Raw genomic sequence first — 72,089 nt, 5'->3', positions numbered from 1 at the left:
AATCCCGGTGGGAACTTTGGTCGTATGTAGACAGGGATTCAGTCAACTTATTAGGTTGTGTGGTGACGAAGAATGAACCAAGAGCTCGCTGCAGTCTACGACGAACCTAGCATCCGGAAAGTCCCAAAAGCTGGAGGGGTACGATGGGCAGGACATGTTTTCAAAATGCCGGACAACAACCCTGCAAAACTAGTGTTCGCAAGAGTTCTGGATGGCACAAGAAGATCTGGAAGGTAGCATGCAAGATTGGTGGATTAGTGCAGAACGATCTAGCAAATGTGGGACGAGGTCGAGGATGGAGGACTGCAGCCACGAACCGAGTGTTGTGTCAAGGAACTGTTGATTCAGTTTTATTGTAATAAATAACGATGTAATATTAAATAAATGAATGAATAGCTTATCCTCTGACGAACGTATTCTAAACTCCATACATCCACGTATCGGTCACCCACAGTATCTGTTTATCTGTCGTCGAAACCACGCGACTGTGCTGCAAATCAGCCGGATCGAATTACATTATAAACATTGCTGGGTTATTTTCAGCCAAGAGCGCACACCACATTCGTTCGATGATGTCCTGATGCTCGTTCCACAAACCATATATCTCCCTGGCATGTAATGAATGTGTCCGGTCAAGTGTGACCTCTCGCACCCGCCCTCCAACCAACAAAAGGATAGTATAGGGAACTTCAGCGTATCGCTTCGTTGCGTTGTTGTTTGGTTGGTTCGTTGGAGAGCTGTCGTGGTGGTCAGTGTCGCGTGGCGATCCACGCGTTGGACGTACGGACAGAATCAGACATGATGGGTCAAAGCTACTCGTCGTCCCCCCGCACGGATAGGGAAAGAAAATGCGCAACCATGCGTTGAAAGTGTGGCAAACGAGTGGCTCTCCAGTTAGATTGGGGTGAGTGGATATTGGGAGAAGAACCACTTCGTCCTGCGGTATAACCCTACTCATGGAAATCGATCAATTGATTAGCTCAGTCAGATTCATAATACTGTTCAACTGTTTTTACTATCCTCTTTCTTTTATCTTCTATCTTCTATCTTCTATCTTCTATCTTCTATATTCTATCTTCTATCTTCTATCTTCTATCTTCTATCTTCTATCTTCTATCTTCTATCTTCTATCTTCTATCTTCTATCTTCTATCTTCTATCTTCTATCTTCTATCTTCTATCTTCTATCTTCTATCTTCTATCTTCTATCTTCTATCTTCTATCTTCTATCTTCTATCTTCTATCTTCTATCTTCTATCTTCTATCTTCTATCTTCTATCTTCTATCTTCTATCTTCTATCTTCTATCTTCTATATTCTATCTTCTATCTTCTATCTTCTATCTTCTATCTTCTATCTTCTATCTTCTATCTTCTATCTTCTATCTTCTATCTTCTATCTTCTATCTTCTATCTTCTATCTTCTATCTTCTATCTTCTATCTTCTATCTTCTATCTTCTATCTTCTATCTTCTATCTTCTATCTTCTATCTTCTATCTTCTATCTTCTATCTTCTATCTTCTATCTTCTATCTTCTATCTTCTATCTTCTATCTTCTATCTTCTATCTTCTATCTTCTATCTTCTATCTTCTATCTTCTATCTTCTATCTTCTATCTTCTATCTTCTATCTTCTATCTTCTATCTTCTATCTTCTATCTTCTATCTTCTATCTTCTATCTTCTATCTTCTATCTTCTATCTTCTATCTTCTATCTTCTATCTTCTATCTTCTATCTTCTATCTTCTATCTTCTATCTTCTATCTTCTATCTTCTATCTTCTATCTTCTATCTTCTATCTTCTATCTTCTATCTTCTATCTTCTATCTTCTATCTTCTATCTTCTATCTTCTATCTTCTATCTTCTATCTTCTATCTTCTATCTTCTATCTTCTATCTTCTATCTTCTATCTTCTATCTTCTATCTTCTATCTTCTATCTTCTATCTTCTATCTTCTATCTTCTATCTTCTATCTTCTATCTTCTATCTTCTATCTTCTATCTTCTATCTTCTATCTTCTATCTTCTATCTTCTATCTTCTATCTTCTATCTTCTATCTTCTATCTTCTATCTTCTATCTTCTATCTTCTATCTTCTATCTTCTATCTTCTATCTTCTATCTTCTATCTTCTATCTTCTATCTTCTATCTTCTATCTTCTATCTTCTATCTTCTATCTTCTATCTTCTATCTTCTATCTTCTATCTTCTATCTTCTATCTTCTATCTTCTATCTTCTATCTTCTATCTTCTATCTTCTATCTTCTATCTTCTATCTTCTATCTTCTATCTTCTATCTTCTATCTTCTATCTTCTATCTTCTATCTTCTATCTTCTATCTTCTATCTTCTATCTTCTATCTTCTATCTTCTATCTTCTATCTTCTATCTTCTATCTTCTATCTTCTATCTTCTATCTTCTATCTTCTATCTTCTATCTTCTATCTTCTATCTTCTATCTTCTATCTTCTATCTTCTATCTTCTATCTTCTATCTTCTATCTTCTATCTTCTATCTTCTATCTTCTATCTTCTATCTTCTATCTTCTATCTTCTATCTTCTATCTTCTATCTTCTATCTTCTATCTTCTATCTTCTATCTTCTATCTTCTATCTTCTATCTTCTATCTTCTATCTTCTATCTTCTATCTTCTATCTTCTATCTTCTATCTTTTGTCTTCTGTTAAGAGAATTGTGTGGCATATGTCCACAATGTCCTTTATAACCTTTATTATCTTCCATTCACTGCTTTCCAAATTGCATTCCTAAAAAATCACAACGAAATATCTACACAAATCGTCGATCCGGGTCTCGTTGAAAGAATTCGTAATTGTCTTTCCTATAAAATCATGGTAACTAATAAAAAATTTCGTCATCAAAACTCTCGCTCTCGGTCATACTTCAAAGGATAATTTAGATCACCAGCTGTCACAAAGCAACAAAAAAAAAAACAGTAGGTTCGAGGCGGTAGCTTAAAGCACAAAAACTCCCATCTTTTGGTCGTGTGTCGTCTTCCTCGAGGAGTAAAGTCACTGCTCGCGTGGGGCTCGTGCCGTCCTATGTGATGTTTCCTTTTGCCTTTACTTTCCGCATAAGTAGGTACATGTTGAGGAGGAAGACATCGGTGGCGTGAAATAACCCGCCGTGGCCTAAAGCGTGGACAGATGTTCAGTGGAATTTATTCATTGAAGACACACGTTCCAAAGTAGGTAGGTAGTAGCGAGACAGCCGGTCGACTCGTCCTTCTTCGGGTGTTCTGGAGTGTGTCGACGACCGGTTGAACTGATGAATGTGTATGTTCGCCCCGTTTTTACAGTCATTGTCTTCCGTTGTTATCCTTGTTGGGGCAAAAACAACAACGAGCTAAGCACACACGTCTTGAAAAGTTGGGCTGGAGACTCGATCTCGAAGCTATAACAAAATAAAACCAAAAGTGCACCAATAATTAATTTTATGCAATTCAGTATCATTATTTACATTTTATATAACTCATTTTGGTATCATAATGGCCAATTTTTCCGAACTGGTTCATTATGTAACTGAAATGAGTTGCATAATGAAAAATAGTTGTATAATGTTCATAATGCAACTCAAATGGGTTGCATTATGAAAAAATCATTGCATAAAATTTTGTATGGAACTCGTTACAAAACTCGATTTTTTCAGCACTCTTCGTATTTATCCAACTCGGCAAGCCTCGTTGGATAAATGTACGACTCGTGCTGAAAAAATCAACTTTTTGCAACTCGTTACATAAATAACTATTAATCTCATCGTCGATTATATTTATAATACTGATAGCATAATTTTTTATTACATGTCAGATTTAAAAAAAAATCACTCATATTACTTACGTAATAGTTATTTATGTAATAATTTGCAAATAGACAAATTTTGAAAAAATAATCAACAAAATAAGGGTAATAAATAAATAGATGAAAAATCTTATAAATAGATATAACAAATAAACCGATTTATAATACATAATAAATTTTCTAAGAACTACAACTCATTTCCGATTATCTTGTCATTTTTTTCGGATCGGATGCGGCAAGACGCACGCTCTCGTTTTATTCACAACTTACCACATCTCACTCTTGCTTTCGTGTTACGGCGTTGCTGTTGTCCTGAGCTGTAGCTAGTTTTTTTTTGGTGTTTGTGTGCTTTCTTTGATCTAGGTACGATAAAGTCGATCCTACGCTATCTTCGGAGTCATTTATTATACTCACATGGTTGGTGAACAACACGGCGTACGTCGACGATGGATGGAGGGATGTGTAGGAAGACCTGGTAAGCGATGACGAAGCTTATAATGTTGTGACGCGTGTTGGAGCGGATTTAGAAGCTGAGTCGAGGATAATGCATGTGACCATACGTCATTACTAGTAAATGATTGGGACTTTATTTGAAAATTCAATAGATTTTACTCAACATTTGTTTAGAGTTTATTAAACTTTGTCGTTTGAATATCATGAAATAAACTTCTAATAATAGCAAAATTTTCATTAGATCACTTGCAATTTGTTTGAGAATTTGTTTAAAACTAATGAATTCCACCCATACTCAATCTATAGGTTCTTGCCGGTATTGTTCCACTTAAAATTCTATTTCAGGAGTTGAATTGTAAATTTTTGATAAACTGTTTTGCGAATAATCGTCAAATCATAAGTACTTTGGAGTCGTTATACCAAATTAATCCTACGAAGAGAATATTGGATTCTTTCATTCACTGTTTGAATCAAAACCTTTAACATGTGCATTCGAATGTATTTTAAGTAGAATAACTAGCCACAGAAGTCCAATGTCGCGACTATTCATGTGACTAACATCTAGTTTGCCACGCCCTTACAGCGTCAGCAGCGGTACTAGAAGTGTCAAGTTAAGTTTGTTTACCAAAACAAAAGATCCTCTACAAGATGGCTTCTTATTAAAATAATTAATTGAGAAAAGTGACTACAGCGCCATTGGAGTTCTAGTGTATTTCTATTGTAGTTTATGATTTCAAATTAAACGTACACACTTATGAACCATTAATTGACTTGTCCCTATTTTATGAATTGCGGCAAATACCAAAGTTTCTACATTCACGTTTTGCAAATTTACTATTTGAACGTAAATTTGATGGAATTAACACTTCACAAATGTATTTCACAGATGGGTCTTTGATTGATGGCATCGCAGGTTTTGGAGTACCGTCAAGGCGCCATTCAACACTTCGAATATTTTTTCATTATTTCCATATGGGTCATTCCGCGCCAAGTGACCGACCGCTTGCAATCGACCATCACGGATTTGAATCAAATTTGGCTGAAATATTTGTTTAGATGGAAAAATAAAAAAAATCAAAATTTGGCGCCGATCGGATCACCCCTCGGCCCGTGGCAGTACCCCCCGTTTTGGCCGAGATGAAAATTATCCTCTCTTTCTTTTATTTTTATCATTGAAACGATTGCACATACACATTTTTGACCTTCGGATTTTTTGAAGAAAATCGTTCAGGAAATCCAGAAAAAATATTATTTTTATGATACAGTGTTGCCAGATACCATATCTTTCAATTTTTAAACAAAAAATCGATTTTTCTCAAAATACGTATATTTTGATATTAAAAATTTTGATTCCATCGTGTTTATCAGACGTTTTTCTATTGAAAAAGTTTAACTCCTCAAGGTAATTTTCGTGGTTCCTGAGATATAGCGTTTTTAAGAAAAAATATGCATTTTTTTCATATAAAATATCATATAAAATCAGGTGCAGTTTATAAATTTCATAAAAAAAAACATTGTTCGATGCCATATAAAGCTGATTTGAACAATATCGAGTATAAAAAAAATTAAAAAAAAATGTGACAGTGTTGCCAGTTTATCTTTTTTTATTATACCATGAAACCCAACCTTCAAGTGTTTGACAATGTTCAGGTTATTACAAGATTTGTGAGCAAAATATATAATACACATCTTCTCTAACGACCTTGTTGTTGACCTTTTCTTCACAGATAAACAGACGTAACACCTAGAACAATTTTCTGAAAATATATCAAGCCTAACTTTACCAAACACCGTATGTAACATATGTAAACAAAAAAGAGATTTTCACTTGAGACGCTGAATTTCGTTAAGGACTACTTGTAACACTCACCTATGGGAACAGCGCACTTCCCCTTCGATTTTCTCCGTTCGTTGATTTTGTTAGATACGGTATTTGGTAAAGTTAGGCTTGAATCGCCTAGTTCACACTACCATCACCTGGTGGAAATGTTTCACGATACACTGCATTGTGCAATATCGTCAACAGAAGGCACTAGTGTGAAACGTCAAACGCATAGAAAAACGATGCGCGCACCTCTAGTTGTGAAAGCTACAACTATGAAGGTTTAATAAAATCGTTGAAACCGTGGTCGGTCGATGGAAATTTCGCCAATGTTACGTCTGGTCTGTGTTTTCTTTATTATGGTCCTATCTGACAAAATGACCCGATAATGGACAGTTATTGTAAGTTTGATTGCAATAAAAAAATAAGTTTATTGCAAAAGATGAGGATAAATTGTTAAAATATAAAATATATCTATTGTGAAATTCATTTCAATGAGCCATTTTACGAAGTGACAACAATGTTGATGATGATATTGGTTTTCACGAGTTATTGGACGCTACCTCCTGTCAAAATTCATTCATAAATTCGGCTCGTAAAATGGACTATTGTCATTTTATTCATTTCAACAATGCTGTAGAAGTGTTGCCACATATGTCATTTTTGTTGTAAACATCTTATTTACACGAAAGCTTCCGTAAATAGATAACACCAAAGTGGAGCGGATCTGGAGTGATGGTTAGAACACTTGACTATCACGCCGAGGACCTGGGATCGAATTTCACTCCCGACAAACTCGCAATATGTGGGTTCTTCCTTCGGAAGGAAAGTGAAGCGTGGTTTCCGAGATGAACTAGCCTAGGGCTAAAAATTTCATTAAAACAGATAAAAAAGATAACACCAAATAAAAACAAATGAATTCTGTTTTTTATACAGATCGAGCATATTTAGCAACACTGCATGAGTATGAGCATTCATTTATTTAGTTAACATCAAATTCATGATAATACTGTATGAGTATGAGCATAGATGGCAAAACAATTCATGATTGTTACTCCGTGATTGGTCGCAGCGAACGATTGTCGCTTTAGTTTATGTGTTTGCTTGTCTGCGACGACAACAGCCACTTCGATCACAGAGCGATACATTTCTCACTGATTGTGTAGCACACTGTAACGAGAGATGGTCTGCACACATAAGAGAGTGTCGATTCAGCCTTGCGCGGGCTGTTGCGAGAAGGCTGTACATTTGGAAAGCCTGGTTGCGTGTTTGACCACGACAATCCGTTTGCTGCATCTTTCTCGATTCGATTCAGCAAAGAGAAGTGAATATGAATGGAGTGAGGCGAATATACCGATCCTTAATATGATACAATATATTGTCGATCTGCGAGTCAACTATTATTGATCGAACAATCGATTGATTTATCGGAATAAGCCTTCGCGTACAACCGATTTTTTTCCATGCTAAAAAACTAATAAAAGTAAATAAAAGAAAATCGGGTTAAGTACGGTTCCTTTGAATTCCACTAAGAATTTGCATCCTTTGACAGATACGTATTTCGACCTCAACTGTAAGGTCGTCTTCAGTGTCTTGTACTTGACTCGACTCAGTCAAGTCGAGTCGAGTCAAGTACAAGACACTGAAGACGACCTTACAGTTGAGGTCGAAATACGTATCTGTCAAAGGATGCAAATTCTTAGTGGAATTCAAAGGAACCGTACTTAACCCGATTTTCTTTTATTTACAGATATTCCCCTAACAAGCCCAGGTTAATCATCATAATAAAAGTAGTCACCACCTTGTGGGGTATGAACAAAGCTGAGTAGCATTCCCCATGCGTGTATTTCCCCTAGCAAGCATCAGTGACAGCCAGCACCATGACGGGGTCGTCGTCATTGTGATGCTGCTTCATTGACGAGTGGACTGTTGGCGGAGCAAGTCGCCATCACCGTGAGGTTCCGTATTATGCCAAGTGATTCTACTGCAGTTTGCTAAGATGGATGGGAACGGATTGTTCCAGTGAGTTGCCCGGCATTCACACACCTCTCTAAGTAAACGCCACTAATCCATTTCACTTAGAAATTTTAGTTCATTCATCGCTACGAAGAACAAACAAAAACTCATACCATATGCAATCATTGATGTGATTGCACTCAATACTGTTCTTCACTTCTCTGCCCGGGACAATAAAGAACATGATCTATTATTCTGCGATCCCCTCATAGGGGTGATGCATTCACAGTAAGAGTAAACACAATACTAAGCATCCTCGCACCTATTGTTTGCGTTTTCGCGGAATACTAGCATACTTGGCAACACTGCCGTAAAAATCAATCAAAACCTATTTTTATAAGGAGTTGAACCTTCGAATATAAAATAAAAATACTGAAGTCTGAACTACCAGTTGCGCGACGATGTGTAGTAGCTAATATTATCTAATTCCAAAGGATATCATACTTCATATTTTATCATACTCCATATTTTCAGGTTCAGCTTCTGAAATTAGCTGTGGGTCATTGAATGTAGTAATATCGAAATGACATTTTCAGCACTGTTGTTTATAAATACAACCATCAAATATTTTCCTGAATATATTTTACGTCAATGTTGCCAAATGTACTAAAACTAAAGGAAAAAAAATACTTTTGGCATGTTAATTAGATTTCATACTAAAGTTCTCATAAAATTAAGATTTCTACAATAAATATTACATATTTGGCAGCACTTCCGTTCAGATAATGTTAAAATATATGAAATTTGTTTAGAATTGATGATCTCAAAATATACATTTTTTAGTTCAACAGGTTATGCTAGCCCATTACGATAGACTGATAGTTGATGGACTGGCAACACTGTCACATTTTTTTAATCCTTATTATACTTGATATAGTTCAAATCAGCACAAAACGTCTTTATATGGCATCGAACAATGTTTTTTTGCGAAATGTATAAACTGCACCAGAAATGAATATTTTTTCTTTAAAACGCTATATCTCAGGAACCACGCAAATAACCTTAGAGAGTTAAACATTTTCGATCGAAAAACGTCTGATAAACACGATGGAATCAAAATTTGTAATATCAAAATATACGTATTTTGAGAAAAATCGATTTTTAGTTTTAAAATTGAAAAATATGATATCTGACAACACTGTATCAAAAAAGCAATATTTTTTTCTGGATTCCCTGAACGATTTCCTTCAAAAAAGCCGAAGGTCGAAAATGTGTATGTGCAATCGTTTCAATGATAAAAATAAAAGAAAAAGAGGATGATTTTCATATCGGCAAAACGAGGGGTGCTGCCACGGGCCTAGGGTGATCCGATCAGCACCAAAATTTGGATTTTTTTCTTTTTCCACCTAAACAAATGTTTCAGCCAAATTTGATTTAAATCCGTGATGATCGATTGCAAGTTTTCACGTTTTCTCGGTCACTTCATATAGAATGACCTATATTTGGTGCGATAATGTGATTTTATAACATCGTTTTAGTTTTGTCATGCTTTTGTGCTCTTACACATATTTGTCACTGGCATTGATTTTGTTCACTTTCGTAATTCCGGCGAAGCACCCATCGCTGGTTCTGCAACACTAGCGGCAGTAACTTATACGGTCTGAGGCTATATTCTTACTAATTGTTCATAAATTTATCCGTAAAGCCTCGATTTGATGTACCGCATGCATATGGGTTTGGTTCAATTTAACATTTGATAACTTCCAGCGAGACATCCGAAACTGGTTCCGGGACAGTAGCGATTGTCCCAAGTATGGTTTGAGACTAGTTGCTTGCTATTTTCAAATTTCATAAAAAGCCGCGATTTGATGTGTCGCATGCATGGGTTTGATCAAATCAGTAACAAATTTTGAAAACGACGTATAATCAATGGTGTAGCATTGATTACACAGCGTAACAAAAAACAACTTTTGGTCTGTCTCAAGAGCAAACTTATGTGTCTCTGACAGATTTTGGGCCGCTGAATCCGAATTCGAGCTCAGATTTGCTCCAACACGTCACAATTTTGAGCTATACCTAATTTTATTGGGCAAAATATGCGATTTCGGGCTTTTTTGACTGCTAGCCATTAAGCATGGAAATATATTTTTTAATCAATCAAAGGATAAATTGGTCAATTAACATCTAAATTAACGTCTCATGCAAAATATTCCGTTTTACCAAATCAAATTTGATAGTTTTAAGCGATTTATGTTAGGTACGATATTTCCCATACAAGTCACCTTCCAAAAGTTGCATGCAAGTTTTCATACTAACATTAAATGCCTTAATCGATCAAATTTTATTAGGTAAAACGAAATATTTTGCATGAGTCGGTAATTTAGATGTTAATTGACCAATTAACCTTTTGATTGCTTAAAAAAAAATATTTCCATGCTTAATAACTTGCAGTCAAAAAAGCCCAAAATCGCATATTTTGCCCTATAAATTGAGGTATAGCTCAAAATTGTGACGTGTTGGAGCAAATCTGAGCCCGGATTCGGATTCAGCGGCCCAAAATCCTTCGGAGACACATAAGTTTGCTCTTGAGACAAAAAAATGTTGCGCTGTGTTATACGTCGTTTTCAAAATTTGTTACTGAAATATGCTATACTAGCTGCCCCGGCAAACTTTGTCTTGCCTACTGTGTTTTTTGACGTTCCAAGCCTAAGTCCACTATAAAAATGCTTGAAAAATCGATTTTCTTGAAATCTCAATTTCTCCAAGTTTTATGCCTCATAAACCTTCCTTGGGTAAAACATATCAGAACAAAACAAAGACGACCCAAATCCAACGTTCCATTCGTGAGTTATGCGCGGTCCCACGTATGCCACTGCATTTTTCTATATAAAGAAGAAGATTAGCAATATAGGTCACTCTTACGATTTTTTGGCGACTCCTTTTTAGTGAAAGTGTCGCCACCACGCGTCAGAAGAGATACTACTACACACTAAATGCATGCGCTATCCGAATGACGTTCATTCTGTCCAACTGTCATTGTATGCTAGGGATGCGTATTTCTTTCAACTTCAACTTCTCATTAAATCAAATTTTATTCTCTCTTCTTCAACATTTTCTGGTGTGATATTGCGAAAATGACGTAAAGCTGCCACAGTGCATGCGATCGCTACGTGTGAAGTTGAGAACTAGCGTATGATATATTGTTATTTATTTTCTACTGGAGAGTGAAGTTACAATATTTAAGTTCGTTTGTTTTTCAAGTAATAAAATTAATTTACTGTGAAAAAAATGACAGATTCAAGTAGGAAATTTAACATTTTAACATATTAATGCACTTGATTTGTGATATATGTGAAAGTAATAATGTACTCAACGTTTTGAAAATACAGATATGAAATATGATTTCCATACCAATTTCAGATCATTCTCGGGAGGATATCAGAGTGGATATCTTGTTGGTGGACATCCTCAATTACGTAGGGAATAATGTCCGTCCAGTTCGTGAGGGTTGTGCTGTATTTGATGCCAGACACGTCGTCTGTATACGGTATACTGACAGAACAGACTACTCAGTAGCTTTTTGCGGCTATGTTCTACAGTCGTCAAATCCTGGCCTAATCCCACACAAAACGAATCTCACCATATCAACGAATGTTTCGAAATGGATTTGCATTTGTTCGTAGGGGAACTGCGGCCATAACGCCCATAGAGGGCAAGTTGCGCCACCCTTGTTTTAGGCAAACCACGTTATTTTCAGTACTTTTTTCAACTGCAATCGTTAAAATGAGAATAACAATGCTTCTTAACATTTGAGTTTACTTATTTTTACTGAAAAAATGTACAATAGCTTCAAAAAAAGATTTTAACTACTTTTGATGTAATTTTAGCCTGTTAATTTTATGCACTTTTATACATCATTTAGAAGAATTTTTTTCTCGCTATCCCCACAAACTGTTTTGCACACTCCCATTATTTGTGTACCAAGCGGAAAAAGTATCGAATTTGACCTTTATAACTTTTTTACAAGGGTCCAAACTTCTGAGGCATGTGTGGGGTAAAATGCCCACCCCCAGTTATTTACATTAAAATAGCCATTGAGATACAAATTCTGGCATAAATTATGTAGAACACAAGTTGGAATCAAGGAACAACACATTTCTACTATCAATAAGTTCACTAATCACACAACCATGCGTCATTTTGTAGTAATTATTGATAAAACAGCTCACTATGACGTTTAAATGGAATTGACCCATAATTACGGGTGATCCATAATTATGCAATGACTGTATACCATTCACGAACAATAACAGTTGACAATAAACCAGGCGCGCAAGTATATGTACACAATTTGGCATCCTAGCGTTAGCTGTGGCTAGTGGCGCGTTTTACCCCGCATAAAAACAAAAATTCTGAAAATCAAACTTTTTTTCAAATTTGATTTTTTAGTGGTAAAACATAATACTGATTCATGGTTTCTTCCATTTGGAAGGAAACATGTTGGTGCTTCATGTTAGTGCCAAAAAAGTGTATATTATGAAGTGTTTCGTGGTTAAAATTGAACTCTTCCTTAACGTGGGCGTCTTACCCCCAGTTCCCCTACAATGCCGGAACATCCCGTTGTAAACACCTCGGTAAACACATTATCGCATGTTTATTATCACTGAATGCGTAATATTCATTTTCTTTTGTTAACAAATATTGGAACAGAGTTATAGCAACATTGCAGATCAGGAAGTGTGTCGTATTTGTCATGCACCGATACAGTTAAGGCTTGGGGAATCACAAAAAGCAGAGTGTCTGAAATCTCATGTATACATGAATGAGACAGTGTGCCATGCGCTCAGTGGCGTAGCAAGGGGGGGCGGAGGGTGCGGTCCGCACCGGGCCCCCGAATTCAGGGGGCCTCCAAATCAGGGAAGGTTTCTTACACTAGTTTGAATAAAGTTCATTAAATAGCGAAAGTTTCCTATACGTATATGTTCAATACTTTGCAGGTCTGCTGATAGTTATGAAGGGGCCCCTTCGTAATTATCAAGGGTTTTTGGAATGGGACACACAGATGGCTTATTTGAAGTCCACTTATTAACAATTGTAGATAACACCATTTATTCAAGAAGTTTAGTTAATTTACTTTCAACTAGTTTGATAATTACTTTTTGTACCTACATGGGGCCTCGAAAATACAGGAAAAAATATGTTTGAAATCAAAATTGAATTTCACGAAATTCAGTACCGATATGGAAGTAAAATCCGTGAAAATTGTGTAAGCCCCCCTAATATTTTAACCACAGGACCAAACACAGGACTTTTGACTTAGATTGCATTTAGCAGCTGAAATTCAGGGGCCCCATTTATGAAAATTACATGTTACATGTAATGTTACGTCAAAACCGTAATACTAATAGTTTGTCGATTTTTTGTTGGTCGCTCAGCGTATTCCAAGTATTCCTTGAAGGGTTTCTGCGAGAATTCCTCCAGGCAAAGTAAATTCACCTTGCCTACGGGATATATTTAACGATTTATCTAACAGTTACTTCAAAGATGTCTACAAAAAAGTCTTTATGAATTACTTCAGAACTTTATTTAGAGATTGCTTCAGAAATTCTTCCAAGCATTGATTTAAGAATACTTACAATGATTCCTTAAGGATCACCTCAAAGCATTTCTTCGTGATTTTTTTTCAGAAATTTATCCAGGAATCCTTCAGGAATTCTTTTGAGTTTTTTTTTAGGAATTTCTTCAAGCATTCCTTTAGGAATACCTCTTCGGATTCCTTTATAAAGTCCTTCAAGGATTACGTCAAGAAGTCCTTCAACGAGTCCTTTAGATGAATCTTATGGAATTTATCTAAGGATTCTTTTAGAGATTTCTCCAAGAAGGAATCTTGCTGGAGCTCCCCATGGAAATTTTTTGATGAATTTCTGAGATTATGCTTGGAGCCATACCTGAATGGATCCCTGGGAGGTTTTCTATTGGAATTTTGGAAGAATTTCTAAAGGAGACCTTGGAGAATCTGATTTATAAGATGTATTCAGGAATAATCATTGGGTTGCTTGTGGAGGTATCTTCGATAAGATTTTTGAAGATTTCTGAGATTCAGTATTATGCAGTAGTACAAGAAGTGCTGGAAGTACTATGAGAAATTGCTTAAAAGATTCCTGAAGAAATCTTTAAACCAAAGGGATTTTTGGTAGAATAAATTATGAAATGCCTACAGTATGACCCATAAAAAAAATGCGTCATTCCATTTTTTTTGCAGTATTTGATGATGTTTAATGAAATAATCCCAATGAATTAAACTTTTTTGGATTAGGATACAATAAAGAGGTCATTGTCATACAGGATCGGGCTGCAAAACGGTGAGTCGATAAGGAGAGCGTTCAATATTGCTCTGGTCCTCACAAGTTCCTACCTCATGCTTCCACGGGTCAAGCGATGACAAAGACCGCCAGCTAAGAGTTGTGTGCTTAGCTGGTAGTGCAGCCTGGGCACTGTTGTCCTTCTGACTTCAGCTAGATTGAGGAGGTACGATCCGAGTGTCTGTTCACCAAGGAGGTGCGGCTCAAACAGCGTCTGTTCTGGCATCCAGCGGCTGAGTAAGAAACGCTGAACCACGCCCAGCTAGATCCAAGGTGGTAGCCCCATCAGCGTGGTCGTCCCAGTGTTGGTTGGGACGTTAAACAGAACTGGCACGATGGCCCTCCGGCGAGACAGGAGTGTTGGCGTAGGCCCAATAAGCCACCCGTAAAAAAACCCATTGCGAATAACATAGGAGAAAATACGACTCGATACAATCGGCAAAGACCCACGCGACGAAATAAGGACTACGATTGGAAACTTGGAACATGGAATTGCAAGTCACTAGGTTTCGCAGGATGTGACAGGATAATCTACGACGAACTACATCCCCGCAACTTCGACATCGTGGCGTTGCAGGAACTTTGTTGGACTGGACAGAAAGTGTGGAAAAGCGGGCATCGAGCGGCTACCTTCTACCAAAGCTGTGGCACCACCAATGAACTGGGAACAGGATTTATAGTGTTGGGCAAGATGCGACAACGTGTGATCGGGTGGCAGCCGATCAACGCAAGGATGTGCATGTTGAGAGTTAAGGGCCGTTTCTTCAACTACAGCATCATCAACGTCCACTGCCCACACGAAGGGAGACCCGATGACGAGAAAGAAGCGTTCTACGCGCAGTTAGAGCAAACATACGATGGTTGCTCGCCGCGTGACGTGAAAATCGTTGTCGGCGACATGAACGCGCAGGTAGGAAGGGAGGAAATGTACAGACCGGTAATCGGGCGAAACAGCCTGCACGCCGTATCGAATGATAACGGCCAGCGATGCGTAAACTTTGCAGCCTCCCGTGGTATGGTAGTCCGAAGCACCTTCTTCCCCCGCAAAGCTATCCACAAAGCCACCTGGAGATCACCCGACCATCAAACAGAAAACCAAATCGACCATGTTCTAATCGACGGTAAATTCTTCTCAGATATAACCAACGTCCGCACATACCGCAGTGCGAATATAGATTCGGATCACTATCTAGTCGCTGTATGCATGCGCTCAAAACTTTCGACAGTTATCACCACGCGTCGAAGTCGAACGCCGCGGCTCAACATCGAGCAACTTCGTAACGTAGAAGTGGCTCAAGACTACGCGCAGCAGTTAGCAGTGGCCCTACCAACGGAAGAGCAGCTTGGCGCAGCTACACTTGAAGATGGCTGGAGGGACATCCGATCCGCCATAGGTAGTACCTCGGCTACAGCACTAGGCTTCGCGACTCCGAATCACAGAAACGACTGGTACGACGGCGAATGTGAACAGTTGAAAAACGAGAAGAATGCAGCATGGGCGAGAATGCTGCAACACCGTACGAGAGCGAATGAGGCACGTTACAAACAGGCGCGGAACAGGCAGAACTCAGTCTTCCGGATGAAGAAGCGCCAGCAGGAAGAACGAGATCGCGAAGCGATGGAAGAGCTGTACCGCGCTAAGGACACACGAAAGTTCTACGAGAAGCTGAACCGCTCGCGCAGAGGCTTTGTGCCACAAGCCGACATGTGCCGAGATAATCACGGGAATATTCTCACGAGCGAGCGTGAGGTGGTCGAGAGGTGGCGGCAGCATTACGATGAGCACCTCAAAGGCGACGTTGCAAGTACCGAAGGTGGCGTGGTAACCGATCTAGGAGTATGTGCACAGGACGAAAGACTTCCGGTCCCTGACCTTCAAGAGATTGAGGAGGAGGTTGGCCGGTTGAAAAACAACAAAGCCGCTGGAGCAGATCAACTACCAAGCGAGCTTCTAAAATACGGTGGAGAAGCACTGGTGAGAGCACTACACTGGGTCATTACCAAGATTTGGGAGGAGGAAGTATTACCGGAGGAATGGATGGAAGGTATCGTGTGTCCCATCTACAAAAAGGGCGACAAGTTGGATTGCGGGAACTACCGCGCGATCACACTACTGAGCGCTGCCTACAAGATACTCTCTCAAATTTTATGCCGCCGACTATCACCGATTGCAAGAGAGTTCGTGGGGCAATATCAGGCTGGATTTATGGGTGAACGCGCTACAACGGACCAGATGTTCGCCATCCGCCAGGTGTTGCAGAAATGCCGCGAATACAACGTGCCCACACATCACTTGTTCATCGATTTCAAATCGGCGTATGATACAATCGATCGAGAACAGCTATGGCAGATTATGCACGAATACGGATTCCCGGATAAACTGATACGGTTGATCAAGGCAACGATGGATCGAGTGATGTGCGTAGTTCGAGTATCAGGGACACTCTCGAGTCCCTTCGAATCTCGCAGAGGGTTACGGCAAGGTGATGGTCTTTCGTGCTTGCTGTTCAACATTGCTTTGGAGGGTGTCTAGGGGCGGGACAGCTCTAATATTGATTAGAGGTATTAGGCAGTATTAGAAATATTAATCCCAGAGAGAATCAATTTTTGAACGAAGTAATCCATGAACTGGATTGATTCCAAATGTCAGAATTAGGAAATGCGTGATTTCATTGATCTGATGTTTAATCTGTATGAATGAATAGGGTAGTGGAGGTATTTTGGACCGGGCAGGTATTTTGGCCCACCTAGAAAGTTTTATGATATTTATCACATAATCTCTACTAAATCTTGGTAATTTTTATTGGAACACAAAAAGTATTCAACTATGTGATGACCTTTATTTTGGATGTCAATTAAATATGCTGTTCAGTATCAAAAATAGAGAAAATGTTTTCACTTCCAATGAAACGCACGGAAAAGCACCAAAAACAAAGAAGATGACAAATTTGTAGTCGGCTTCGAAGAGGTATTAAATTTTACAAATAAATATTTATTTTATGTAAATGTAGTTAAGGCCTTGTAAGAACTCAAAATAAACTGTTCTTAACCTCGGTGGAGCGATAATATTTACTAAAATGGTGATTTGAGGTATGGCCAAAATATGTTCAACATAATCAGATGTGGACATATTTTGGACCACCTGTCAGATCCATCTCTCCAGTTCCCTCTAAAGGGAGAAAATATTCATGCCAATGTAATGTACTCTAAAAACAGATAAATAGAATAAGTTGGGAGTCCCCAACTTGGGACCTCCCATGATCTGGGCTGTTATACGTTTATTTTACAATGAGATTGTTGTGGGTTCGATTTGTTCTAACAACTTTTCGCCAAGTTAAAAATTTCGATTCGATTTGTGTCCTGACAGCTTTTCGACAAGATGAAATTTTCAGGTGTTTAGTCATCCAGTTGTCCTTCTCGGCAATCAGTAGATGACTGAGACAATGTGTTATCTAATGTATGTTTGACAATTTACGTATCATTCAAATTACTTTATTTTTGATGGCCTTTCCACTCATTACAATATGTGTAGAACGCCTTTATATTTAGCAAAATCATTAGACTTTCTCACTTCCATGAAGCGTTACGAAATTTATGCATGGTGACTGACGTCATGTAGAAAAATACACGTTTTGCGTAACATTTTTTATGAAACATCATACAACAATGCGTAAAAACTGGCAATTGCAGCAAAATTTTATCTTTGTTTACCGTTACGTAATTTTTAAGCGTTCCCTGCCTCAAAAAACGAATAGAAAAGATGTAAACTTCACGTAGTTTTAACTATGTTGAAATTTTTGCTGAGGTAACTATCATTTCATCAATCAATTGAAGTTTAATTTGGTGGGCCAAAATATGTGCACTTGGTGGTCCAAAATAAAATCAGGTGGTCCAAAATAGAAGCCCGAGATCCTTCAGGAGTTTTGATATTTCTTGTATTTACTACCACAATTTTGAGTTCTGTTTTGCCTTTTCCGACAGAAAACATGTTGATCTACGTAATGCCTACTAAAGTTATCCATATTTTGAAGTAAGAACTTTCATTTTTTGCTGAATTGTTCATCCACTTCCTAAAGGGGTCCAAAATACCTCCCTTACCCTATCGTCAGCAAAATAAATGGAATTCGTCTACACATCATTTAATTTTTCGTGTTTCCCACTTCCGTCGCATCGATTTCGGACATATCGCAGGTGGACACGAGCACCAACCTGTGGTGCATTGCAACTACTTCTACGTCCCAAAGTTTGAACCTTTACATCACACAAATCACTCCAACTGATGCATTATCAAGAATCTATCTGTCTATGGTCCACGCGAGAGAGAGTGAAAGGGGGGGGGAGGGTTTGGTCCAGAAAAGACTACGTAATTTATGGACAGCCTCAACTAGTACAGTCCAACGATCTGGCAATGGTATCCAGGATGAAATCGGCATTGGAGTGCAATATGTTCCCCGTCTGTTAATGCCTATTATTTTCCATTCTGGATTCTAATCGGCTCACGCCGTCTCAGGGAAATCTTTTGCGTGAGCTTGATTGGCAAACATTAAAGAACGCACTTTCATATGCCCAATGGAAGTTTCACTATGCAGTTTACAATTCAATTTAATTTGTCTTAAATATTTATTCAATACGTATATCTGCATTTGGAATCACAGTTTTCCAGAGCTTGTACAGTACAGAGGCGTTCCTTTGCGACCAGTATCGAAACCGCATCCAATCATCCGCCTTTTTGATTTGTGGTTTTCGTTCAACGACATAGGCTTCCAAAAGTCATCTCCCATCTGCATCTGCCCAATAGTCTATTTGAAGATCACTCTATTTTCACAGCTAAAATAACCAACAGAAATTAAAATGTTAATTAAATAGGTAAATTAAAGGAAATCCATAGACAAACCGTATTTCTTAAGACCTCTCGTTTTCGTGACAGTTGGTTGTTGTATGAGAAGTCATGACATACTACACAAAAAATGTTTCGATGAAGGGTAAAGATTAGGAAACTAATATTTATTAGGCGGTATTAGTGACGGTATTAGGCACTGTCCCGCCCCTAGGAGGGTGTAATAAGAAGAGCGGGGATAAACACGAGTGGGACGATTTTCACGAAGTCCGTTCAGCTGCTTGGTTTCGCCGATGATATTGATATTATTGCTCGTAAATTTGAGACGATGGCGGAAACGTACATCCGACTAAAGAGTGAAGCCAGGCGAATCGGATTAGTCATTAATGTGTCGAAAACAAAGTACATGATGGCAAAGGGCTCCAGGGAGGAATCACCGCGCCCGCCACCCCGAATTCATATCGACGGTGATGAAATCGAGGCGGTTGAAGAATTCGTGTACTTGGGCTCACTGGTGACCGACGACAACGACACCAGCAGAGAAATTCAGAGGCGCATTGTGGCAGGAAATCGTGCCTACTTTGGACTCCGCAGAACTCTACAATCGAATAAAGTTCGCCGTAACACGAAGTTAACTATCTACAAAACGCTGATTAGACCGGTCGTCCTCTATGGGCACGAAACATGGACCCTACGTGCAGAGGACCAACGCGCCCTTGGAGTTTTCGAACGGAAGGTGTTGCGTACCATCTACGGCGGAGTGCAGATGGAAGACGGGACTTGGAGAAGGCGAATGAACCACGAGCTGCATCAGCTGCTGGGAGAACCAACCATCGTCCATACCGCAAAAATCGGGAGGCTACGGTGGGCGGGTCACGTCATCAGGATGTCGGATAGCAACCCGACTAAAATGGTTCTCGAAAGTCATCCGACCGGTACAAGAAGACGTGGAGCGCAGCGAGCTAGGTGGGTCGACCAAGTGGAGGACGATCTGCGGACCCTACGCAGAGTGCGGAACTGGAGGCAAACAGCCATGGACCGAGTGGAATGGAGGCGGCTACTATGTACAGCAGAGGCCACCCCGGCCTTAGCCTGACCGGTAAGGTAAGGTAAGTCATACAGGATCTCTAAAATTTTTGTCAAAATATTCATTGGTTACGTATATGGGATACCTTATAATTGTTAACAATTTCTAAATAAAATCAAGTTTTCCTATAATTTTCATAGCAAAATGAACTAAGATAAAAACTTTTAAACACATGGAAACCATGAAGAAATATGTACTCTTTAATACGCCCATGTTTGAAAAATATTTTGAAAATAATTTCAAATGTTTAGGAAACAAAAACTAAAAAAGGTGCTACATATTAAAAACCGTATTTAAGATAAATTAATAAAAAACTTAACACTATTAGAACATTTTTCAAAACATTTTTTTGTCGATGAAGGCATATATACCTACCTTTATGATAGGTACAAATACTATGTACTTAAAAACAATTTCATGCTTAAAACATAATATTTTCTAAAAATTATCATTTGTCAAATAATTCAATTTTCATAAAAAGTCTCTTAATTTATAAGTTAATATTTTTTTCGTGCTTGTCCGATGAACCAACCAACTCCTGAAGACTTTATCCAGCCATAAAAGTACTATTTTGATTGAATGTGATTGAAAGCAATTGAAAGAAAATTATATCCTTAAAAAACGGCCACTGGCGCGTGGACGATTTCGACATCCATATGTTCAACGTTACATTTCCGAAGGTATTTGCATGGAATCAGTCTATGTTCCTTTGCCATTATAAGATTAGTGGCTCTACTATACTATCCAATAGATACATGCGAGGTTAATCAGTTCGAAGTAGGGGAACGATGACTTTGAAAACTGTCGCATTTTTTTATGGGTCATACTGTAGATTATCTCTCAAAGAAATCAATGGCGGAAACCCCAAAATATTCCACTCGAAATCTGTGATTCAATAAAACAATCTTCAAAAGATTTCTTATAGACTTCCTTGGATAAATTTCTGTAAGACCCCGAGCAATTTTTTGCAAGAATCTTTTGGAGATGAATGTGTTTGTCCTTGTAAGATTATCTGAATTAAAATTTGACAATCTAAGAAATCCCTAAAGGAGAAAAAGAATAAAACCTAACTAGAATTACTTGAAGGATTCTTTAACGAATTGCATATGAGGATTTGAAAAAAAGTTGCGCAAGGAATCTTTAGATGATTTCCTACATAAATTATTGGAAGGATTTCTGAAGAACTAAAGAAATGCTTAAACTAATTTGTAAGAATTCATTGAATGGACATCAAGAAAACATTGCAAAAAGAACCCTTGAAGAAATTTCTTTAAAAAATAGTCTTGAAAAAATTTCTAAAGGATTCCTCTGGGAAAGCGCTTACGCCTAAGAGACTCTTTATGGAATTTTTGAGAATACATGTTACTAAAGAAATTCCTACAGAAACGCTTGGAGGAGTTTCCGAAGCAATCGATGTAGCAACTTTCGAAGAAAATCTTGAAGGAATTTGAAAAGAAGTTCTTGAAGAAATTCCTAGATGAATCGTAAAAGATATCCAAAAAGGAGTTCCTCATTAGAAACAAATACTTGATGAAATCGTTAGAAAAATTTCTTAGAAGTTTCGCCAAGAAAATCGGGACGAAATAGGTGTTATCGCTAAAGAGATCTTTAAAGGTATCAATAGAAACATTCCAGATGAAAACCTTGAAAGAATACTTAAAGGATTCATTGAAGGAACACCAGTAGGATTTCTTGGTGGAATTTCTGTTAGAACTCTTGAAAGAACTATAACATTGTTTTATTTGAATGTCAGAAGTATTTCTTCGGAAATTTCTTTTGGATATTTTACAGTGATTACTTTGGAAATCCGTTCAACAATTCTGTAAGGAATATCTTTAAAAATTTATTTGGAAATCCTTTCGGTAATTATTTTGAAAATTTCCTTCGGAAATTCCTTAAGCATTTTTTTCTAATTTCATTATATTTGAAAATATTCTTTGACAATTCTTGTGGAAATTGTTACAGCTAATTGAAAATTGAGTTCGCAATCCTTTGGTATTTTTTTCCCAAGGAACTCCGTCAGAAGATGATGATGAACCTGGGCTTGATAGTGTAATACCTCTAAGTAAAAAGAAAATCTGGTTAAGTACTGTTCCTTTTGGTTCCACTAAGAAATTGCATCCTTTGACAGATACGTATTTCGACCTCAACTGTAAGGTCGTCTTCAGTGTTGTGTACTTGTCAAGATACGTCACCTTGTCGAGTCAAGTGCAATACACTGAAGACGACCTTACAGTTGCGGTCGAAATACGTATCTGTCGAAGGATGCAATTTCTTAGTGGAACTGAAAGGAACAGTACTTAACCCGATTTTCTTTTTGGTTTCATTGAAAATTTCTGCCGCAACTCTTTTGAGAAATTGTATGGCAATTCTTTCAAAAAGTTCTTTAATCAATTCCTGACAATGCTTCAGCAATGGCTTTGCGAACTTCATCAGATTTTTCTTCTACGGAAATTTCTTTGAAAATTCTGTCTGCCACTGCTCGCTGGTTTATTTTTCGACCATTCATTTGAAAAATCCTCTGGTAATTACTTTGGGAATAACTTCAATACTCTTCCGGGATTGCGGGATTACGGGATTTGATAGAATAATTCATATGGCATTTACCGACTTTTGAAATTCATTCGGTGAATTTCCTGTGAATAACAATATGAAAAACTTTCATATAACATTTGGCAAAGTTTTCGACAAATCCTTTTTGTAATTGTTATTCCTATAAGATTAAGGGGTTTTCTTTAATATTTTAAACTATTTCGGCAATTTCTTCAGGATTCGGTTCTTATGAAAATTTTTCGGCAATTTAGTTCGAAATAATTTTTGGTTTTTCTTTTTGAAAATATCTACGGTTTAAGTTTTCGAAATTCTTTGGGCAATTGCTTCGCAAATTTATAAGGCAACTTCTACGGGATTTCTTTGAACAATTTCTTTGGAAGTTTCACCGGCATTCCCTTTGCTAATATATCTGACAATTACGTTTGTTATTATTTTAATAATACTTTAGAAATTCATCCGGGAGGTACTTTGAAAATTCTATAGTTAATTCGTTTGTAAATTGTTTAAAAGTCCTCAAAAGTCCTCAGAAAATTCTTCTGAATATTTCTTTTGATAATTCTTTACGGAGTTCAGTCTATCGTCACTATTGTAGTTCTATGAGATACACTCCCCCGAATTTAAAAACAAAACCAAGAATTTACAACGGAACGGTCGAAAAAAATCTCATAAGAATTACCTTAGGAATTTCCAATAAAAAAAAATAAGGTGATTACCAGAGAAGTGAAGGGCATAGTGTATCATTGAACTTGCCTGGCAATATACGAATTCATGTAATGGCAGGCAAAGAAAGCCCTTCAATTAATAACTGTGAAAGTGCTCAAGGAACACAAAGTTGAAGAGAAGCAGGCCAAGCTCCAATTGGAGAGTCGAGCCAGAGAGAAGAAGAACCAGAGAAGTTCACAAACAATTTCCAGGAAAAATCACAAAGCAATTCCTAAAATGTTTAAAGGAATTGCAGTAGCATTTCTTGGAGGATTTTTTTTTGTGAAATTCTTGAAAGATTCCTTACATTTTTTTAAAAGAATTTCTATAGCATTCATTAAAGGAATTCTTGAATCCTTGAGAGGCTAATTGGAGGAATTTCTAAAGCTTTTCTATCAAAAACACTTAAAAGATCTTCCGGAGGAATTCTTATACCTAGAATATCTTGGAATAATTTGTATAAGAATCTTCGAAAAAAATTATACCTATAAATAATGTAAAAATATTCGTAAAATACCTGGGAAAATCAGTTAAAGAATGAATTAATGAAATCAATTTAGAATGAATGAATGAAATGAATTAATGAAAGAAATTTAGAAGAAAATTGTATTAAATTCTAAACGAATCTATGGATAAATCCCAAGTGAATTGATTGAATGAATTACTGAAGAAAACTTTAGAAAAATTTCTAAGGGAATTTGGGAGGATTTCCTAAAGGACTTGAAATAAAACTCGTGTTTTCTGGTCGCGATACCGAACAAACAAATCAATCTCTTTTTATTATTCGAACTGTCTTACACACAGCGCATGGGTTTAGTCAAAAGGCATTTGAAATTTACTCAAAAATAGTACTTATTTTTCTACTCATTATAACATCCCCCCTTCTCTGAAGTATCCCCTCATACCTCGTAATCATCAAACCTGATTGGTCGACGAATCATTCGCTTCGGTCGCTGTGTCTCGCCCGTCGGATCCTCTGCGATTAGTCCCGGTGTTGTAGGCTGCTGCATATGAGGCTTGGATGATGAATTCTCCGACACGCTAGATGATCGATCATCAGGTATCGGAGTGCTTGTAGTTGGATGCCAGCTGTCCTCCGACATGCTGAAAAAAGCATTTGGCGAAGTGGTGTTTCGATCTCGCGACTCCTGTGCCGCTGGTTCGTCCAACTTGATCGATGAGTACGCATCGCGTAGATATTTCCGGTTCCTACGATAGCTTCCACCGTTAGCAGAAACTTGGTAGTCCCTGTCGCTCAATACGTTCGTCACCTGTCCTCGGGTCCATTCCGGAGTCTTCTCGGGTCTCAGCTGAACGAAAACTTCTTGCCCTTTCACCAGTTGCGGAAGCTCCTGAGCTTTGCGGTCGTGGTAGAATTTTGACTTCACCTTGCGGAGCTCGATGCCATCCCGAACCTTCTTCGTGTCAACCATCTGCAGTTGAAGCTGGCTTACCGCAACCGGAACGATGCCACGTGTTCTTCTTCCCACTGCCTTTTGCGATGGCGTGTATCCGTCATTCTGCGGCGTGTTCCTCCAGTCCAGCAGAGCGAGCCAAATATCTTTCTTCTCCAGTAAGGCCTTCTTGATGATATTCTTCGCGATCTTTATTGCAGACTCGGCTTTCCCATTCGATTCGTGGTGGTATGGCGCGCTCGTCACATGGGTAATGCCATAGTTTTCCATGAACTGCAACCACTCCTGGCTAACGAACTGCTGAGCTGAGTCTGTGATGATTTTTCGAGGAATGCCCATCCGGCTGAAGTTCTTCTTGCAGCGGTCGATCAGTTCTGATGTTCTTTGGCTGTTCAGGAAGTCCACATCAAAATAGTTGGAGAAATGGTCGACTGAAACCAACACAACCATCTTCTTCCCTTCGTGCATCAGTTCTCCTAGGTCCATCGATACAATCTGAAACGGGAACTCAGGGATCTCGGAATTCTGCAGAGGCTCGCTGCGCTGACAGTCTTTGAACTGATTACAGATGTCGCACTTTTTCACCACGTTCTGCACATGATCGTTCAGGTTGGGCCAATACACAATATCCCTGGCCTTGCGAAGAGTAGCTTGTTCCCCTTGATGGCTATAATGAAGAAGCTTCAGGACCTCTGCACGGTTTTCACGTGGTACTACTATGCGACTTCCCCTTAGGATCACGCCTTCTTGGACGACCAACTCAGACCGGAACGCAAAAAACGGCTTCACACATTCAATTACCGATTCTTTTTCCTTCGGCCATCCGTTGACGATGTACTGCTTCAGGATCTGGCACGCTTCGTCTTTCTGGGTCGCTTGTTTGATCCGTTCCAGCATATCCTGTTGAATGTCGATGCTCTCTAACGCGTTAACCTCTTCGATAGTTTTCCACAGTGGGTCCGAATCATCCGAACATCTAGCCTTGCTGCAGTCGATGTTTCGTGACAGGGTATCCGCCAACACCAAATCTTTACCCCTGACATACTGGACCTGTAGATCATAGCGCTGCAGGCTCAACAGCATCCTCTGGATACGCTTAGGCACTTCCGACAACGGCTTCCTGAAAATGCTTTGCAGTGGCTGGTGGTCGGACTGCACTACCACTTGTTTCTGCCCAAAGATGTACTGGTCGAATCGCTTACATGAGAAGAGTATCGCTAGCGTCTCTTTCTCTATTTGAGCGTATTTCCGCTCTGTCGCTGTCAAAGTCCTCGACGCAAACATCACGGGCTGTCCCTCTTGCAGTAGCACGGCTCCAAGTGCGAAGCTGCTGGCGTCACACTGTATCGTTGCTGGTAACTTCGGGTTATAGTACTTCAGCACCGTTATCTCCGCTATCTGCTTCTTCAATGCTTCGAAAGCTGCGACTTGTTGCTTGCCCCAATGCCACACCTCAGCAGTCAATGCTTCCCTGAGCGGCCTGCTCAGCTCCGACAGCTTTGGGATAAACTTTGCCATGTATGTTGCTAATCCGAGGAATCGTTGTAGTTCTGTCGCATCTCTTGGCACCGGCATGTCACGAATTGCTGTGGTTTTTCTCGGATCCGGTTTGAGGCCGTCTTTGGTCAACACGTGACCGAAAAAGCAAACGGCCGTCTGGTTTAGCTTGCTTTTCGATCGGTTCAGCTTGATCCCTCTGTCCTGGCAACGCTGTAGTAAGGCCTCCAAGTTTTTGTTGTGGTCTGCAATCGCCTCCTCGATCGAAGCTCCACGCCCCACACACAAAATGTCATCCACCAGCACCTCTATACCCTTAAGGCCGTGCAGTGCCTGCTGCAGTTTGGCCTGGAATATCTCCGGCGAGCAAGATAGACCGAATGGCAACCGTTTCCATACATAACGCCCGAAAGGCGTCCAAAACGCCGTCACTTTACTGCTCTCTTCAGTGAGCTCGACGTGCCAGAATCCATTCCGAATATCAAGGGTCGAGAACACTTTCGCGTCATGGAGTTCTGGCAAGATTTCTTCGATTGTTGCCATTTGGAATCTTGGTCGCTTGATAGCACTGTTCAAATACACTGGGTCCAAGCAGATTCGCAGTTTGTCGTTTCTCTTCACAATCACAATATTGCTTGCCCAGTCGGTTGGTTCTTCGATCTTCTCAATAATGTCTCTTCGTTCCAAGTCGTCCAACTCACACTTCAAACCATCCCTCACCGCCACTGGCACACGACGCGGAACTTGCTGCTTTGATACGCACTGATCCAGTTCAATGCTAACCGGCCCTGCCAGTTTTCCGTCACCATTATACACTGCATCATACTTCTTCACGATTCTTTCTGCTTCCAGATTCTTTACTGTGTTGCCTTTCTCTTCTTCGCTCTTCTCATTCTTCTCTTCGCATACCTTTACTTCTTGAACATTCACTATGCCCAACGCCAAGCAGGTTTTGAATCCAAGCAATGGCAGCTTCAGTACCCCTGATGCCAAATCAACCACTTGAAACGCTACTCTGTACCGCTTTCCGCCACTTTCGTGTCGCAGCACCACCTTTCCCGCAGCCGACACTATGTTGCCGCCGAACCCACGAAGCTTCGTCGTACTGGGCTCAAGCTTCACTTTCCCCATCAACTTTTCCAGACTATCGCGAGCAATTACATTACAAGATGCCCCTGTATCCACCTGGCAACAAATCTTCTTCATCACTTCATCTTTGTGCGCCGCGAAACCAACAAAAACCGTAATCTTCTTCTCAACGACGTTTACGTCCTCGATGCTGGTGATGTAATCGGCATCATCACTTTCGTCGTCGCCGTTATCTTCAACAAGCTTCACCTTCTTAGCACTTTTCGGTTTTCCCGTCGACGCATCACGCGATCCTCCCGCACACGGAAGGTCATCGTTCTTCGCTTTACACACTCTCGCGTAGTGGTTTTGTTTACCACACTTTCGGCACGTAACACCGTTCGCCGGACAGCTTTCACGATCGCCGATTCTGTGGTCTTTGCGGCCACAATATTTGCACACTTCACTGAACGATTCATATTTCTTCCTCGCATTCGTGTTCACTTTAGCAATCACTTCCGTCGACGATTCCGGATCTCGGAGCTCTTCCTTTATGCTCATGGCGGCCATCCTGTCTTCCACCAGTTTCTGAGCACGACAGGTATCGATTGCTGCCGCCAGTGTCAAATTGGCCGTCTTCAACAGCGCTTTCCTCGTCTCATCCGAACGAATGCCAACCACAATCTGATCTCGAATCAGGGAGTCCTTGAGTTGACCGTAGTTGCAGGTTTCGGCCAGCTTCCGGAGCCGAGTGACGAACTTGTTTACGTCCTCACTCTCCGCCTGCGTTGCCGTATTGAAGAGGTACCGTTCGTAGGTTTCATTCGTTTGTGGCACACAATACCCTGCCAGCGCATTCAAGATTGCTGCTGGTGTAAGCTGTGCCGCAGGAGCCAATAATGTATTTAGCACTTTCACCGACTCGGTTCCCAGGAAATTTTTGAGCAGAGCAACTTTCGTCGCATCCGGCTTGCCCTCAATCTCTGCGGCGATCACGTAAATTTCCCACGCCTGCCTGAAGTCCGCGAAATCCTCTGGCAGTGTCTTGCTGGTCAAATCCAAAAAGTTCGGTGGATGCACTCCGTATGCCATCATCCTGCCTGGCTGCACTTGTTGTTGCACTCGATGCTGGTGCTCGCTTTCGCTCATCCGATCTAACCTCACTTTCTGCGTGCCTGACGTCGTCGTCGAGCCGATGCCGATCTTCTTCTCTCAGCGCTTCTTGGCTAGAGAATTATCGCACCTTCAATCTTTCACTGCTAGGCAATTCCACCGTGCCTAGTTTTCCCGTTCTTCGGGTTTCCGCGCACAATTTCGACCGAAATTCGCGTAAATGTCCACTTCTAGACACCATGAAATAAAACTCGTGTTTTCTGGTCGCGATACCGAACAAACAAATCAATCTCTTTTTATTATTCGAACTGTCTTACACACAGCGCATGGGTTTAGTCAAAAGGCATTTGAAATTTACTCAAAAATAGTACTTATTTTTCTACTCATTATAACAGGACTCTTTGAAGGAATTCCTTTGGAATTTCGAATAAAACTTAGTTAGAGTTCCTTAAGCGATCTCTGAAAAAATCCCAAAAGTAATCATCGGTAGAATTCTAAGAAAAAATATTATACAAATTATGCAAGGAATGCTTCATCCGATTAGGTATCGGACCCTTGAAGAAATCTTTGAAGAATTTTAAAGTGTTTTTTTTTTTGAAGAAATATTCAAGAAATCCTTGGAAAAAAAACAATTATAATTATGAAGCGATTCCTGAAAAAATTTCCGATGAATATCCTCTATGATTTGAATTAATCACTTAAAGGATGCTTCAAGACATTTTTGAAGAATTCCTGAAGAAATCGACAAAAATGTTTTGGGAGGAATCATTGGAGAAACTTCTGAAGAAATTATTAAATTTGAGAAGATAGGGTATCTGTTCCTTTAATGTTTAAGGCGAAACTGGAAGCATTTTCTCATTTTTTTCGGTCTTTGATTTTTTTATTAAATAACGAAGTAATATTTTCGAAATCGGTTTTCGTGCACATGTAGAGTATGGATCAAGGTATCTTCTGAATTTTTTGAGGTGGAAAATGTTTTCCATTTTTGCAAAAACCATTTTTTTGTGAAATTTCGTTCAAAAATGGTTTCTGCAAAAACAAAAAAATATTTTCCACTACAAAAAAAAATCAGAAGATACCTTGATCCATACTCTACATGTGCACGAAAACCGATATTGAAAATATTGCTTCGATATTTAATAAAAAATCAAAAACCAAAAAGTGAGGAAATGCTTCCAGTTTCGCCTAAGCATATAGCTCATCCCATTTTCATCGTACTCAAGACAAAAAATAAAGCGCGTTTTGTTTTGTTTTTTATTTTTTGCATTTTTGTGAGACGAAGCACGAATGGTAACAAAAATTGCGTGATCGATCAGTGTCGTAATCGCTTTGTATTCTAACAGGATCAATTTGGCATCGTAAGATTATTAAGGACACGTTGACCGTACCAGGAATCCTCAGAGAATTTTTTGAAAGATTTTTTGGAGAAATAATTACTAAATCCTAGAGAAATTCTTGACTGAGTTGCTTGATGAAAACTAAGAAAGATTTTTCAAAAGATTTCTCGAAAGAATTTGAAAGGAATCATATAAAAAATCGCAAAAGAATTTTTTAGGTAGAAGATTCCCCAGAAAATCCTAGAAAAAGTAAATGGATATTAACCCTAAAAGGGATACCTTCATGGCCTCAGTTTCGTCACCTCGCTGAGTGTGTTCCATCAAAGACGAGCTCTGAAAGGCGCCTGGGGTCCAATGGACCCCAGGTATCCCTTTTAGGGTTAAAGAATTCGTTGGAGGAATTCCAGAAGGATTTTTCGAAAGAATTTAGAATACTTAGAATACAGAATTGAGAATATTCTCAGAGGAATTTGTCTAGAGATTAAGCAATGTATTCTTTGAAAATTTTCTGGAAGAGTTTTAGGATTGATATGTAAGTAAAATCTCAGAGAAACTTCTTGCAGAGATTTTTTTTGAAACAAAAGCATTGCAGTAAGTCTTGAAGGAATCCTTGGAAGAAATTCTTAACAATGATGATTGCTTGAGGAAATGCCAAGATAAAATCTTGGAGATTTTTCTGAAACAACTATGTAAAGGAATAATTGAGAAATTTGTGGAGATATACTTGACTAGTAATCCTACATTATAGAGATCTGCGGAGGCGGCCATTGTAAGCCAATCGTGCAGAAAGAACTGTCAAAGGTGAGCCAAATGAACAGGCTGATCGTTCGTAAGAAGGCGTCGATTGAACGGTATTGCAATCCGAGCTAAATAAATTAAAATTATTTATTTTTAATATCGAGAATTTGACGGTATATGTAAGTTTAGTAAAAAGATAGAATTTAATTAATTCTGCTTTCAAAAGCTCAAGCTTATGACGAAACTTTTGTTGCTGCACTTCTCGAAAAAACTTTCATTGCTGCTTCTTGCTTCAGTTCTGCCGATATGTTTAGCTTAACACTTTACAATAAATTTCAGATTTCATCGATTGCTCCGCTATTTTTTTTTCAAAATTTTGAAAATAAAATCTATTATAATTAGAAAATGTAAACAAAACAACTTGAACCACTACGAAGTCACGCACAAAGTTTGAACATCTAGCTTTGCAACAAGTGTTGGCAGCTGATGTAAACAAAATGAACAGCGTTGCCGAATCGACATATGTAACTTCCGCTTATCTCTATGTAGAGGATTTCTATACTTGACTAAAGCAGTAAAATCATTAAACGAATATTTATAGGATCGCCTAAAAAATAACATGGAAAAACTCTAGAAGAACTTCTCTTCATCCGGCGGAATTCCGCTTTAATTTCTTGGAAGAATATCTGGTTCCGAAACAATCATTGGAGAATTTGTAGTGATTTTTTCTGGTATTTCTCAGGAGTTCTTGGGGGATCTTATAGATGAATCCATATACATATTATTGATAGAATCCCAGGTGGACTTCCTGAACAAATATTTGGAAAATTGCTCGATAGAGCCTTTGCAATTAACCACTTAAAAGAATCATGAAGATAAAGTATCATTAAAAAAATATTTGTTAAAGAAAATGGTAAAGAAATCTTGAAAGGAACTCCTAAAGGATTGCTTGGTGCCTTTCTAAATAAATTGGTCAACATTTTTTCGACAAATTTTCTCAGAAAAATATTACGCTCATTGATGGAATTACGGGATGTATCCTTGCAGAATTCCCCGAAGAAATTCACAAAGGAATATGTGGGGGCCTCAATTTCGGTTCCGCACCGGGCCCCCAAATTCCTAGCTACGCCACTGCATGCGCTTGTTTGAAATGCGTTTCAAGCAAATTTGTGCGATTTGAGATCATAGCATGCTCATGAAAAATCTAGTGTACGTGCCTCAATGAGACGTCTCGTGAGACTCGTCTCATTGAGATGTTTGTCAGTTAGGAACAAATTGCACCGAGGCCATTTAAGAGGCCCGGATTAGGTCTTGTAAACCTGATCTCACCTCGGATTTAAGACAGAAATATCGAGATCGATGATTTTCCGGGAATTCAATTAATGGGCTCGATAATTCGAAGGAAATGTCTAGATTATTTCCCAAGTAGCACTTGTAACTTAGGAAATACTTTAGAAAAATGTTAAAGATTGCATAGCCGTTTCACTTCAGACTAATGGTAACAAATCTATTTTTGCAGTACACATTGTGGTTGCTCAGACATTACAATGCAACCTTAATTTTGCATAAGCTACATTAATGTCACACAGTGGCTTCCGTGAAACATGCTCTGGAGCTGTCAAATTCCAAAAGTTGCATTCTTGACATCATCCTGTTACATTGAAACCAAACACCAAAACAAATGACAAGACCAGTTGCTGCGAAGTCAATGTTTAGTTACCATGTATCATGTTACCGAAAGTCGTTTCCAAATGACGACAGTGTAACTTTTTGTTGTTACATTGTAAACACATATAAGACGCACAAAAACGTTCGATTACTTGGTCACAAATGTGCAACTTACCAGTTACTAACAGGTTGAGTTCAACACTGCATGTCAAAAGTATCAACTAATTAGATATGTTTGTATGCTAAAAGTTAAACAACAAATTCGATGTTTTCACCTTATTATATAAAAGATGCATTTAAAAATACTTCCTTCAAATTCTGCAGTGTAGAGTCCTGTATAAAACAATGTACTATGTGGATAATGATATTTTCAGACATATAACCGGCAATGTAGGTTCAGCTCAGTAATCACAATGGCGATTACTTGTTTCAGTTTCAAAATAACTGACATAAAATTGCTTTTAGTTATGATTTTGGAGTTTTAATCAAACGAAATAGAAAAGAAAACTTACCATATTTGACAAAAAAGGCATGGCAAGCCTAGTATCCGTTCAAAAACCGTATAAAAGTTCAGTGAGTCATGCAAATGCATATGCTGAAATTAATTAATTTCGCAAGCGCGCGTGTTTTCCGTTAGTAAAACTGGCAATTTCACCGGAAAAATACAATTGCCAGGCTCATTTAGGATACCGACCAAAAACATTTCCATTTTATTTGAGATGCACTTTATTCAATCGCCATTGCCATGCATGGTAGGTCTATCATCATCATTTTTCATAATTGTTATGTCGAAACCAACAATGTAACTTTGAGTTTATTTTTCTATCACAGTGTAAACAAACTACATTACACACTGGTTACCATCTAATCTCTTATGCAACGAACCACATGTTGCACAAAGGCTCCACCTCCTGCGCTTTTTCGGTTGCACAACTGTGAGAATCGATGTTGCAGTAATTTACAATCGACTTTTGCATTTGTCGCATAGAAATTACCGTGATTTAGTTGTAACAAAGTGTGCTGCTTGGGTTGGGGTTCTAATAAATTTTGATGTTGATTGTATTGATTCAAATGGCAACGTACCCCCAAGACAATATGTATAACCTTCTTTAGGAGCTATGTAAAGCACATCACTCTGGCGTACTACAGGTTCAGCGTGCTTGTTTGTGTAATATGGACTCATGGATGTTTAGTACGTTACTGGTGAAGAGGTCCCTGCCAAGATTGTTCCTCTTACCACTATTCACTATCCAAAAATAAACTTTGGCAGCATCAAAACTGCCCCAGCATACTTTTAAACCGCTCCGGAAAACGTTAACCCGCAAGCGTAGCGGGATATCTTCCAGATATTCCATCCTAGTGAAGATTGCGATAGGAAATCGAACCGGTGCACCGCGGTGATGTTGGGCAAATAACAAATTGTATGGTCCACTACACGAATTTATACTGGCCTGCTTACTCTTACACGAAATTTGACGTTTGAGAGGTGTCGGCACCGCTCAAGCGTCAAATTTTCTGCGAGAGTATGCAGGCCAGCAGTGGACCATAGTTCGCATCGATTGTCTCATTGAGATGTCTCATTGAGACTCGCAATGCTAATGTGATGTGCACCAACATCGCGAGTCTCAAGCTCAAGGAATTTTCATGTGCTCATAGCCAACTTTTCTCATGCTCGTATTGAGATATGTGCGTACAGATACTCAAAAAGTGAAAGATCAGTGCCTTTCCTACCCAAATCCAGCACGGTATTGGGTATTTACTCCCTTATTGGACACGACTGTTTCAAACGGTCGTTGATTTGAACGGTCGTTCAATCAGCCGCTGTCAGGAAATCTGTCAATTTTGACGTCTGTCCTTTTCGGTCACCGACTTGAAATTTCTACTCGGACTGTAAACACAACACTTGCAGAATATATTTCGTAGCCGAGTGAAGATACTTTTATTTAAAATGGATAAAAATGTTATTTTGGATTATGTGAAACACGGTCGAGCAAGTGTGAGCACCAAATATCATTGTTTATACGGTCATTATTTTTTGGGGCTGTCGAGAATCCAGTTGGCAAGTCTTTATGGAAAATCACGTACTATTGTGGATTTACCGGCTACTTGTATTCTACCGGTTACTTAAGTAGCCGTTACAAAGTAGCCGTTTTCATAAAAAAAATCAACTTGATTGTCAAAAAATGAATGTCGCTGAGTAGCGACAGAGTAGAGCTATCAAAAATGTTCAATTTAATAGCAAGACATGTTATTACTTTGTTATTTCATACCTTCTGGATAACAGATAGAGCACTTTAAATTTATGGTATGCATCCATTATTAAAATAACAAGACTTGTTATTTTTCAGGCGTTATTTATACAAAATTATGGTATTCATTTTTGTTATTTTGCCTCTTATGTCCACCTAATGAAGGGCATATCGAGGTATATGTTATTTAAGATAAATACCTCGACATGTTATTTTGTTGCTATCCTTTTCTGCTCGGGATTGCGTTGAATAATATAGCAATACCAACTTGAGCTATTAGAGCACAGGTTGCTATTTGTATGGTATTTGTAAGGTATGCCCTTCTGCTCGGGTATAAAACAAACTCGCTCGTCATATACAGCGTGAGCGCAGTGCAGTTTAATGATCGAAGTACAGTTGATTGTTGATGGATCCAGAAAGGTTACGGCGGCATGTGACACTATCGAGATCGACTGCACAGATCAATGGAACACTTGATGGAAAATCATGGATCTTATCTTAAATGTGTGTTGCACACTGCCCGGTTAAAAGTGCGACACCGAAGTGCGGAATCTCAAATGTGTTCACCGCACATATGAATTAGCTCGTGATGAATAAGTGCGGCGAAGACATCGGAACGATTGGATGCAATATCGCACTTTCTTTCAGATTTCGCACTTTGTCGCAGTCTAGTTAGCAATAAAATAAACTATACAAAATAGTTATTTATGCAACAAGTTGCAAAATGATGATTTTTTCAGCACGAGTCGTACATTTATCCAACGAGGCTTGCCGAGTTGGATAATTACGACGAGTGCTGAAAAAATCGAGTTTTGCAACGAGTTGCATACAAAGTTTTTTGCAATTATGACAAATACCCTTGAGTACGATCATTTTTGACTGTCCGCACTCTACACACGTTTCAAGAGACACCACGTGCGAGCATTCATGCACGTCTTTTTTTAATCAGGTAGGCTGTGTTCATAGGTGTCACAAGAGGTCACAAGTATTCGGAGTCGCGTCGGTAACGAGCGTTGTTTGCTGCTGCTGCTTCCCTTTCTACGTCTGTTCGGCTGATCAAATCAGAATTGAAATCGCTTCTATGGTCCACTGCACGAATTTCTGCTGGCCTGCTTACTCTCACACGAAATTTGACGTTTAAGCGGTGCCGACACCGCTCAAACGTCAAATTTCGTGTGAGAGTAAGCAGGCCAGCTGAAATTCGTGCAGTGGACCATTCAGATTCGATAGGCTGAAATGACATAGAAGCAGCAATCGTATCGACATAAGACTACGGAAGAACATTTGTGTTTTGGAAAACTCGTGAAAAGTGTACCCTTGCAAAAGTGCCGAAAAGCAGTACTTTTCGGCACTCTTAAGGGTGTTGAAAAGTAGTACTTTTCGGCACTCTTGTTCTAGTGAAGAAAAGTAGGCCGTTTCGGCACACTTTCGACGATTGAAAAGTCCAATCTTATGGCACGTAATTGCAAAAAGAAATGTATGGGTTATGCAGTAAGCAGTTTTAAAATTATTGTACCTATTGTAGCAGACACTCAAACCAGTTTGCACCGAATCAGCACGTGGCATATGCGTTCTATTTTGGTCGTTCCAAACATGTAACTCCTCCACCTAATATCGATTGTGGCTGATAAATGAAAGCTAATAAACTGATAACCACCCGGTTCTCGCAATCCAATTGAATCTGCCGGAAATGTGCACGTTACGTTGTAGATAGATACGACTACACAACACAACCAGTGTGAATAAATTCCCACCGATTCCGGTGGATTTTCCGTAAGCCGTTGTGCACTTTGGGTTTGATGGAATTTGCATGATGGATAAAAATAGAGTTTGCCCTAATGAATGTACCTCTGCCTGACATTGAATGAGGACAGACAGCTGAATTTTCCTCTCCACACAGTAAGTAAATACATAGGCTGAAGGTTGATAGTGGAAATGCCAAAACATAAGAATGTATATATTTAAGTAGGTATGAATTTCGAGTGTTACAGGAAAGATAAGTATCATCAATTATTGATGGACTTTTGTTGACGATGCTACGATTCGACTTCTTTTTTGCAGCCATGGAAATAGTTAACTGAAAACACTATATTAAACTGTACAGCCATCGAGAGATCTAAAAAATACAAATTATAGAAAGCTAGATGAACTCAGTAAATTTCCCATGTTCATCCTATTCGAAAACAAGCGAAAACGGCACCGATTGATTCCGTTCTTTTTGTTTTCATGGGTGCTCACTTCTAACAAAAATACAAAAATAAGAAACGAAACAGACAGCGCTTCAATCCTTTGTTTTTCGTAGGATGAAAATGGAAGCCACATTCTTAATAAGGGATCCAATACCCTATGTGTTTAAAAGTTAAACTTTCAGTTTATATAGAATTGTTGCAAAATATTTTGTCAAGGAAAATTATTCCGTTTTTTTAGTCATTTACTCGTTTTGTCAACTGAAAATCATGATCGAGTTGACGAGAACGGAACTGTATTTGAATTTTCGCCCAACCTCACTGATTCTTTTCAATAGTTAATTTAAAGCATGCAAGCAATATAATTTCCACTTTTCAAATTAAAACAATTCAAACTCCTGACATAATGACGCACAAGTGCTTCCTTGCTTTCTTGAACGTATCAAGAAATACAATACAACACCAATCTTCGTCTGCTCTGGAAAGCCCCGTGAAAGATGACTCTTCAACTTTCAAGCTCAAATACCGACACGGCCGGCGCACATCCTAGGTACGAACGAACTCTTTGCTTGGTTGCCGCTGCCACCACCATCGGAATTTCTATCGCATTTCCACAGAAGAGCAGATTCCTATCTGCAGCTAACGTTGTCGGAGCAAGTGATTTGTTTTTGTTGGCATCACAGATCCACAGAATTCCGACTTTCTTCCACTAGCGCACTCACCGCCCACAGCGACCACCCGCCCGCGCCTTCGCGGTAGGTGTAAATTTTGAAGAGTGTCGGTACTGGTTGTTTGTACATAGTACGTGGTGTAGAAGCCCGAAATGTTCAAAGGGCAACTTCCTCGTACCGTTTTTGACTTACTGTCTGACTGGCTTCGGCGAAGCAGATATCTACATCTCAATCCTTTCAAATTTGAATATCACTTATTATAACACGCTATTGTTTGCATTGCTCACACCCTCGGAACACGATTAGCTGCTTCTGCGATTATTGGGCGATAAGAAATTCTTGATTGAACGAATTTCATAAATCACCGTGCACAGTGGGATGAGCGCTAGCGATACTGGTTTATGGTTGGTCTACCTTCAATCATTTATATGTTGTTACTGAATATGGTATTCTCCTTCCTGTTATTCTTTTTGGCGTAACGTTCCAACTGGGGCTAGGCCAAATTCTCCACAGTTATTACCTGTGCTTTATCTTCTATTGACCATTTTTGTATTTGTATATTTTGTGGTAGGCTCGATGCCCAAAAAAGTCCTAGAAATTTCCCCTACGAGTCCCTGGACCAACCTGGAATCCATGCTAAGCATGGTCTTGCTGACCAGCCATGCACTAACCGCATCGGGTTAAAGGGTATGAGGGCCTTATTTCTCCCGAGTGCACAAAAAAACATTGTTCATACTGTAGTAAACGAAAGACGGTGTAACAAAACCTACGTCTTTTCGTCACAACAATAGTTACCAGAATGAATGTCTTCTCGCAAATCGAATTCCCGAATCTTTTTTCTCGCTCTCTGAACCCGATACAACGTCGGTCCAAAAAATAGCACTACTACAAATGAAGCAAATAACGCTGCGCGTTCTCTTTCGTCATTCACATCGTCCACCGCTGCGATGTCGTGCATCGGCTCTCAGTGGTCTGCTCGATGAGTACCAGCATTTTTGTTCGGTTTTCGCCCGTCGTGCATATAAGGGTGTCCAAACAACACAACTTTGCAGTTCATACACACAAAATATTATTTCATAATTTAATTCAACATTTCATCCTAACTACTGCAATACCCACTACAAATATGTTTACCAAAAATCCATTTCATGACACCACAAATCATATTGCTTATCGGACTTTTGATGTTTAAGCCTCAAATTCTAAAAAAGCTGCCATTTTGTATTTTGAGCCACCATTTCGGATTGAGGAATGAGTAATCTTGAAAATTCTGGTCACCATTTTTGGACTCCCCAGACATCTCCCCCATATCATCCCCCATACCCATATTGCATGGTTTTGGAGCCTAAAACTCCATTAACAAGCCGCTAAATTGAAATTGGAGCCGCCATCTTAGATTTAGGACCGCTATTTTGAATATTCTGGTCACCATTTTTAGACTCCCCATTTCCCCACACCAAATATACACAAATCGCATGGTTTGGAGCCTAAAACTTCATTAACAGCGCCATATTGAATTTGGTGCCACCATCTTGGATTTTAGATCACCATCTTGGGCATTCTGGTCGCCATTTTTGTCTCTAGACATCTTTCCCATACCACATATACGCATATTGCATGGTTTTGAAGCCTAAAACTTCATTGAACAGCCGCCGTTTTAAACTCTCAGCCGCCAACTTGGATTTTGAACCGCCATCTTGGATATTTTGGTCGTCATTTTTGAACACCAGACGTCTTCCCCATACCAAATATACCCATATTTCATGGTTTTTAAGCCTAAAACTCTATTAATTAGCCGCCATCTTGAATTTTGTGCTGCATTCTTGAAATTAGGATGCCATCTTGAATTTCCAGCTGACATCGTGGGATTTTTGGTCTCCTGTGTTTATTTCCGCACAACATTCGTCAACCATGCTAAAAGATACAACAATCAGCACAGTTTGATGTGTCGCATGATAGGGTTCAGTTCTACCGGTGCTGGTCCGGATCACTGAAATGGTCATAAATCCGGAACGCCTCAACCGATCCAAACCATTTTTAATAGCAAACAATGCAGTGAAATTCTTGTTCGAATCGACCAATGGAAAGTGACTTAAAAGTGAGTGACCGTCGGTGTACATTCATTCATACACACACACACACATACAGGCATGATCTAAATTCGTCGAACTGAGTTAATTGGTATGTGTGACTTGACCCTCCGAGCCTTCTATCGAAAATTGTTTTTTATTGAGTGAATATATAGCCTTTCAGTACACTTCGGTGTATGAGAAGGGCAAAAACGAGTTGGGATTTATGATAAGACAATTGCGCTCATCATGATTCGAACTTTTTATCACAATTTCCTCTATTCTCAAATATAGGAGGAATAAACATTACTTAAAGAAAAACGCTTATCAAAAGAATTGTTCTGGAAGCACTACTGGAAAAATCCTGCATTATTCCATAGGAATCTTAATAGGATTCCCCGGAAAATTTACTGATGCAACTGCTGGAGCAATTTCCGAAAAAAAATCCTGAAAGGAATTTCTGTAAAAATCCATAAAACAAATTCTGCAGGAATCCTAGCTGAAATTTTTGAAGAAAACCTCGGAATACTGGAAGAATCCCCGGAGGAATTTCTAAATGGATTTTTGTAGGAATTCCAAAATTAATATCGGAAGAAATTTCTGTGGAAATCTAAAGCCGAATTCCTGTATAAATCTGTGGAGCAATTTGAATAAAAACATCACTGGAGGAATATATGCTGAAAGCCAAGGGAAACGTTGAAGAAATCTTTTTTTGATTTCTGAAGAAATTTCAGGAGGAATATCTGAAGATTATTTTGGGAATCATCTGGTGGAATTCCTAAAAGCATCCCCTCACATACTTTTAGATTTTTTTTCTGGAGAAATCACTTTTAATATTATTAGATTATATTTCAAATGAATTCCTGCAAGAATCAGCAAACGTATATCTGAAAGAATTAATAGAGAAACATCTGGAGAAACATATGGATAAAACTCTGTAAACAGTTCAAGAAATCTCTGCATGAATTTCTGCATGAATAACTGAAGAAATTCCTTCTGCAGTCACTGAAAGAAATCATGAAAAAATCTTTGGACAAATCGTGAATATTCGATGGAATCCATGTGGGAGTAGAACTTCTAAAGAAAACGCAGAAGGATTTTCGGAAAGAGTTTTTGTGAAAATCTCTCAAGAATGAAGGATTTTCTAAAAAAAAAGTATTTACTAGAAGATTTTCTGAAGAAAGGGATCTATGAAAGATTATCTGAATTAAAAAAATCTTGAAGAAAAAAATGAGGAATATTTGAAGGAAATTCTCAAATAATCATATTTCTAAAGGAACTGCTGGAATAATTGCTGAAAAATTGCTTGAGAGATTTTTAAATCTGTATTAACGAGATTTTTAGCCCTGGGCTAGTTCATCTCGGGACCCACGCTTTACTTCCCTTCCCAAGCAAGAACTCACATTTTATGAGTTTGTCGGGAGTGGGATTCGATCCCAGGTCCTCGGCGTGATAATCAAGTATTCTAACCATCCAACCAGATCTGCTCCACCACGCTTAAGAGATTAAATGGAGTAATTTCTATTTAAAGGTGTCAATGCCGAAGCAATTTTGGAAGGTTTCCTAGTGGAGTTCGTGAAGAAATTTATGAAGCAATCCCTATGGGATTTTTTATAGCAATCCCTATAGGAATTCATGAGGGAGATTTTAAAGGATTTTCTGGATCCGTGATCGATTTTCTTAAACAATTTCTGTAAGAATTTCTGAAGAAAATTTTGGAGAAAACTCGGAATTTATTTTTTTCTCAAAAATCGAGTAGGGTAATGTACCAGAAATACATTGGAGATTTTTCGGAAAATCCTCGGTAGGATTTCTATGGAAATCCAAGAAAATCTTAGAGGTATACTGGAATACTGTAGAAATTTATGTAAGAGGAAATTCTCGAGAAAATCGTGCCAAATTTTCCAAATCAATCCCTGAATAGATTTCTAAAGGATTTTCTAAAGAGTTTCTTAAAGAAACTCATGAGAAATTTTTTGAGGGTTTTTACAAAGGAATCATTGAAGAATTCCTAGAGAATTTCTGAAGGAGACTCTGAGAATTTCCCATTAATGATTTAAAAAAAAATACCACGAGACATTTCTGAAGGAATGTGTCGAGAAATATCTGAAGGAATTCCTGGAGAAATTTCTATAGAAATGCTTTTTTGGTAGCATACCTGCATGGATTTCTGGAAAATTCTCTGGAAGATTTTCTGAAAGAATTCAACGAAGAACCTTAGAGAAAGTTTTTCAAAAGTAGATCGGAGATATCCTAACAAAATATTTGAAGAATTTCCTAGAGGAATCTTTAGACTAATTACTCAAGAAATTCCTGGAAAACTTTCTAAAATGTTTTCTGGAGAAATCTTTGACGAAATTATGTTAAATAAATGTTGGAATAAATTCACAAAAAAACAAATCTAAAGAAATTCTTTGAGGAATTTCTGAAATGGATGGATTTCTGAAGGAATCCCTAAAGAACTTTCTAAAGAAACTCATTGTAAATATTTTTAGAAAATTTTATAAAGGAATCCTAAGCGAATTTTCTGGGCGAATCTCTAGAGAATTTCTGAAGGAGACTCTAAGATGTTTTCCATTGAAGATTTTCTAAAAAAAATCCAGGAGAAATGTTTGAAGAAATGTCTAGAGAAATATCTTGAAGAAATCCATGTTTAAAATTAAAAAAAAAAAACAAGAAAGATTAAAAAAAAAATTTGCTGTAGGGTTTCCAAAAAATCCCTGGAAAACTTTCTGAAAAATCCAATGAAAACCCTAAAATAAAATAAAAAAAAAGATAAAAATTTTCTAACTGAATACTTGAAGAAGTTGCTAGAGGAATCTTTAGACTAATTACAGAGGAAATTTCTGGAAAACTGAAAGGCTTTCAGAACTTTGTAGAGGAATCTTTAAGGCTTTTTACGGCATCATCAGCATCGGAAGCCATGTTGGATATGTGGCTCAAAATTTCAATGTGATAATTCTCAGCCACGAAAGCAAATATTCGTATGAAAAAGTATCATCCCATAAGAGAAACGTGCCTCTGGAGCCGACCTACTGGTACCTGACCATCCTATATGCTCACTCACAGTGATTGCGATGATACTTTTTCAGCAGCGTCACTACAGAATTAACAGCTTTTTATCACTTCAAAAACGTGAGGCAAACAATCATTAAAAATCAAAAAGTCAATAATGGTTCGTTTGAAAGCTTAGTGATGCAACATAATACCTTAATGAAATCCTTGTAGAGTTTTAGGAATGAATGTTAAAATAAAAGTATAAAATGTTTTCGAAAGAAATTCTTCGAGAAATTTCTGAAAGAATCCCAAGAAGAACTTCTGAATCCCTGGTAAAGTTCCTGAAGAAATGTGTGGTAAAATTTCAGAAGCAATATATTCAAGATTTTCCAAGATTTTTCGAAAAAATTCTGATGGAATCCCTGAAGAAATTTTCAAAATAAATGAGAAATGCATGAGGAAATTTCACCAATAATCCTTGAAAAAATGTCCATAGAGTGATATTTGATTCAGTTTTTGGAAGATTCTCCGAAGCAAATTATGAAACTATTGAATATCTCAAAAGGTGGGGAAAATCAACACGATTGCAATAAAATCAATAAAAAAATGCGGTGTTGCAAAAACTCAACAGTAGTCAAACCACCAATACTTACAGTGTCAATACAACGTCCGGAAACCACTGGTTTCTGAAAAAAGTATCTTAAGGAATTTCTAAACAAAATTGTTGCAAAATTGGAATTCTTTGTGAAAATTCTAGAGGAATCCCAATGGAATTTCTATGTTTATTTCAGAATGAATCCTAAGAAGATAACCCGTTAAAAATCCCCAAGAATCTCTTAAGGAATTTCTAAAGGGATCCCTGGAAAAGTTTCTATAATAATATCCAGAGGCATTTTTAACCTTCCTTATGCATTAGGGTATTTTTTAACCCAAAACGTGCACTACGTAAGCAAGCTGCTATCAACATAACTTAACTGGATATTTGAAGGTCTGCCTGGAATATTTCTTTTCTTTCGAGGAATATAAAAGTCAAGTTTTGTTTTTCTCTTAAGCGAATTTTATTGTAACCAGCCTAAGAAACCTGATCTAACATATGTAAAGCCCTGTTTTCACTAAAAATTGAAATTGTTATTATACTTTTATAACAATGTTAATAGCGTGCTTATTGTGTTTCCTTATTTATCAAAAATGAAAACCAAACAATTTGCAAAAAAAATGCTAAATTGGCAAAAATAGTCACACGTGGAAAAATACAATTACTATAGTAAATCCAACAAACATTTCGGTTTAAATTCAACAAAACGCGTGTAGGCGCAAAAATGACAATCACTTCTGCTAAGCCTGTCCCTACGTTTTAGGGGGTTGTCTTTGACGGGGTTAGAATAAGGAGGTCACTGCAGAAGATCTAAGAGAGGGATCGGTAAATAGGAAATAGGCGAATTGGGGTGCCTTAGAGGGGGAGTAATAGAGAGCCCTAGCGTAAAATGGCTTCCTGAGGGGTTTCAGGTGTTTCAGAAAGTTTCAAGAGTGTACCCTCAGAAACACCATGGATAGGGACTTATCACTATAGGGGCTTAAAAGGGATTAAAGCAGATTCATGAGGTTTCCAGAGGTATTTCAGGGACACTCATATATTTTCAAGGAAGATTAGGGAAGTTTAGGACGTGTTTAGGAAGTGTTAACGAGTATTCAAAATCATTCCAAGGAAATTTCAACGGGGTTTCAGAGTGCTCCAGGGCAATTCAAGTTTTGGGGCATTTCAGGGAGTTTCAGAAAGTTTCAAGAGTGTTTTAGGAGGTTTCACATGGTTTCATGATGCTTCGAGAGCATTAAAATGGGATTCAAGAGAATTTCAAGGAAGTTTCGGAAAAGAGATTACAGAGGGGTTTCACAGGATGTCATGTCAGGGTGTTTCAGGATTATTTCATGTTTTTTGGGGCTTTTCATGGGAGTTTTCAGAGCATTTCAAGAGGAAGCTTCAAGAAAAGGCTTCTAGGGAGGCTTGAAGATGAGGCTCAATTTCTGAGTAGTTTTAGAGGGCTTCAGGGCGGTTCAGGAACTTTTCATGTTTTAAGGGGCGTTTCAAGGAGGTAAAGAGACATTTAGGGAAGCGTTTCGGATGTTTCGATAGTATTAAGAGGGCTTCGGGCGAGTCCCAGAGAAGTTAAGGGGAGGGATTCCAGCAAGTTTCAAGGAGATTTCTAGGGGTTCCAGGACCAGGGGTACAAAACTCTCATCAAACGGCCTTGAAACCCAGACTGCAACTCTTTGAAACGCTCATGAAACCCACAGGAACCCCTTCGAAACCTCTTTGGAGCACACTGAAATTCCCTCAAACTCCCTTGAAATCCCATTAAACATTTTAAAGTTGCCTTGTGCTCCTGAAACCATTTTAGAAGTTTCGGAAACTCCCTCGTAAGCCTGGTATTTCTTGAAGCCTCTCTGTAATCCTTTTATACGCTTTTTTTACTCTCTGGAATCTCCCTGATCCTCTTAGGGGCTGTCCATAAACCAAGTGATCATTTTTTCTGAAATTTTCAACTCTCCTCCTCCTGCATGGTCATTGGTTCATGCAAAAAAATGCATGGATCATAGTCTTTGCCTTAACCACTTGTGACCACGTGATTTATGGTCGGCCTCTTTGAAATTCTTCTGAACCCACTTGAAAAGCCCATGAAGGAATCCTGAAACCCCTGACGCAAGTCTGAACCCCTCTGAAACGTCCCTAAAAATATATGAAACCACCTGAAACTCTCCTAAATCCCCCTGGATCACCCCTGAAACACCTCTGGAACCCCATGGAACCATCTGAAACCTAACTAAGATCCCTCATTAGAAGCACTGACACAAAATTGTTGAACTTTATGCACTCCAACGTGTGTTTCCTGTATAGTATTTGATCATTCTGTGACGCTGTAAAATATGATATACCATTTAATCACTTTCCTATCCCACTGTGCACCAAAGCAGTGTCCGGTTTACGGTGGGAAATATCGTCTCGTGAGATACTAGTTACATTAGATGATACGAATCGACGAGCACTGTCCGGTGCCGCCACCTTCTCGCGCAATAGATCACCACCACCGGCGGTGGTGGTGGTGATGGTGGCTGCGAAGGCGGCAGAGGATCAAAGAAATGAGGCGTCCGGCTCATTTCGGGCTGATAGTCTCGCTCGCCGATTATCAGCCTAATGAAGATGAATAGTGCAAACTCCTGTTGCTGTGTGGCGGTTCGTCATGGAGTGATGTGGACGAATGAACCGACCGACCGTCTTTTCTTTTGCGGCGTGGCGTGTGATTACTTGCTGTTACCTATGGTCGCTCTTTGTCTCCTCCTGGTGGTGTGTCCGTCCGATGAGCCCAAAAGTTGACGATGTATTCTTGGAGTGTGGCTAAATATGACCTTTCGCCGGTTGCCTCTATGACAGACTAATGTGCGTTAATTTTCCGCACTGATCCCTGACCTTTTTTGTTGACCATTTTTGCGGCGTATGAATAGAACGCTGTCCCCCATGGATTGGCGGGCGGCACCATGTATTCCCCACACACAACAAAAGGAGAATGTTTTGACGGAAAGAGGTTTACTATCAGTCGCCGTCCCTTCCATGGACGCTGCTGGGGGCTGCGATGACGACAGTCAGTCGGTCAGTCGCCGGGTTTTGCGATCAAATTAATATGACCAACCACGGAAGATACACCACCAACCCCATTGTACCGACGTAATCCATAAACAAGTGTCAATCATCCTGAAGGACATTGATTGACAGGATTATGTATTGATTTTTGCATCAAGTGGAAGAGATTTTATGTTGGTCGATATTTAGATTTATAATTGCAATCTCCGATGATGAGCATTTTAGCACGAATCTGGTGATTGCATGGGTTATTAATAGAAATAATCAGCATATCAATATATGGCAACTTGAAGTAGTGTGGTTTAAGGGTTGCGTTGAACAACGATTGCCCAGGGTTTATGTTCATATTTCCACTGTCGTAAACATTTGGGTATTAAGCAAACTATGCTATCAGCGTCTGAGTTCGGTTTCAGCTCGGTTCAGGAAGATCTTCTCTTAGTTAAAATTCTATTGACTTGCTCACACGGAGAAACTAAAACATTAAAATTAGGTAATTTTAAACTCAATTTTAAGTTCTTTTTCATCTCCCTTTTCATGCGCTCTCTCTATTGTTGTTAGAAAGTGAAGAGAGAAACAGCCCAAAAAGGTTGTGAGCCCAGTAAGAAAAAATGTTATTTCTCCAAGATTTTTTCAGAAGAATAGTGAAGATGAACACCGAAAATGGATCATCTGATCGTCAAGCAGCAAGCCCCATATCCAAACCGTTCCCCCCCAAAGCAGAGAAACGGCGCAACCGAGGCAAGGTCAGCAAAACAGCCGAAGGGACCGAAGTCCAAGCGATGCAGTAAGTACGAGCACATTGCCAGGGAGTGATTCGGGCGCTTCGGATCATTTCACGAAAAATTGGGACCTACTGATTGATGACCAGGTGGCGAGCAGTGTGGTTATGGCGGCCGACAAAGAACCGATAAACATCGTAGCTACCGGTTCCGCGTGTTTGAAGCCGAAGTGTTGGCCTGAAAATCCCATCGCTGTCAACAACGTGAAGCTCACCCCTACGATGTCCCACAATTTGCTATCGGTAAGTCAGATTGTACGACGCGGCCACGATGTGAAGTTCACCAATCAGTCCCGGAAGGAGAGATAATCGCAACCGAAAGCCACGACGTGAAGAACGGATTGTTCGTGTTCCAGGGATACAAAGACCGCAGAGCGCTGTCACTCGCGTCCCCACCCGAAAATCTGAATATCTGGCATAAACGGATGGGCCACCTCAACGTGCACACTGCACAGTCTCAGTAAATTGAAGAATGGTCTGGTCTCTGGGATGCACTTTAAGGAATTGTCTATGAGACACTGCGTGAATTGTGGCAAAGGAAAGCAGTCTCGTCTACCTTTCCCCAAGAAGCGTCGGCGAACGAACTAGGTCCTGTAAGTAGCCCACACGAACGTATGTGGCCCCAATGAAAAAGCTTCACTAGGTGGAAGCAGATACTACGTGTCACTCACCGATGACAAGACGACGGGGATATCCATCTACTTTCTCCAGCAGAAATCCGAAATCGAGCTGTTGAATGCATTCAACCCAACTTCAACCAGTTTCACAGCCTCGCGGAGAGGTGGAGTATGGTCCCGAGATCGCTGCTGCAGAACAGCGGCCTGGATGAAGAAGTCCCTGTCCACGCACCGAACCGTACGGATAGAAACAGTCCACTCGCGTTTGGAATGGGAAGGTGAATTCCGTTTTCAAGGCCATGGAGTTTGACCAGTCCAAGTTGGATCCGTGGCTTTACATCCGCAGGAGAAACGGCAAGACTGCGTACATCCTCATTTACGTCGATGATTTGCTGATCGTTACGCAGACAGAGGTGGAGTTTAATTCTACCTTGAAGAGTCTCCAAGCTTCACCGTGTCAAATATCGATGATATTCGTCACTTCCTGGGAATCGAGGTGGAGAAGGACAAAGCCGGGTACAACTTGAACCAAGCAGCGTATATCCGAAAGCTCGTTCGATGATTAACGTGGAGAATGCGAAACCATCGAAGACCCCTCTGGACCCAGGCTACTTCCAGCACAATGAGTCAATGGACCAGCTACCAAACAACAAGGACTATCTGAGTCTGATCGGTGGTCTGCTGTACGTAGCGGTTCAGACGAGGCCGGATATCGCTGTCAGTACGTCCATCCTGATGCAGAAATCGAGCTGTCCAAAACAAGATTGGAATAAGGCGAAACGGGTTCTGCGCTACTTGTCTAGATCAAGCGACCACAAGCTGCAACTAGGTTCTACTGAGGACGGACTACAGATGTTCGTTCGATGCTGACTGGGTGGGAAACTACCGCGATCGGAAATCAAACTCCGGTCACCTGCTGTTATTTGGCGGCGGCGTCGTTGCGTGGGGATCCCGAAAGCAAAATTACGTAGCCCTGAGTTTCACCGAAACGAAATTCGTTGCCCCATCCGAAGGACGCCAAGAGCTTTTCTGAAAACTCTTACGCAGTTTTGCGCACCGTCCATCGTTGCTTTATACTGTCTAGTCAGCTTGCCAGGAAAGCCGTTTTCGTCCATGATTCTCCATAGCTCTGTGCGGTCGATACTGTCGAATGCCGCTTGAAATCGATGAACAGGTGATGCGTTGGGACCTGGTATTCACGGCATTTCTGGAGGATTTGCCGTACGGTAAAGATCTGGTCCGTTGTCGATCGGCCGTCGATGAAACCAGCATGATACCTTCCCACGAACTCATTCGTTTAAGGCGACAGACGACGAAAGATGATCTGGAATTGCACTTTTTTCATTTTTTTTTTTGTAAGCAGCATTCGAATTAGTGATCACTCTGAAGTTCTCACATTCCAAATGATCGCCTTTCTTGTGAATGGGGTAAATTACCTCTTCCTTCCACCCCTCCGGTAGCTGGTGGGTTTCCCAGATCCTGACTATGAACCGGTGCAGACAGGTGGCCAACTTCCCATCTTGATAAGTTCAGCTGTGATACCACCTTACTAGACACTTTGTTGTTTTTGATCTGGTGGATAGTCTTCGTCGAGGGTGGTGTTTTTAAAGTGCGCCCAGGAGATAATAGTTCACCTGAGCTGAAATGTTCAACTTTGCATATTTTCGCCTTAAATAAAAATGTAAAACTTTTAAAGTAGTTTCTAAAAGCTTGCTTTCGAATGACGTATCAGACGTAGATATATTGGTTGCAAAACTATTAAATGATGCCACATTAAAAAATTCAAATTTTTCCCATACAAACCGTTCCATACAAAAAAAGTTTCGCTGAGTTTCGCTTCGGGACTGCTTCTATGTCTTTGTGTAGGATCCCTGGGAGTCATTGAACTCAAATTTAGCTGCTACTAGCTGCTATTCTGCAATTCCAATCATATTGTCGGCGATGATTGAGATATTGCTATATAAAATCACCCTATTGGCCATTTAGGCCTCACCTTTTCAAAAATGTTCTCTGATTCTCACGTCCACCCCCATATTTTGATTGGCATCCTAAAAGGAGTAACTGGTCAAAATTTCAGCCAAATCCATTGAAATTAAGAGGTGCATCAAATCAATTTTGTGTTTTTCGACTATTTTTGAACTTCAAAAAATCATAACTACACTAAAACTTGTCAAAACTTAATTCTTTTGGCAGAAATTGAAAGCTATACTTGTTTGCTACAACTTCTCCGAACAACGTGTGCCAATAAAATTGAAGGAAACATGTGTAATTATCACATTTGTAATCAGAAAAACCTTAAAAAGTTGATTATTTGATAGATTTCGTTCTGGAACACCCTAATAAACGTAATAAGCTGGATTTTTCAAAACGGCATCATATTCTCCAATGTTTTTTGGTTATTTGCTTCTTTGACACCAATGCTGTAAAAGTTGAGCAAAAATTACTAAAATTCGTGAAAGCCAAATGTGGCCAAAAAACTAGCTTTTCGGGTGCAATCACGCTTTGGCGCGCAAAATGTGACATCGTGTCAGTACTGATATGATAGCCAATACCTGTCATCACGCTTGTTTGTTATCACCCGTGGTAGGGGGTAGCCAAGGCAAACTACAAGGAAGCAAAGCTACTATGTTCAGTACAATTTCGCGCCACAGCGTGATTGCCTCCAAAAAGCTAGTTTTTAGACCACATTTGGCTTTCCCGAATTTTAATATTTTTTGCTCAACTCCTACAGCATTGGTGACAGAGAAGCAAATAACCAAAAAATATAAGAGAATATGATGCCGTTTTAAAATATTAAACTTATTACGTATATTAGGGTGTTCCAGAACAAAATCTATCAAAAAATCAACTTTTTAATGTTTTTCTGATTACAAATGTGATAATTACACATGTTTCCTTCAATTTTATTGGCACACGTTGTTCGGAGAAGTTGTAGCAAACAAGTATAGCATTCAATTTCTGCCGAAAGAATTAAGTTTTGACAAGTTTTAGTGTAGTTATGATTTTTTGAAGTTCAAAAATAGTCGAAAAACACAAAATTGATTTGATGCACCTCTTAATTTCAATGTATTTGGCTGAATTTTTGACCAGTTGCTTCTTTTAGGATGCCAATCAAAATATGGGGGACTTGAGAATCAGAGAACATTTTTGAAAAGGTGGACAGACCTATTAAATATCTCTGAGGAAACATTTGGTGGTCATGGCCACTTTCATCGGTAGATCAATCATAGTGCAGTCAAAATCTGGTCTTGGATCTCTTAGCGAAGCGTGTTTTTACGAATTGGGATCTATTTTGTAAATAGGAACAGAAATCCTGAAAAGCCTAAAAGCATGCAATGTCCTTGTAATTTCATACTGTTTGAAACTGTCGTGTTGTAACAACCTGTTCAACATGTTTTTCATATTTTTTAGGCATAAACCCTACGAATAGGAATTAGCCTCTGAAGCGTGCACAGTGAGAATGTTGACCACTCCCAGTCAATTATTCAGTTGATTCATTGTGCAACTGTCATTGGTTCGAGTCAATCACGGAGTAGCAACCATAGATATGTGCAGTCAGTCTAAGCTAAGCTAAGCATAAACCCTACGAATAGGAGCAAAACATTATAAAATTGACGCAAAAATATTTTTGGCCACCTGTTTGTATGGAGCCGCCCCATAGTGCTGCGGCCCGCGGGCCGCATGCGGCCCTCCAAGCCTTCAGATGCGGCCCGCGGAGTACTTTAAGACGAATCGAAATTTTTAACGTTTATTCGAAATAACTCGTTAAATCTTGTACCGACTTTTCGAAGGAAAAAAAACTCGTTAAATTTAATTAAGATATCAAAGAAAAAAAAATGCTGATCAATTTTAACAGTGTTGAACACAAATTAAATAAAAAAAAAGAACAATCCTTCCTGGTAAGATTCGAAATTGCAACTCCGAAATATTTCGGCATTTCAGCAAAGTCACGAAGCCAGCTTATAGTTATTTATAAGTGGTACGAATCAAATGAAAATTTGTTAAAAATGTAATCTTGAATCATTTAAAAATTAGTTGCAGTTTTTAAGCGCAGTCAATGCTACGCTGAGAAAATATTTCACATTTCGCCTTTCCGAAGAACATAAAAACACAAAGCACGAAGTTTTTGACAAAATTATCTACAAATCTACAAATCTCTTGAAGAAAAAAATCTCAGGCGAGATTCATAAAGCGTCTCCAGTGCCCTTTTGGAGAAACTTTTGGATATATTTTTGGAGAAACTCCAGGAAACACTATTGGAGAAAAAATATAAGCAACTCTAAGCGAAATATACGATGAAACTCAAATCATCCTGAACAAAATAAACATGAAGAAACTCAATGAGAAAGTTGTGGCGATACTGCATGGAAATTATAGGAGCATCTCCGATAAAAATGTTCTGGTGCCACTCTAACAGAAATTTCTTAAACAACTTCAGAATAAATTCCTTGAGCAACAAAAAGAGAATTTTCAGGAGTAAATACAAACAAGATTCCAGAACCAACTGCATCAAGACACAAAAAATGCTTAGAACGCCTGAGGAAAATTTGAACAATAAATTATGCAGCAACTTTGGAAGATATTGTTGAAGAAACTTCCGGAAACAATTGTTAAAAACCTAATTTTTGAAGAAACTTAATGATGAAGTATTTCATCAACTTTAGAAGAGACTTATGGAAAGAATTCACTTAAATCTTCTAGAAACTCCTGGAATATTTTTGGGAAAAATCCGGAAGCTATTCTAGGAAAAATTCTTGGAAACGATTATTGAGGAATTCCTGAAGTAACTTCAGGGCAGTTCCAAAGGAAAATCTAAGAGGAGTTCTTGGAGGTGTTCCAAGAGAATTCTAGAAAAACTTAAAGAAACTTCAAGAAATTTCTCGAAAGCCTTTTGGAGCAACTTCACAAGAAATTTGAGGAGAAAATCCAGCAAACCTTTTTGGAGCGATTCAAAAGACATTCTTGTAAAACCTGCTTGACAAGTTCTCGAAGTGGCTTCAAGGCAATTCTAGGGGCAAATTGTTTGTTTGAATTTCAATTTGAAGCTCAAACGTTTTTCTCAACCAAACTTATGAATCTAATATGAACTCCACGAAGGGCGATTGATTATAAAGTTTGACCTTTACACAAGTTCTGAACAGTTAAGATTTTTAATAAATATGCTTTACAATTGTTCTTTTTGTTGTTTTTATGCATCGATGCTTTATGCGGCTCGGAGATCCATCCCGAATTGCAAATTTGGCCCGCGGTATCCTTCAGCCTGAGCACCACTGATAGTATTTCTACGGTTTTACTTAAGACCTGAGTGCGAATCTATTCATGATTTCGACATCAGCTTATAAGGAACTCTCTTGAAAAGTTGACCGACTTTGTAATGAGTTGTCTAAAAAATCTGGAAGTAATTTACCAAAAAGCCAATGTTTTGAAATAATGCTTCCAAATATCTTGCATGGATTGCTGTCCAGAAATTCAGTAATAATCTTGGGATAAATTCTATAAAAATCATACTATAAATCATCGAACAGTAAACGCCAAACTTCGTCAAAGTTCTCATTAGAAATCCTCCTAAAACTACCCCTGCTTTGGCTGGTATTTTACTATGAATTCGCTCAATATCTTCCTCAACATTCCGGATCAGCCAGTCATGTATACCGAGCACCTCTGGGGGTGCATATGCCAGTGTAAAAGATCTCTATAGGGGGGGTGGGGGTAAGACGGACATGTTTAGGAAACACTATATTTTGTTAGTGTAAACAATGCGATAAGTAAAATTTTATCTCCATACTATTTACTTCAACTAAGATTCTTTACAGTCTGCAAGCCGATTTTGTAATAAAATTTGATTTTTCATGACTTTTGAGATAAGTAATAAGTGTACTCCAAATGTATGTTTTTCAACAGTGTGGGTTAGACGGACCGGTAGGGTGGGTAAGATGGACAGGTTTGGAAAATTAGCTAATACGCCATTGATTGTGTTGAATGATGATTATGGCCGTTTATAATCGTTAGATCAATCATAGTAGTATCTAAATTTGGCTTTGAATCCCTTAGCGAAGCGTGTTTTTTTTTAATTAAGACGTATTTTCTAAATTGGAAGCCTCCATACACTGATAAACGCCTAACAGTATGCAATGCTCTGGCAATTTAACGAAGTTCAAAATGTTCTAACAACAAAAAATCTAATATAATGATTTTTTAAACTAAAAATCAATATGAAATACTTTACACGGCTTCCATGATCATTTTTGTACTCCATAGATTTCAATCTGTCAGCAATGTGTGGGTTTTAATGTGTTTCTTATGGCACTATCAAAGTAACCCCAACACTGTCCGTCTTACCCACCCTCAAGGCGGACCGTCTTACCCCCACACAACGCAAAATATTCATTTCACCACCGTTATTCATAATCCATGAAATTTACCTGAATTTCGTTGTGTATAGGACGGAACAGTTTAAAACAACTGGGAAACTCAAAATAAAATGTGATAGCTTAGCAATTTAATGTTGAAAAAGCTTATTTATTGACGCCCCAAAGTTACATTCCATCACAAAAGCGTGTAGCCAGGTAAATAAATGTTTATTTCTTACACTTTTGACATATTTATTCTTTCATGGAGTGGTTTAATAATCATCAACTGATGAGAAAATACAGTTAATCTAGAAAGAAAGCCAAATTTCAGCTTCTTAGTGACTGAACTAGTCAGTGGTCCGTCTTACCCACCCGGTCCGTCTTACCCCCATCCCCCTACTGGGTTGCTGCTCGCTTTCGCTTTCACCGCTTTAAAAATGATATTGCATTATGTGACAATGATAAAGAGGTGCACCTTGGAACAATTTATCTTCAAAAAGTGTACCGCGAACCAGAAGGTCTGAAAACCCCTGTTCTAAAGCATTGAATCAATTTCCATTCAAATAACGTTACTTAAATGGAGGGACTTTAATGAAGTTTACCTAAATGGATTTTACTTAAATGAACAGGTATGCGGGTACTCCCGATGACATTGAGAAAACTGCAGTTCCACGTTCAGTGCTTCCAATTGCAAGTCGCTTTCGTCGTCGCAAATTGTATCGATTCCAAGATAGTTAATCGATAAATTATCGCCGATAATTTATCGCCAACTAGATATGATTTCGATAATTTATCGTTAACGATAAATAGTGCGTTACATTATCGTAATCGTTATCGAGTTTTCGATAAATTATCGAAAATTATCGAGTTAACTGTCGTCAAGTAAACAAAAATCGTTGGGGAGGAGATTTTTCTATTCAGTCAATTATTGTTCCCGTCCGTGAGTATGATAGAATGAACCTTGGCTATGCTACTGAATTAGGCCAAGAAAAGGTTCACAAATTACGTCCAATTTTTGGGGAGGGAACGTCTAGAAAAGTGTGACAGAACGTGTATTAGGTAGAAGACAAAATTGTGACAAAGAAAGGATGGGAGTCTGGAAATTCAGAAAAATGATGGACGTTATATATGAATTTTCCCGAAATAAAAATTGTCAAATCATAGTCAAATAGAAATAAATGCGCATTGCTATCTGTTACGTATCTTACATGTTACCACCATCCGGAAGATAAATGTTCGTTTTTTTTAGAATATCCATTTATTTTATCTATATAGTTTAACATGAAATAGATTAACATGAACCGTAGTTCTTTGAAGGGCTGGCTAATGGTTCTATATACTATTAGGCATCACAATTAATCTATTCATGGCATATTATTTCATCTTCAGCGCAAAAAAAAAAACATTAATTAGGTTTAATACAAACCTTTCAATTCATTAAAAATATCGCAGTAAACTACCTCTAAAATGATTTTTGAGCTTGTTTGTGAACATGATTAAAGTTGTTGAATTCCGTATTTCTGTTGGTAAATTATTGTACGTGATAATTCCATCATGTGTCAACCGCTTCCTTCCATATTCAGTTCTGATTCTGTTCAACTGAAAGTTATTTGATCCTCTCGTGTTATAAGCATGACTTTGTCTAAGAATTTGGTGATTAGAATGTGTTTTATCTAGTGTTGTAATTTTGAAGATGTAGATCATTCTTTTATACTCATGTAAAGCTTGGATGGGTAGAATATTTTTGGCTACTTCTTTCTTCTTTGAAAAGTTACAGTTTTGGGAATGTATAGGGTAATTTAAAGGCGGCTCTTAGTGATTTCCCAGGTAACCACTAAGCATTTAAATAAGCCGTACAGCAGCCCGTATTATGCATTTGAGATGCTTGCTGCCCTACATAAGCAGTTCGAATGCATAACTGCCTTGAAATAGCATAAGCAGTGCTGCTCAAAAGCTTTAGGCTGTAAATTAGCATTTCAACTGCTTGAGGTGTTTTCGTTCGGAAGCATTCAGCTTCCCAACTGCTCTTTAAATGCTAAGAGCAAAGAAGATGGGAGATATGTTATGCATTTCACAGCACATGTTGTCTCTCTTTTATGCTTCTATTTACAAATTTGTGCATCTGATTTGCTTCTTCGTTTTTTCGTCACCAATCCAAGAGCTCAGAAACTTTGCGGCAGCTGAGTTTGATGGAACTTGGCCATCAAAAAATGACTAATTATGATTTCGTAGGAAAATGTGCGCTGATGCCTAGGCAGATGCTGAATAGGTCTTTTTTTTTTTGTCTTTATTTCAGAGACTTTCAGCCCTTGGCTGGTTCGTCTCGCCGAATAGGTGGATGGTTTGGCGGATCCGCGGATCATAAGATTGTTCGAAACAGGAAGAGAAAAATATATGCCACAGATCGAAAAAAAAATGAAATGCTCTACATTCAACGGAATATCTTTTTGAAAACAAGTTTTGGGTGTTCGAACTGAAGCTGTTTTCCAAGCATTCTTTATATTGGGGATACATTGAACGCACGACATCGGTACAGCTGTGGCATCGTGGAGCAGTAGCAATAGATTGAGAAGTAAATATATTTCAGTATCTTCGGATCCTAAGTTCGAACCCAAATCACTACTAAAACAAGCAAAAAAAACACCTATCACCAGTTGGAGTGTGGAAGGATGAGGAAGCGGAGAAGCGGGCTGAGAGATCGAGAAGCAGACGTAAATCTATTTTTGTTTTGTTTTGTTCGACGAGGCGTTACTGACGTTACGCTTCTTTGGCATTTTGTCACAACGTTCCTGAAGGAATAGCACTTAGACAGCCCGTTATTTTGCCAAAACCTGCTGTGGAGTAGCACTAAAGGCGTATATACGGCTAACTAGCATTAAACGCCTTGTCGTGAAGGCAACTATAATGCTGAAGGAGTGCTATCTTAAATGCTTACTGGTTACTTGGGTTGTTTTGCACAAATTTAAGTTTTTGAAGGGCAGTTTTTGGTGCAGCACCCCAAATGCTTATTAAATATTGCAGCTTAGAATGTACGTGGGAGAAGTAAATGTTGAGTAAAATTTTCGGAGGAATAAAGTACGATAACGAATCAAACCGCATATTGGGGATAACTTTTTGATTAGATCGTTAATATGCGGGCGCCAAGATAGTGTTTCATCTAAAATCAAACCTAAATACTTGTACTCACTAACTTGTTCTACAGAAACTTCACCTAGAGTTACGTTTAAATTAGTGTTTACACGGTTTCTCAGGGATCTGAAAACGATTGTTTTGGTTTTAGCTGCATTCAACGATAACATGTTGAACCACGCCGACCAGGGAGTCATCGTCGACCCGGAATGTTTGATCAAGCACCCGCTGCAGTCGACCTGGACGCTCTGGTACCAGGAACCGGACCGCACCAAATCGCGGGAAAACACCCTGAACGGTGACCAGCTTTTCCAAAGTCGAGAGTTTTGGAGTCTGTACAATCACATCAAGAGCCCGGCCGACGACATCAAGGTCGGTAGGGATTACTCTTTGTTCAAGAAGGACATCCGTCCGATGCGGGAAGACGATAGCAACAAGCGCCGCGGCTGGTGGATATGCCACGGTCGTAGCATCAGGAGCTGGACAAGTACTGGCTAGATACGATTCTGGGTCTCATCGAAGAGGCATTCGTAAGGCAATAGTAAGTTTTCAACGATAAAAGGTAAATATTTTTTATTCATGTATACAATACTTTATTTTTTCGATCATTACATTCCATCCAAATTCAAAATCTGGTATACGTAATAGAATAACCGTCTTTCAAATGCTAACATAACAATAATATAATGCAAATATAACACAACCAGTTCTGGGGTTAAGAGGAGGGTTATCAGAGCCGCCAGTCGATACATTATATATGGTTGGAAGAGTGGAGATGCCAACTTCCCTTTAAAACCATTATGTAGAGAATGGTGAACTCTTCTTCTTCACATTCATTGGGGCATCCTCCAATGCGATGGCTTGCACTATATATAATTGTGTAATCTTGATTAAAAAAAATCAAGGTGAGTATAATTATAATGTTTTGCTTGATCGAATCACATTGGGTGGACAGCCCACTGCTATTGGGCTTAGTACCGTGCTACAATGAATGGAGAACTATCATCATCATCATCATCATTCAACGATAACATGTTTTGAGTAAAGTAATCATAAGGTATCGATAAATCCGTTTGCATGTCAATTTGAATATTAGAAATATGTTCTCCGATATAAAAACTAGTCGCATCATCAGCAAACAATCTCAATTTTCCTTTCAAAGGAAGCTTACCCATATCATTTAAATAAAGTAAAAACAATAAAGGACCTAAGCGACTACCCTGTGGCACTCCTATTGAAAAAGGCTTGAGCGAACTACGGTTTCCAAATATTTCAACAAATTGTGACCTACCATTCAAATAGCTACTGATAAGATGACCTGCAGGGCCCATATGGCCGAGGCGGTAAACGCACGGGTATTCAGCATGACCATGCTGAGGGTGACGGGTTCGATTCCCGGTCGGTCCAGGATCTTTTCGTAAAGGAAATTTCCTTGACTTCCTTGGGCATAAAGTATCTTCGTGCCTGCCACACGATATACACATGCAAAATGGTCATTGGCAGAGGAAGCTCTCAGTTAATAACTGTGGAAGTGCTCATAGAACACTAAGCTGAGAAGCAGGCTTTGTCCCAGTGAGGACGTTACGCCAAGAAGAGGAGGAAGATGACCTGCAACGCCTCTAATACCTAATGAATTCAGCTTTGATTTTAAGATTTCGTGATCCATCGTATTGAAAGCTTTGCGTAAATCGATAAACAGCCCACCGACTATCTTCTTCGAATCAAAAGCACTAAGAAATTCATCAACTGACTCTATGCAAGCAGTTTCTGTACTCGAACCTTCCCTAAATCCAAATTGATTGTTGTATAGAATGTTGTTTCGTTTCACAAAAGACATTATTCGTTTAGCAAGTACCTTTTCAAAAATTTTGCTGAAAATAGAAATCGTAGAAATTGGTCTGTAATTTCCTATATCCTCGGGATCACCGCCTTTAAAAATTGGAATGACTCTAGTTGTTTTCAAACAATTTGGGAATTCTCCTTCTGATATGCATTTATTGAAAATTCTGGTTAGAATATTGGAAAATAAATCTCTATTTTTTGCACGTCTTGAGCAGATATTTTATCGGGACCTGGACTTTTATTGGGTGATAATTCTATTATGATATTGTTGATTTCTGCCTCTGACACCGGTTCAAGGAACAAGGATCGTTCGACTGGGTGAATAGTTCTATATTTATTGAAATTTCTGCTACTGTTCAAACTACTAGCTGATTCTAAACCTACACACTTAGTTTCTATTCCGCTGTTCGGTAATTATTTTACCGGAAAAATTCGGTAGATCGAAAAAAATACCGTTTTTCGGTAAAAATTAACAATTTTACAAAAGTTCGGTGATTTGATTACCGAACAGTTTGTGGTTTGATACCTAAATGTCAAATAAATTACCGTACGTACTGCAGAAACTAAAAAATGCAGTATACTGTACGAAAAATTACCGAACAGTTCGTACATCGCACCCTACATTACCGAACAATCAGTAAAGTGGTAGGAAGCGTATACGAAATGTCAAGTTGTGGCAAAAGGAGTTTGCATTTCCATATTTGAAGCGAAGATTTAGTTTTATAAAAGCAACTAGGCGCTTGAAGATGGGTGAAACATCGGGCAAAGCATCGTATTTGCTGGATCGGTGTAAGTATGCATTCAAATATTGAATCTAGCTATCCTCCATTAAAATTATCAACACAACATTCCAGCCGCCAGCAACTTCAACGCCAACTCCAACATGATGAAAATTCACTTCGCATGCATGCTATGTACCCGATCGAGCGGAAATTAGAGCAAAAAAGGAGAAGCTTGTTTATTACAACATATACAACTTTTTCTATAATTACGGTTAATAAAAACAAATAAACTGTACCCTGCATCTTTCATTCTCATAAATACCGAAAAACTGTAAAAATATCCAATAGGAATTGAATACTACCGAAACTACGGTAATTCAAAACTAAGCACTACCGGAGAAATCCGGTAATTTTTGACAGCTTATCGAAAATTCCATTTACCGGACATTCGGTACTGGTTTTGATTACCGAACTGATTACCGAACGTTCAGCTGTTGAGAATTCGGTAAAAAATTACCGAATACTGTAAAAAAATCTAAGTGTGTATGCTTGGTTCGTAGCTCGTTATAATTATCAATAATTGCCAGAAGAGTACTGTTAGGGTTTAAATAATCTGGAATGCTGCTCAAAAACTGCGAAAAGTCAAAGTGAAAGGAATGCTTATTCAGAATGTTTTTCATTAATTGAATACGCTTTACCTTAGTATTTAATTCAAGGCTAGTTAAAATTGGTAAGGTACCCCGGGGCAAGTGAGAATCGGGGGCAAGTGAGACCTATAGCTAGTATTTTTTTAATTATTTATTTTTAAGACTAACATTCTTCACGGAAAACATAGGTATCACAGCTACGGATACTTTGAATAGAAAAAAAGTTATTGTTTCAACCATAAAGGAACCATATACGGTATTGTTGTTCATACGTAATTTTCAATTCACTCGGTAAGATTAACGTGCTCTACTGCATTCGTCGTTTAAAAACAGATTTGTTATTCTACAAATACTTTTTTGGTTTCAGGATAGTATTTGGAGTTCATGCAAATGATTTCAAGCGAAAAAGCTGTATTTTATTTTTATTTATTACATTTAGTTTACTGCTCTCACTTGCACCAGTGCATTTCGCTATCTGGGGCAAGTGGGACCTATGAGAATAAACAAACACAATTTTATGGGTTCATCGCACCTTGTCCAGCCTAAGATGAAATTAGCACGAAAGTCAATAAAAATTGACGCGTTAAGTAATCTACCGTTGAATTATACTTTATTACCTCTATTTTGATGATGAAATTCTTGTAAAAAATGGTAAAACCTTGGGTAAAAAAAAAATGATAAGCATGTATTTTTTATGTTTTTTTTTCTCAATATCTTCCATTTTTTTCACTTAACGCTGCATAATGCATTCTTCTGAGCATTCGAGTATCGTCCATAAAAAAAATTAAAATAGGGAAATGGCCTTTTCAAAATTCATGATTAAAAAAACATTATGTAATGATCGTAAGATTATGTAAGGGAGAAGATAATACTGAAACTCTCGAAATCCCAGATTTACTATTGGTGAGAATCATCAACTATATAATATAGAGACCAAGTTTCGAAATCTTTCGTCTCTTCACTTTACTGCGCTTTTTGTATAAAAAAATCAATTTATTTTGCATGAGCTGCTGGAGTTGATTCAATTTCCCTTAGCGATTTGTTATGTGTTACGTAATTTATGCATGATACCATAAGCCTCTTCTTATTTTAATCTCTAAACAAAGTCATTCATATAAGAGATTTATGATTTATGTTATCTTATTTGTTGCAACTTATATTAAGCCCTTTGAACAAAAACCCTGAATAGGTCCCACTTGCCCCGTGAAACGCAGTAAATGAAGATCTGCTACACTTTTCATTATATGCATAATATATGAAATGTAAAAATTTTGAAACAGTTTTAATGCACGTTAATAAGTACAAATATACCAACAACGTCTTTTGGGTCCATTGTAATTATTAAAGAATTTGTGTTCTGAAACTTTTGACATGACAAAACCAAATTAGCATTTTTTTAGGTCCCACTTGCCCCGGGGTACCTTATATGATCGCTTATATCGTTAAAAATTGTGCTATTTGTGACAGTTACAAACTTATCCACATTGCATATCACGTGATCAAGGATATTCTCACTTGCAGGTCTAGTAGGAAATGTGTTAGTGATCTCAAAAAAACTTGAAGAAAGAAGATTTGTGTACTCTGAAACAATCGAGTTAGATTTATTAACTGCAATATTTATGTCACCAAGTATAACAGTAGAAGATTGCATATAAGTTTCCATCACAGACTCAATAAATTGTTTGAATTCAGTCATTTCCGAAGATGGAGGGCGGTAAACAGCACAAATATATAAACTATCAGATTTTGGTAGCTTAATGCGGATTTTAATAAACTGAAAGCTCAATTCTCCGTTATCCGTTTTAACGGTTTCAAACTTATACGCATCACTTATAAAAACCATTAACCCACCACCTCTCCTATTAACCCTACTGTAATTTACCCTTCTAAAACCGGGAATATATAATATATTATAATACATTTCATTTTCTTTAGAAATCCACGTTTCAGACACAACAATTATATCGATCTTTGCTTTCAATTCATTAATAAACAAAATAAATTCATCAAACCTAGAGAAATCATTCAATCCACGTACATTTTGTTGCATAATATTCATATAGTTTTTATGCTCAGAAAAATCAGAATTAATATTTATGTTGAACTCATTTACATCAGCAAAATTAAAATTATTTATTTTTGAATTCATCGTTTTCCCTTTTTTTACTTTTTACTTTTTAAACCTTTTCTCACCGAAGGTCTTTTCTTGTGTTTAGATAAATACCTCAAGAACAATATCGTTTGGAAGTTTGATCTTGTTGAGGGCTTATCTCTGATGCTGTACGTTTCACATTTTCTTCAGTAAACTTACTTTGTGCATTAACTATGTCATTCCAGTTCCTTATTTTGATAATGGAGGAATCTTCCTCCTTTTTTAATCAATACCACACTATTACGCCCAATCCAAACATACTTGTAACGTTCCGTCCCGTTACGCTTAGCAAACGGCTTAAGCGCCACCTTCCGAACAGAAGGACCGTTTACTCTTCTAAATTACCCGGCATGAAACCTCCCTCTCAGGGCAGGTCGTAAAGTTCATAAGAACGCAAGTTTCACTTTTCAACCCAAACGTCTCCGACCAGCTAACCAGAACCTAATTCAAATTCTGTCAAAAACTTACCGAAACCGAAAAAAAACACTCATAAATTAGCCAATGGGGGAAATGCTTATCAATAAAAGAACCCAAAACCAATCTTAAACCTAGAATAATAACAACTTGTGACGTATTTAAAACATATGGAGTACCCTAACTAATCTAGAAGTAAGTTTATTAATAAATGCAATTCAAACGACGTTAATTCTACAAAATAACTGAAATTTAAATTTATCGAGTTCCAACAATTGCCTTATTTAAATTTATTCAAAACCAAATTCAAGAAAACCTAATCCTAACTGTGACGTCACGTGATCTGATTGTATCGTTCGGATATCCAATTTGCGCAAGAAAAAACTATCTCTTCAGGCAGATCTGACCTTGACTGTCGATTCCTCGTCGGTTTTCCCACGCAGAAAAATACTGCCAGCAGTTGGTTCGACTTACTCACCAGAAACAGGCCAAACTTACGTCAGCGACCGGTAAACCACCCGTTGACTCGTGCGTCGGCGTCGGTTACGGGGTAGATGCGTCCCCTCGCAGTGGAGTGATGAGCTTCTTATGAGCGCTTGCACACTGACGTCATCACTGTCTCCTTCTCTTTCTTTCCTTCGGCGTCGGTCCATAAAGCCGTCCTTGCCCTCAAAAAAAATTTGAGGGCAATGTTTACAAATCGTATGAGAATTCGATGAGGTTATGTTTTTGATGCAAGCCTCTATTGGACTTGAGCTCACGCCGTACGACTTATTGGCGGACGAGTCGTCACTCAAACGTCACCGGAATGGTAGCTAATGTTGCACGTCGGTGGATAGTCAGGTTGGTTACGCGTCAACTCACAGCCTGCTGATGATGGTTGGTGATAGTCTTCGCTGCGTCTGTGGGATGATTTTCACCCCAGACTAGCCGCCCACGTTGGGCAAGGAGGGCCTGTTCAACGTGGATCTTCACTAAATTTGATCACTTTTCCTATTAATTAGGCTTACCTGAATTTAGAATTAGCCGAAACACTCTACAAATCAGGCACAGTCTCAACAAGACTTTGTCTCACTCGACAAATTCAAATAATCTGCACAAAGACACAAATTTCACATTAAATTTCCTTAAAAAGACTAAAAACTCCCGAAACTTACTTCGAGTTTAGTTCAAATTAGCTCAGCAAAACCAAAAATTTGTTTCAAAATCTCAAACTGATCTTTTTAATCACTCCGACAACCTGCGATGTTAACTGTTCGAAGCACTCCACTATTCTGAACGAACAATCGCGAGCTAGATTTAAACTTGGTTGGGCTAGTTTAAATGATTACAATTCCCACCTATTGTTCCTTTTGTTTTAGTTGGCTGATTTAGGAGTTTTCTTATGCAACTACGGCGCATTTAGTTGGAGTATCGAGAGCAGTTCTGGTTAATTCTCTACGACGCAATAGATTTGAAATGTGGCAATTAACGTGATTCTTTACTTAAGTTATAGATGGCGTATCGCCGGGTTTGCGTCCTTGCTAAGCTTAATAATGCTGTCAGTTTAGTTAAATTCATAACGAACACTAGTATAACATATACATGAAACGTATCAATGGAACGAAAAACACGAATAGGGTTCTAAATGACGTTACATACTGAATGCCCATTTCTTTTTGCTTCGATTTCAACTCCTTGTAAATCATCTGACTTCGCCTGGTGGCTTCCTCTCGGATGAAGATCGCAGACGCCGATCCTCTAATCATCCAGCTTCCATCACCTGAACCTGTAATCAACGAGATCCTGTGGATTTGGTAAGGAATTTCCAGTCGTATACTTGGAGGAATTCGAGGTGAAACCACTGGTGAAATTCCCAATGGAATTGCTGGAGGAATATTCTAAGAAGTCCTTTGCGGAACTTCTGATGCAATCCTAGAAACTATCGATGTAACGCACTGCGAATTTCACGATGGAATCCCTGCTGAAATAGCTGGTAGAATTTCCAGAGATGTAATGAGATCATATCCTCGATGGAATGCATAGCAGGATCCTCGATAAAAAAGCAAGGAATTACTGATGGAGTCCCTGGTAGATTCTCGATGAAATGGTGCGAATTGTCCGATGGATGCTATGATCTAAACTTTCGAAGTAAACTTCAATTAACTGGCGTTGATTTATCGAACGCCGATAAATCCTGCGATAATTTATTATCATCGCAGTGAGCGATAACGTTAAACATAATTAACGTTATCGCTGCTTATATGTTTACGGAAAGCTTGTAGGGCCTAACAAGAGCCTTTCGATCAATTGTCTGGAGTGACCAGTCTCAGTAAGTTTGCCGAATCAAACCCCCCGTCTTTGTCTGCATACAACCAAAGTTCCCACCGTGGTGGTTACCCTATATTTTCTAAGGTTGCTTGTATCCCGACCGGTGCCAACTAGGAAGTAGGGATCGGAGTTGCATGGCAAGAGGCTGAAGGACCTCATACAAGGACTGAATCGCGTTGCAAGCCTTTACCGAGCCAAAAGGTGACCGGTCATTTGACCGAATGCCATTTGGCCTAATTTCGTTTGGCCGAACGTCATTTGGCCGAATGCCATCTGGCCGAAAGGGTCGTTTGGCCGAATCATAATCAAAAGAATTCAGAGGAAGTTTTTGACATTCTAACTGCCAATATGATCATCAGGAATATTTTCTTTTTTTTTTAAATTATAGGTTATTCATTCTAGTTTTGATATTCATGAGCTACACACTTAGATTTTTTTACAGTATTCGGTAATTTTTTACCGAATTCTCAACAGCTGAACGTTCGGTAATCAGTTCGGTAATCAAAACCAGTACCGAATGTCCGGTAAATGGAATTTTCGATAAGCTGTCAAAAATTACCGGATTTCTCCGGTAGTGCTTAGTTTTGAATTACCGTAGTTTCGGTAGTATTCAATTCCTATTGGATATTTTTACAGTTTTTCGGTATTTATGAGAATGAAAGATGCAGGGTACAGTTTATTTGTTTTTATTAACCGTAATTATAGAAAAAGTTGTATATGTTGTAATAAACAAGCTTCTCCTTTTTTGCTCTAATTTCCGCTCGATCGGGTACATAGCATGCATGCGAAGTGAATTTTCATCATGTTGGAGTTGGCGTTGAAGTTGCTGGCGGCTGGAATGTTGTGTTGATAATTTTAATGGAGGATAGCTAGATTCAATATTTGAATGCATACTTACACCGATCCAGCAAATACGATGCTTTGCCCGATGTTTCACCCATCTTCAAGCGCCTAGTTGCTTTTATAAAACTAAATCTTCGCTTCAAATATGGAAATGCAAACTCCTTTTGCCACAACTTGACATTTCGTATACGCTTCCTACCACTTTACTGATTGTTCGGTAATGTAGGGTGCGATGTACGAACTGTTCGGTAATTTTTCGTACAGTATACTGCATTTTTTAGTTTCTGCAGTACGTACGGTAATTTATTTGACATTTAGGTATCAAACCACAAACTGTTCGGTAATCAAATCACCGAACTTTTGTAAAATTGTTAATTTTTACCGAAAAACGGTATTTTTTTCGATCTACCGAATTTTTCCGGTAAAATAATTACCGAACAGCGGAATAGAAACTAAGTGTGTAGTTGGCATTGAAAATGCCGGTATTTTATCAAGGATGTATCCTTCTTTGAATCATAGGCTGCTCTTTTGAGGTATAATGAGACGGGAAATAATGTCATGGTCACTTAAGTTCATCATTCATTTCTCGGCCAAACGGCATTCGACCAAACGACCCTTTCGGTCAAATGACGTTCGGCCAAATGACCCGGAACATGCTTACCAAGAATCATAACATTGTGACATCCACTAGATCGAATCTCTATAAAATAGCATCCAATGCGGCACTGTTTTTCAGCAGAATGATTCATTAAATTTTCAATTGGTTCATCTGTTGACATTCATTAGAGAGGCTTCCATCAAATGATACTGATATGACCGGCAGCTTCGTACATTTGAAATCGAACTAATTAAGCTTGAATAAACAGCCAATCGTTCTGCCATGGGCGGCCAATGATGCAGCTAAAATTGTTTCGTCGAAACCTACACTGCGTTTGCTTCCATTTCTCCTTTCAACAATTGGCAACATCAATCATATTCTAAAATGAATGCTTCCCGCGACTACTGCTGCTGCTGGCTGGTGAACGCTGCAGTCAATTCTGTTTGTATCTAACTCCAAATAGGCAGGCACGTGGTATCATAACCTGAAAGGTTCAAAAATTAGCCACATCTGATGTTACCCGCTGGCACTAGTATGGAACGTGCTAGGCATCGCGCCAAAAAGTAAAAACCAGTAACGTTCGATTCACCCTCGCGTTTTCTGTTTCGGAATGTTTCTCCTCATTCGATCTAGATTCTCGTCCTTAATTACAGAGCCACTCGCACAACGCAATAGATGCCGCCAACCGACGCGGTACCTCATCAACCCCTACATGAATAAATGCGGAATTTAAGTGCAGGACTATCATTTCACATTTCATATACTGAACAACTGTTGTGAATTTTAAGTAGGATCAGATCTAAATGTGAAATAATTAGGAACGTGTGCGATGTTGGTGGCGTGACGTGGTGCATTATTCGAGTCAGAAGGTACCATGTCAGTGGAACAAGCATAGAGCACACGTCAACCGGAACGAATGCTTTGCTGTCGTCGTCCTGATGTGTTTTGACTCACGGTTGGTATGCTGTTGAGGGTGTTTGATGGTTAGAGGGAAGAGTCAAAAATTGCCCACATAATGATGAGGTTTTTTGTACTTGGCATACGCGAAGCTTTCTTGAACATTACTAGTAAGGTACTGTTGGAGTGAACTAACGGATTTCGTTTACACTGGAACCTCCTTTTAGGTAGAATCCGTTTATGTACAATCTATTTAGGTACCTTCAACTTAGGTAACGGTACCTAAATGAAGTTTAAATGTGTGCAGAATAGTCGAAGTACTCTGTGTATGTCTGACAGTTAGAATACTTAAGCATTATTCGGGAAAGAAGTAACGAGTGGAGCTAAGAGGAGTTTAGAGCGTGCGAAATAAAGTCAGCTGGGGACTATTTAAGGTTTCCTAAAACTTTCTCATGGAATCTATTGTGCGTTTAGCACTAAATTGATTTCCGAAAAAACTTCATCGACTTCCGCTGCCTTTCCTATGCGTTAAACATAACGTCGGAAGTAGTGCGCTGTACAGTAGATCTGGTTTTCTATACAGCGCACTACTTCCGACGTTATGTTTAACGCATAGGAAAGACAGCGGAAGTCGATGAAGTTTTTTCGGAAATCAATTTAGTGCTAAACGCACAATACATGCATAACTTGTGTGTTTGAATGAATTCCATTCTTGCACGGCATACAACTATGTGCTGTCAAGTGGTGAGTTCAATATTTGTTCAAGAATCTCGAAGAGCTCCCTTATCGGATCTACAAGCATAGTCAGTTTGTAACGTCTCAAATCGCCTGAATCGTTTATGAAACGCCTTTGAAACCCCCTAAAGCTCACCCGAGTGTAGGGTTCGAACTAGCATGTACTTGCTGGGTTTACATTGAATGTGTAAAGAGTGGATTTTGGGTTGTCACTGATCAGCGTGTAGAGTGACAGGCGCCGGAGTGGAGAGAGGAACGGTGGCGGAGAAGTACGAGTAGCACCGGTGATAGGCAGTAGGCAGACAAGAGGAAGTTATCGAGGCACCGGATTACCGGAGTGGACTGTGGCGAGTGTCCTCCCGGATGAGAACCCTACATCTGGCGACGAGGATGGGATGGGCACTCGTTACGGTAAGTAAGATTTTGAATGTTTTGTTTTCGATTTTGGATGTGGCAAAAGTTCCGCGCGATGAAGCGCCAGTGAAAGGTAGCAGGAATCGTTGTGTGTGGGTGTAGTAGTAAATGATGAGAAAATAACGATGATGTCACTGTTGTTTACACAGCGTGCAGTCACAGACAAACAGACGTAACACCTTGAACGATTTTCATGGAAATCCATCGCCCAGCTCACACTACCATCACCTGGTGGAAAAGTTGCACGAATCACTGTGTTGTGCCGTATCGCCAACAGAAGGCGCTAGTGTGAAACGTCAAACGCATTGAAAAATGATGCGCGCGCCTCTGGTTGTGAAAGCCACAACTGTGGAAATTTAAAATGATCGTTAAAAGCGTGGTCGACGGAAATTTCGCAAGTGTTACGTCTGTTTGTCTGTGGTGCAGTTTTTTAGATTGGTTACGATGAATCGTGTCCGATTTTTTTTTTCAGAAACTGCTATCGAAGTTGTCAGTCGGGCAAAGAGCGATGTGGGACAGCGTGTGTGAATGTAGTTGATATGATATGTTCGGATCTATTTTTGACCTTGCTTGGTCCATTTTTGATGAATTCGGCCTGATTGCTTGATTTTTGGATCAACTGGATAAATATGATTAGGTTATCAGTGGGAAAACATGTCTGTAGACCGTGGCGGGGGGCCGGTCTGACATAGGTTCGGCCGTGGTGGATTACCGGCCATAGTATATATATTACAAGATCTTTGCGATTCACCGATTTAAAGAGTTTTGACCGTGGCGGGTGCCGGTCCAAGAAAGATCGTTGCGGGTGCCGATCAGTGCAGAAGTAAAGATCGTGGCGGGTTGCCGATCTAGAAATTTTCGACCGTGGCGGGTGCCGGTCCAAGGATGATCGTTGCGGGTGCCGATCAGTAGATAAGTAAAGATCGTGGCGGGTTGCCGATCTAGACATTTGTGACCGTGGCGGGTGCCGGTCTATTGAAGATCGTTTCGGGTGCCGATCAATGGAGAGGTAAAGATCGTGACGGGTTCCCGATCTAGAGATTTTCGACTGTGGCGGGTGCCGGTCCAAGGAAGATCGTCACAGGGAGTCGATTAATGGAGAACTATAGATCGTGGCAGGGTGCCGCTCTAGAAAAAAAAATAGCTTTTCTACCGTGGTGAATAATTGTGGAGGGAGGCCGACCAAAGTAAGGGTGTGGTGTTTGTGACTGGTTCCTGCGCCTAGTAACAAGACAGGTTCATGGCTTGGCGGCAAACGAAAGAATGGGTTGCCTAGCAGGTCCTAGCAAATGTAAATGGTTTTGGGAGCAGGATGATATTTGCACTACGTGAAAGCACTGGGAAGGAAAGTTAATTTTCACTTGTTGCTCTTAGAGTCGTAGTACGGAATAGTTGTTTTAAGGGCTGTTTGCAGATCAGAAGGAATTTCTCAGCCTATCTTGATGCATGGGAAATTCCTTGCCTGAATTGTTCAAGAAACCGTTTTTCTTCGATCGCAGTACGCAGTTGCGAAGAAATGACAGTTCAAATGGTAGAAAGTTTCTGCCAGGAATGGGTCAAGAAGTTTCTTGAACAATTTCTGTTGAACTCGAAACTGGGCTTTATACCTTGAATATGATTGAGGGCAAAAGGGGTTTACCTTTGAAGTTCCAATTGAACATGGGAACGTGGTAAAAAAAAAATAGTTTCCTGGAAGATTATGATGGAAATAGAATTCTGATGTTTTCTATAGCATGAAGTTGTCTAGAACACCAAAAAGAGTGAACGAGGGTTTTTTACAATAGGGTTTCTACAGATTCTCGATCGGTTCGGGAATAGTTCGTAGTTTTCTTGTAAATTTTCTTGGATTTCTTAGGCATGGAGTATCTTCGTCCATTCCTCAGTTAATATGAGCACATGGGTGGTCATATGGTGAACGGACCTCGCAGATAATAAGTGTAGAAGTGCTCGCTCAGCACTGGCACAGCACAGATACCGATAAATGGGCTTTGTCACCAGCGAAACGTTGCATCAGGAATATATGGAAAGTTGTGAATAGGAAGGACTGATTACAACAACAGGATGATTGTTCAGCATGCGATGCAGTTTATCGAAGTGACCAATTGGCACAGTTGGCATGATATCACGGGGGTGAATCTTCGTCACGAAAAGCACTGCCCGTTTGATAGCTCAACACTAGCGAACCTGGTGGTGGAAGTCAAGCTTTAGCCTGCAGCGAGCATAGGGAGGCGGCGTAGCACGCTTTGATGTTTTTTTTTTATTTTCCCATGGAAATTCATTCCAATCTAGTTTTCCAAGTGACAATTTCACGACTTCCACCTTGAAACTTAACATTTGTTCGAATATACACATCTGTTCTGTGATGATATGCTACGTGACCCTAATACGGGAAAGTAGGATGTTTTTCAAATGCACAAATTTGGCGATTCACTTCATCTCAGGGTGGATCTTTGAAGTTGAAATGATGATGTAGAAGATGATCTAGAACAACAAAAGTCTAAAAGTTCTTAAAGTACTATAGTGTTAATGTGAATATATTTAATTACTAAAAAAAAAATTGAAAGGAGTTAATGATTATACGCAAGTTGAGGCTCAACGCGCAGAACTGAAATATATTTTGTGATGATCATCACAAATCAAGATTAGTTAACCTTTGAGATCAGGGTCGTGCAATTTCGAAAGGAAAACATGACGTACGACAGCTGTAGCAAATCGTTTCCCATACGAACGGACTGCTGTGATGCTTCATCTCTCACCCAGCAGCACACTCGTTCGCTGCTGCTTCAGAAACAAGTGTGTATGAAACATGAAATGATACACTTGGAGTTTCGTTTCATTTATGAGTCATTGAAATACTTCAACATTTTTATTATTGGCTTTTTATTATGGGGATTTTCAGCCCGAGGCTGGTTCATCCCCGTAGATAAGGAGGAGGATGATTGGGGGAATACTTCAACATGCTGAAAACACTATTTAAACGCTTCATCTTTAAAATTTGTTGTAAGGAGTTAATACTGACGCATTTCAATACTTGTAGTAGGAGAGTTTTTTTAAGATCTTGGAAGAAACAGTTCTGAGTGTTTTTATTCAACATCATGAGCATAGTGAATGAACATTATGAGAGGCTGATGTATTATTATTGTTGTGGTTAGGAAAGCCCTAAATTTAAGAGCAAATTGTACAAAGATAATTATAACTAGTAGACATTCGCTATTGTTTTCAGAACGATTGGAAAGGTTGTTCTTTTCGTAGGCTTGTTCGTGCAGAAATTCACAAGAAAACCAAATATCTTGGCAATGCCTGTTAGAAGAAAAGGGATTTCCACGAAATAGTCTATTTTATTTGTAAAAAATATCTTCTTCAGCATATAGGACAACTTGACGACTATTTTGGGCCAGGGTGTGAATGTCCTAATAAA

At 38.9% G+C, this 72,089-nt stretch overlaps 1 pseudogene; it reads left to right on the top strand.

Moving 5' to 3' along the window:
* The first annotated feature begins 57,265 nt into the window (after nt 1-57,265).
* LOC134286299 (eukaryotic translation initiation factor 4E1-like) lies at nt 57,266-57,972 on the top strand (annotated as a pseudogene).
* The last annotated feature ends 14,117 nt before the right edge of the window (nt 57,973-72,089 follow it).

The sequence above is a fragment of the Aedes albopictus genome, chromosome 2 (genome assembly GCF_035046485.1).
Source record: "Aedes albopictus strain Foshan chromosome 2, AalbF5, whole genome shotgun sequence".
Taxonomy (NCBI): Eukaryota; Metazoa; Arthropoda; class Insecta; order Diptera; family Culicidae; genus Aedes; species Aedes albopictus.
Note: the sequence above shows the minus strand (reverse complement) of the source record. Positions and strands in the feature narration are given on the sequence as shown.